General features: G+C 26.5%; 2 protein-coding genes across 4 annotated transcripts; one reads left to right on the forward strand and one right to left on the reverse strand.

Moving 5' to 3' along the window:
- Nucleotides 1–7,728: 7,728 nt before the first annotated feature.
- Nucleotides 7,729–18,589, reverse strand: LOC113559330 (troponin I). 3 transcript variants are annotated; one of them, XM_026965021.2, is made up of 12 exons: nt 18,461–18,589; nt 17,646–17,703; nt 17,423–17,551; nt 17,193–17,316; nt 15,993–16,093; nt 14,626–14,669; nt 14,407–14,548; nt 14,246–14,284; nt 11,569–11,758; nt 11,330–11,488; nt 8,817–9,221; nt 7,729–7,824 (listed from the first exon to the last, which is right to left on the reverse strand). In XM_026965021.2, exons 2-12 carry the CDS (start codon nt 17,658–17,660, stop codon nt 7,820–7,822), a joined length of 1,353 nt encoding a protein of 450 aa, XP_026820822.1. In that variant the 5' UTR covers nt 17,661–17,703; nt 18,461–18,589; the 3' UTR covers nt 7,729–7,819. The 3 variants fall into 3 exon arrangements, with proteins under 3 accessions (XP_026820822.1, XP_026820821.1, XP_026820824.1); XM_026965020.2 differs by lacking the exon at nt 15,993–16,093 and adding an exon at nt 16,839–16,939 and having other exon boundaries at nt 18,461–18,565; XM_026965023.2 differs by lacking the exons at nt 7,729–7,824; nt 8,817–9,221; nt 11,330–11,488; nt 11,569–11,758; nt 15,993–16,093 and adding an exon at nt 16,839–16,939 and having other exon boundaries at nt 14,002–14,284; nt 18,461–18,564.
- A 6,902-nt stretch (nt 18,590–25,491) lies between these two features.
- LOC113558537 lies at nt 25,492–51,627 on the forward strand. The gene is made up of 6 exons (XM_026964023.1): nt 25,492–25,944; nt 32,254–32,358; nt 35,808–35,958; nt 37,535–37,677; nt 38,119–38,271; nt 51,280–51,627. The coding sequence occupies exons 1-6, from the start codon at nt 25,860–25,862 to the stop codon at nt 51,441–51,443; spliced, it is 801 nt and encodes a 266-aa protein (XP_026819824.1). The 5' UTR covers nt 25,492–25,859; the 3' UTR covers nt 51,444–51,627.
- The last annotated feature ends 10,831 nt before the right edge of the window (nt 51,628–62,458 follow it).

The following is a 62,458-nucleotide window of genomic DNA, read 5'->3' on the forward strand; positions in this document are numbered from 1 at the left end:
TAAATTGGAGGTTTATCGTTAAACTCAGTATACGTATGCCTCTATAGCTCTAAAGTCTATGGTATAAGTAAAGTTTATCATCTATGAAGTATAAATACCAAAAAATAAACTATTGTTAAACTACTATTGAACATTAAACCATTATTAAATTAGGTCCAATTTGTCTATGAATAACACCATAAAGGTTTAAGTTAAATTATTTTTTTGTTTTTAATACCATTCCTTTTAGGACAACCTCTGGTGGTCGTGGGATTTTATCAAGTTTCCTTCGGTTCAGCCAGCAGTTTTGTGCTACGATGTCGGATGAATGATCATTCTTTTATCCGTTATTTTTATTTTCTAAATGTTATACAAATTTTATTTACGAGTAAAAAAAAGTTGTATATTTAATATAAAGTGTCTTATATGTTTTTTTATACGTGTAATAGCATTCCTTAGATTCTATTGGTAGTTACAATAAGAGATTTTCGCTATTAGTCGCACTAGGTACGAATTACGTAACAGTGACAGAAAACAGTACCTTCAATGATACAATGAAATATTTAAAATATTTAGATTCATCTATAGCTATTTTTACCATTAACTTATTTATTCCAGTCGGAACCTAGTAATATTATTTGAAAAACTAATATCATATAGGTAATAAAGTATTATCTACTTACTATGTATTATAATATTACCAATCTGTTCACTTAAATAGATGTCAAAAATAATCATAAAATATTCATCATAGAAACTTAAAACATTCCACTATTACTTGTATTATCATTAATTAAATCCAATAAATTTTTAATTTTTCTAATGTTTAGTTTTTTTTTTTTAAATGTTGATATACATCGATATCGTTATGTTCAATGTTAGATCTAAAAGCTTTAAAATGTAATACACGTTTTCTAATAACTAATAAGATTTCTCTTAGAAATGTTAAAATATATAATTGTAATTTTATTTTTATAAATGTTTATTGAATTGTTTGTAGTAAAATGTTGACAACATTTGTTAAAATCTCAAAAATTTGCGAATTTTTTTTTGTAGTTAAAGATTTATAAAATATATTTATACAGCTAAGGCTTGATAATTTAAAACAAAGTTCATCATAAATAGTTATTATTGTTATTACTGAAACCAAAAAATCTAAAAAGTACCGAAGTACCTGCATATTATAATATATATCAATATACCTAAACACAAATACAGTCTTTTTTCAATTCGGTGCAGAATATGTACACTTGGAAAATAATTCATATCGCAATTGCAATAGCACAAGTAAATAAAACTATAAGTGTATAATATAATATTGACAATATGAAAATTATTGTGTTATTATATTGTACACATTTTATTTATTTGTTTTTTTTTTTTTAATAAAATTTGGCATAGACATCATATTAATATGCATTCATATTCATGTATTGATAGTTGATAATGTTATTTGTTTTAATATTGTAGGTAGGTATATAATATAATATCTAGAGGAGGGCAAGTTAATGACAAAATTTAACTTGAGTCGGTTATGTGAAATCAACATTATAAGTTATAATTTAAAATATCATTAATTAAATTGTATTAGATTTTATTTTATTACTCATAAGTTGTTCTAAAATTAAAATTGTTACAGTTGAAGTAGGTATCATAATTTTATTGAAGAAGGGGTGTTACCGACGTAAACTAAATAGGTAACTTATAAAATGTTTTGGTACTTTATACATGCAGCTATAAAAGCGAGTATAAGACATGCGAGTAACGACAACTCGACAGCGGCTGTCGGCTGTTGATAAATAGATGGAGTAGATGTCGCTGCTTATTTGACTCATTTTTGAACCATAGCATTTAAATCCATTAAATGAATGAGGCGAAAGTGCCAACATGTATATACATATTAATTGTAATAATAATAATAAAAAAATTAATATGAACTATAAGTTCATATAAATAAATATTTATAAAATATTCATCATTATTTAAAATTTATTATTGTATTTCATAAAATGTTATTTCACAATTGCTTCAAAATATGTAAAAATAATATTTTCAAAAACTAATAATTTTCGAAGTGATGTGTTAGTGGATCCTAATCGTCTAAATATATACGATAAAATTGGTAAAACGGAAAATGCATTAAAAGTATAGAACTACGCTTTTAAGTTATTGACCGGTGTACCTACTACAAACTAACAAGTAAACTATTTTTTTCCTATTTTCTGGTACCTATCTATATCTAACTTCTTATATTTGTAAATCGGAATCTGTAGACTGTCCAATAGTCAATGTAAAATGAGTCAAATACGCGATGTTTACTGCTGTAATAATAATACGAATAAAATAATATCGTACATTATACGAGAATATTATGATAATCATAATATTATATTGAGCATTATATTATCGTGTACATTGAGTAATCGTATAGTATATTATTAAGGCGCGGATTTTTATGTAATAAAAAAATCAAGTATGTAAATATGTATGTTCTTATTTTTGCCAAAATATGTATTAAAAACATGAAATATTTAACAAAGAAAATCGATATTTTACATTAATTTTTAATTATTTATCAATGATCATATGCAAAGAGTATTTGTTTAGATGCAGCCATATTATAGGTTTATTATATCCATGTTTTTGGAATCGTAATTAATAAATAATTCATCTATTCATCTTCATTGTCGTCTGCTTGGAAATAATAGGATTTTCAAATTTAAATGTACGGCGGTTAGGTCTCAAAATAAATTGACTTGTAAGTTTATTGTAGAGGTTGAAGGAGTGTTAACGTCGATTTCATACTCGACATATCAATGGTATTAATTCAATATCCATTGACATATTTTCATTTTTATTCAGAAGAATATCTCTTTTGTAAATCAACGTTTTTAGCGACTAGGTACATAGTTTAATTTATATTGTATTATAGTTCCAGATTTTCTTTAAACTTCATTTAATTAATATTGTTTTTGTTGTATTCTTTACGAGTTTATTATTTTTATTCAGAATTAAAAAATTTACATTCAATAAAATTATGTCTTTATATAAAAATCCGCGTCATGTATATTATTATATATACCATCATATTACCTACACCGGTTATGCTTATTATAAATCATCTGTAATATTATATATCAGTTGATACATTTATTTTACACCCTCGTTAATTAATTAATAAAGTATATTATCATCTTTGAAAACATTTTTCTACATAATTTTTAACGTGGTTATTTTTATTTTATAAGCATTTTTAATTCCTTGTTATAAAGCAGAATATTTTTTAGATTACTTAACTCGATTGTATTGAATTTCGGACGAGTATTTTATGATATAAATTATATAATATCATACAATATCTTGTGTTAAATATTTGCGAATAAATAAAAGTACTTCTGGTCTAAAGAAACGTGTAGTTGGTTTACCGATATAAAAACTTTGTAGTCAATGTAATATATATTTTTTATAAGTATTATTCCTATATTGTAGAATATACACAGCAGTTTCGTATGTATATAATATACGCACCTCTACGGCTAGTACCTAAGTATTCTATGCATTTTAGTCATTTATTTAATTTGTATAGTTTTATGTGATGCAATTACTGATTTAGGTTTATAAAATCCAAGTAAAATTTGGTTGAACAGTGTAAACTGTATAACGCATATTATATAGATATACCATATAGGTACTTTTATAAATAGTGCCATTGCGCATTATCGTCGTATCCTATATGATAAATTGGTAGATTGGTATAGTTAGTAGATATTATTATGCTAATAATTGGCAAGTGTATATAATATATAGTGTATAATTATTACCACGAAATAAAGATTATACGATAGGCTTACAACGGTGTTTTACTATGTGACTGACAGTGACTAATTTTTTGACGAGTGTGGGCGTTTTCATTCGTTTTTCAATGCCTTGTCAATAACAGCATGGGCGTTAATACGCTAGTTTTGCTCCAATTCCATTTAGGAAGTTTATGTTTTTGTGTAATATCTGTTTAGATGAACATGAAAATTCTATTATAAATTTTATGCCACCATCGATGAAGTTTAATTCGAATAATTTAATTTATTTTTACATATAAATTGTAAACACGTCTATAATTTAACTGTAGTTTTTGTTTTTTTCTAAATTATTTCTGAATAATTTATAAGATGATTTATCTTGTATAATATATATATTTATAATTAAATGTCACTATTTATTTTAATTTTGACCTACATTTTGTTAAAAACGTATTTTTACATCTTTGCTACAAAAAATACGCGAAAACTAAAGAATATATTATGTAGTAGGTACCTATATATTATGAACGTCTTTGATCTTTGTTTTTTGATAATTACTCATTCTAAAGCGTGCTCTCTGCAGGATGTCGTTTATATATTTTGAGGCTTCTCGTCAAAACGTTAATTATAGATAGGGTGTAATTTTGGTCGGACTTATATAAACGCATTATTTGTTATAGTCTGAGGAATCCACGTAGAATCTTATTATTTAAAAAAAATAATATGTTGTATTCTTGTATTATATGTGTTCAATAATAAATCTAAAAATCTGTAAAAGCTTTACATTAAATTCATAGTAATGAATTTAAATTATAATGTATAAAATATCATTGTATCAAATACACTTGAGTTAAATTAATTTTTTTTTATAAAAGGATCTAAATATTTTATTGATCAATAACTTTTAAATAATAATAATAAGTATTTAATATGTTTTTCCAATATTAGCCACTCTTTCTACTGGAATTGTGTACAAATTTTGAACCGAGAAATTGAAACAAGCCCCTCGGAAATGTTTATGTCGAACATACTCTTTAAAAGATTTTAAAAATCGCTTGATAATTTTATTTCGTATATATTATATATTATGTTAAGTCGTTATAAAAGACGAATTTAGGCACTGTATCTGTAAAAGAATCGTTTAAAGTTTAAACCACAAATAAATTAGGAGATAGATTATACCGATATACTATGTGTATTTTGTATAGAAGTTATTGGTAATGATTAATGAGCAGCGCTAGGATTTGTATGCAATAAAAAATTTTAAAATACGCATTTAAATTTTTACAAGATAAACACAAAAATATAGTTACAAAAAAATATTAATTTATTGAAATACATCAGTGATTGGCTGTTTGTCTTAATTTAATAGAATTGAGAAATAAAATTATTTAGAAATAATATATCTATAATTCACATTTAGTAGTAAAAATACTTTGAATTTTATGTTTGAAAAATTGGAAAATTTATATTTGACAAAAAAACCAAGTTAATAAATATTAATTACGAAATATACTATAAAACATGCATTTTCGCATTCTTATAATCGAAATATGCAATAATATTAATTTTATTCAATAATATGTATTTTATCCAAAATAAAAACACCACTATTTACCTCATTATGAGGTAATTGGTATGAAAATGTTATGGAGAAGACGAAGAATTTAATTTGAAACTACGTCAGATTTTTGCTCTCGATTTTCTTCCACCTACCGAAATACCAGGTGCATTCGATGAATTGAAATCTATTATTCCCGAAGAAGCTTCTGAGATAATGCAGTGGTTTGAGAACAATTATGTGCGTGGTAGAATTAGAAGGATAATGAGAGGAGGTAATGTAAGTCGTACAGCTCCTTTATTTCAACTAAAATTTTGGTCTGTATTTGAACAAATGGAATTAGGAGTTCCAAGAACTTAAAACCGCGTAGAAGGTTGGCACAGACGTTTTGAAACTCTGGTTGGAAAATGTCATGTTGGTGTTTACACAATTATAGAGGAAATTAAAAAAGAACAAATTCAAATGGAACGAAGAGCCGAAGATATAATTCGTGGAAGGGCACATACTCCAACTCGTAGAGAATACTCTAAAAGAGAAAAACGTATTAGTGCAATTATAAATGATAGGGGAAATCGATCACAGTTATCATTTCTAAGGAGAATCGCTCATAACATTAAATTATAAGTAGTATAATGTTTTTATTATTATTAATTTTTTACAAATATTTATTTATAATAAAACTTGATATTGTCAAATATTGTTGTGTTATTGTAAATTGTATAATTTTGAATGTAAGATTAATTTGTAAAATAACACAATATAATATAATATTTTGTTGAAATTTTGAATAATTTTTGACTCAAATTTATTCATAATTTAATTTGATATTGTCGGGCAAGTGTAGTATTGGGTAAATAAAGTGTCGGTCAAATGTATTGTCAGGAAAATGGTGTCGGGCAATTGAATGTCGGGAAAATGTACTGATCCCTCGTTTAATAAATACAAATACAATATACATAATATTATATGCAGCGGTAACGTTTGGTGTATTTTAAGTTGTCTATCTAGTATTTCGGCAGGCGAAATGGCTATTACAGTAACATAATTTAAAACTATTACTTCATAATAATACAAGTATTGTACTGTCATAATTTATAAATAAGCTTTGCAAATAATCGTACATATTCTGTTTTCTGTACGATCTGATTATTTATTTTAAATATACGTATACGCTCATTAAGACTATAATTTACTCGCTTATATTATATTACTTAATTTATTAGACATTTTAGTCATTTAGTCATTTTACAGAAAAATTTCTTAAAAACACTTAAACACTATAATATAAAGTCAAGTAAAATTAATGTAAATATTTTAATTAGTTAGTTATGGTACATTTTGGCTATAGTTTTTTTACTTAAAACAAAATAAGCTGACAATAAATTAACATAATATAAATATATTGAGCCATGTATTCAAATACTCACGTATTGCAGTCTGCGATGACATATTTAATCAATTTCCGCATTCATTCCAATTATTTATGCAAATGTATTCCATAATATGAAGCATACATTAATTATTACATTCGTTTTTAACAAGTTGACTACACTATAAACTAATAAACTTAACTCATTTTGTCACGAATATCATCCATTCAACTCTTAACATTTTTTTAAATCTTTAACTATTTATTATATAATTTACTATCTAGTTGACCAGTCGATTGCATTTGTTACATAATGATATTATGTACTCGTATCAATTTACTCTTATGAATTTATTAATATTATATTCGAGTTAAGTAATATTTATGTTATTACAATTTATATTATACTTTTTCTAAAGAGAATAATAATATTAAGAGTTTACGTACAATTTTTAGTTTACATGTACATATAATATCCAAAATCTGATAGCTTGTACTATGTTATGGCTAAAATATGTTTAGAATTAAGTCATATTTAAATCATAATAATTCCTTAGTAAATAGAAAAAAAATATGAAAAATAGTTTATTTTATATTTTAATAGTAAAATAACTGAAATTATATTTTTTAAATTCAAGGATACGAATATTGATTTATTTTTACAATTTATAATTCTATTTGAGATGCCTACCTGTATGTTCTAGAAACAATTGGTTTAGTGTTTTGTAAGGTATAATTGTATATAGGCCAGGATATTTACATCAATATAGAGCTTTGTGTATTTATTCAACCTAATATTACTTAATATGTTTTATTGTTTCAAGAGAAAATATGCAATCGCACAATAATTTCCATTAATTGATCTTTAATATCGCATTATTTCTTCATATATTTTTAAAATAGTTTTACATGAAAAATCAATAGAACTCAGATCATTATGTATTTGTTTTTAATACGGAAAATAATTTATATGCATTTTAAGTATCCAATGTGGTTAATTTAAAAAAATTGTAAGAACACAATAGTAAAATAACGCCGATTGTATTTAACGATGTTAAGTATAAAATATTCAGAATGCATGATCGAATGACTCTTGTTTCTGCATTGTCTTTATTAAGCTGAAAAATAAATAAATTAAAAATTAGGCATAGGTTTTCAATAATAGTTATTTATCATCATTATTATTATTTTGTAGTGAACTTATCCTTATGCTATAGCCTATAGCTACTTGTACGTTAAAAAATAATATGCACTTATATAAGTATATTATTTTGATTTCTCAAACTTATTTGTATACGTATAAAATATTAAAATGTAAAAGTTGTATACAATTATGACATATGCATGGATATAATAAGTTATAACTGTTAAAAGATTATAATATGTTATGCAATTTTTATAAACATTTAAGTTTCAAATATTTTTTTTGCAAAACAGATCTGAAAATAATTTTTAATAAAGATAATGATTACGTTGTACATATTTCACTATTATGTTTCTATTTAAATCTATGGGTTCGATAGTATTTTTATTACCTACTGCTTCAAATGCGCTACACACGTATTTACAATACGAAAGCGTCTGTGGAAAAGTACTGTATCTGTACATATTATGGTTAGTTAATCATTTAGTATTTTTTACAGTGGTTTATGGAAATAGTGACGTAACTATGATGTGGCCCTGGACTAGGGGGCCCCAGGTGAGTCTAAGTGGGGGGAGGGGGTGCTACTTTTATCATGATGTAAAAGCCGAGGATTTTTTTTTCATCAAACGAAGGATTGACAGGTTCATTTTTAACTCCATAACTTAACAATATTATTATTGTTTGAAATTTTATAGGTGCCTATTAAAAAGAATTATTACTATTTTTTTTTTTTTTTTTATCATTGATTTTTACCGTCATTATAATTATATTCAACCTTTTTAGTATTGGTTTTCAGTAGTAATTTAATGTCTGTGGTTATGGGGGCTTCTAACTCTTACAGGCCTCTATATAGGGCCACCGAGTTTCAAGGGTACGCCACTGTATAGAAATATCGATATTATAATTTATTATGTTATGATGATTGTCGAGACCGAAATCAGACCATCGCCTTTATCGAGCAAATACCTGTTGCTGCTGGTTCCGGTACGCTTTCCGCTGCTGCAGGCGCTGCTTCCGGTGTGGCCTCTGCGGCGGGCGCTTCCGCCGGTTTAACTTCCTCGGTAGCCGCTGGTTGTTCGCCTTCAGCCGGCGGTGCTGGCTGCACTTCGGCCGCTGCGGCTGTGGTCGGATCGGCCGGTTCTGCCGCTGCGGTAGCCGGGTCGGTCGGCGCCGCTTCAGTGGCCGGGTCCGTCGGTACCGCAGTTTCGATTGTCTGATCGGCTGGTGTTGCGGATGGATCGGCTGGTGTTGCGGATGGATCGGCTGGTGTTGCGGATGGATCGGCTGGTGTTGCGGATGGATCGGCTGGTGCGGCTGACGGATCCGCTGGTGCGTCAGGATCGCCTTCGGCTGGAGGACCACCTTCGAGTCCTGCACGTGAAAAACATAATGGTATTATGATTTTAGTAACTTTATCATAATAACTATGATTAAGAAAGCTAAAAAAATTACAGACGAGTTTGTTAGATTTAAAGTGTGTTAGAAAAAAATTGATAATATGCGCGTTATGTCGTAGAACCTAAATGTGAACGGAAGCGTATGTTTTAAGTGTAAAAGTATCTGGATGTAATGATATCAATTGCTTGAAATCATATTATATTTTTAATTTTTTTTATGATATCTGAATAGTGTATTAACTGGCATGTATTAACTTTGGATTTTGATTTGGACGTTTTTTAATATTTTGGTTGTAATAATTTATTATTAAGCTTATAATAAAATTGAATTTAAAGTCATGACTTTTAATAAAATTAATTTTACTATTAATTATACAGTAATTGAATCAATTTTTGATAAAAACATTGCATTTAAAAATATTATTGTGTGTATATTAAGTAAAATATAATAATATATTATATATAAGTTAAGTTTATTAAGTTTCCATCACAAATAATGTTTTTGAATTAAAACAAAATAATGAATTTCGTTATTCGTAGTTTAAATATTTAAAATGTCGTCAAAATTTAAATAAATAACTGTAAAATATGTTGCTTATATGTTTTTTAGTATGAACTTTTTATAAGCATTTTTATATTAATTTTTAAGACTTAGCTTTAGGAATTTCACATTTTATAAATGTTCGTGATTTTGTCAAAATCTGACACCCAAATGCTAAAATATTTTTATATATCTATGATAATTGTTTATGCTGTAATTTGTATTAAATTTTCTAGCTTTTTGACTCAGAGAAAAATATTTATAGAAATATTAATAGAAATAAAATTAAAAACAGGCAGGTAAGTGAGTACCACTTTGGCTCTGCTATACTATGTCGAGTGGGTCACTATTAGGTATTTAAGTGTAATAATTTTGAATTCAGTGATATGTCATTGTATACGAAAAACCGGAAAAACGATTCTTCGAAGTTGAAAAACTAATAAAGAACCCTGTTTACAATTTTCAAATCTTAGATATAAAAACAACAATTTTTATGCATTTTTATCAACAAAATAATTTATTAATTTTCGTGCTTTTATTACATTTTGTAAAACGTATTGCTTATAAATTATATCATGACTATATATTTATTATATTTCTTTATTGAGAAATTAACAATTTATGAGGAGTTTTGTATTAAATTTTCAAGCATTTTTACTCAGCAAATAATTTTTAATCAAAATTTATAAAAAAAAAATTGATGATTTTTTATACCTATAATTATATTAAAAATAATCTTTAGATGCTTTATTCGATGACTATGAAGTCGGTTCAATTGACATAAGATTTATCTGTTTTGGTAGAAAACATAGACGGGATTGCAAAAGTTTTGGTTTTTAAAGATTTTATTATATTATACATAACGATGTATGAAATGTGCTCGTGCTTGTATGTGTAGGTATTTTTAATTTATCATAACGCGTAACTTCCATACGCGCATTTACATAATATATAATCTCAGTAGGTACTGAGATATAGATATAGGTACTTATTATTATTATTATTATACTGATTGTTGTTGCACGTCAGAAAATTTTTTTTTGTTTTTTTAAAGTACATTACTTCTTGTCTACTATCTTTTGTATACATTCATACCAGTTAATTTATTTTATTATTTATCATATGAGATTCTGTAAATAGATTTTAATTTGTTATTAAATTTTCTTTGGAACAACTTTGATCACTTTTTCATTTATTTATTTTAATTCTATACATTTTAAAATCAAGTTAAGGCGAAGTTAAAGTTAAAATTTTAACCAGCAGTACGTGAGAAATTCGTTAATATTATAAAGTTAATTTGATCGATAATTAATATTATTAGTAAATATTATAAAAGTTTTAAAATATAACAAGAATATCTGAATATAACGTAAATTTTCTCGGACAGTCTTCGACAGTTTTTTTTTTTGCTATCCATATTTTTCACAGTACTCAGTTCGTTCTCCCCCTCGATGTTTTCTCAATATATCACTACTGCGATAAATGACCGTTTGGACCCTTATCGTATAATAAAAAGCTATTATTAAAAAGTTTTTATTCACCTTCGTCAATTGATTTTTGTTTTTTGATAGTGTCTTTGACTACAGAGTTCAGTAGGGGTTGTGGTATGGCTGTAACGGCAGTCATAAGTTTGTCAACTAGGTCGTCAACGCTGAGCGGGTTATTCGAGCACACGGTGTCCTTAAGGTATGCCCAAAGTTCTAAACGTTAACAATAACAAAAAAAAAAAAAACCATTTGGTCATTATTTATATAAAAAATAACGCTGGATTAAAATTCACCCTCCGGTGCTGGGGATGGTGGTTGAGGTTCTGGTTCGGGTTCAACCACTGGTTCTGGTTCGATTATTTCGTTGTCGCTTTGTGCGTCTTCCGTCGCATCCGTCATATCTCCCGCGTTCGATTCGCCTTCTGTAGTCAAACCGTCGTCGGTCTTTTCGTCTTCGGTGCCATCGCCGTCTTCTCCTTCGCCCTTTTTTATTTTATTAACAGACGTGAGAATTATAATTTTTACTATTTATATGTAGTTAAGTAATTTAACTTAAAATTAAATTTCAAACTCTATTTATAATACAGTCTGACTAATTTAGTAATATATATTGTAAAAGAAAAAAATAAAGCTAGATTATATTAAATATTTTTTTTTATCAGCTTAACCGAGTATATACCTTAGATCAGATTTTACTAACCATCTCACTTCCCTCATTCTGAATAATTTAACCATTAGGAATTGTGCCAATGTTTACAAGGAAGCGCATTTATTTTTACTAAATTATATTATGAAGGATGTCATTCAGCCTGTTAGCACTTAACTATCTAAATATTTCTTAAATTACACATTGGTTCAACAATCTTAAGAAAATATCTATAACGTACTTGTTTATAAAAAATAACTTTGCATAGTATAAAGTAGATATAAAAAAATCATTAATATTAAAAATTGCATTTATTAAAATACAAACATACTCCAAGGTATTAGAAAAATATTAAATTATTTGATTCAATTAAGAATTTGACGATTTAAAAAGTTTGAAAAATATTGAACACCATTTTAGACACATAGTTATGTTTGTTTTATTTATTAAGTATCTACGTTATAGATACATAGAATTATTTATTAATCATAATGCGTGGATAACAATTTAAATTTTGAAAATACCTACTAAATCATATATATATAGCTAATAAAATAGAATTTTGCGTGTTTTAAATTTTATAATTTTGTTCTGTTATAATTGTTATATAATATGGTATATTGTAGATATAAAAAAAATTGATGCTTTTATTTGCAAATATTATTATTTTAAAACGATTAATGTTTTTCCGTACCATATTTTTATAATGTTTTAAAGACGCGAGAAAAAGCAAAGATCGGGTTTTCTATACCTATATATACGTATACAGCGTATTTTTTTTATTTCTGTCTATAACAGACTGAGACAAAGTAACAATGCTGCATTTTTATGAATAAATAATATTTATATTTTAAATAAATCAGACTATGTTGACCTATAAAGATAAAATATTTTTTCTTGGTGCAGTCTGGTCGCACACATCCCCAAAAATTTATTTCAGCATACATTTTTTCGTTTTCGTTTTCGTTTTTTTTTTTTTTTTAGTAATATGATATATGTACTGGGAATTGGAAACACTTACAAGAAAAAAAAATATAAAACTGGCTTCGAGCCATCTGTGTAGGATATGAACATTATCTATATGGTAGGGTTCTGCTTTTATAATTTTTTTGGTCTTCCTACACGACATTTTACAGGCGCTTTTTTACACTCGCATCACAACAACTGTTTCCTTTATGTTCAATCTTTATAGAAAATATTATTAATTCGTCATATTTTTCTAACAATCGGATTTCAGGTACTAGAATATTTTTTTTATATAAGTGTCTCTACCAGAACATAAATGCGCCCCGAAGCAAAATCATTTTTCTTCTCCCAAAATAATAGAAATTATAATGTTTGTCACTAAAATAGTGCTCTGAGCCTCTAAAAAAATGTTTACGCCCCGAGGTAACTGCCTCTGTTGCCCCTACGATATCTATGCCACAGGCTTATACTGTAATAAATATTATTGTTTTGTAATCCATATCGAATTTTGTATTTTTTTTTTATTACTTCGTCCAAAAACTCACTCTCTTTAATAAAATAATTTATTTTAATACTATGTATAAAAAATATTCAATTTACCTGAATAACGGCGACGTCAATTTAAAATTGTCATCAATCAGTGTAAATGTGGAGTAAAAATGTTACAGACAAAAGGGTGACACATTATAAATTGAAGAAATCTTCATAAACGACAAACATTGAAAATGTATAAAATATAATCATTATTGTGCAGAGACTGACTCTGGATAAAAAATTGTATTTGTTCATGCATGATATTCCTGTAAAACTGATGGAACTGCTACACATAATTATAATTTTATTATTTCCATTATTTATTAATTGGAATAATTTTCTTGGATAAACATTGGAAATGTCAACTAAGGTTCATTAAATCAGGTTGTTTTTGGAACATTGCAATTAAGTATATTAAATATTTAAATTGGTGAAAAAATTAATAAATAATTACAACAGTAAAAGTGTTGATTATCGTTTTGATCCATTTGAACAGGAATAGGCATTAGGTATGTGTGCATAGAAGAGGTTGAGTATGATGTGATTCTTTTTAAGGATTATATAAAGGTAAAGACATTGGTTGATTGTTCAGGTCTGTTAATAAACTTGTACACGCAATAACTTTAATGAGACATTTATGATCTGTCATGTTTGACAACAAATATTTTGGTTATAGTTAATAACAATAAAATTACATGCTGGTGTTGAAAGAACATAGAATAATGAAAATAAATAAAACTGGGTAAAAATATGCAATTCATTGAAAATACAATGATAAACTTTGTTCGAGGTCTTTATGCCTCGTATTCCACTTCTTCCTTTACCTTCTTTTCGTCTCCCTTTTTGGACCAATCGGGTTTTTTCTATTGAAAAAAAAAAATGATTTTTTTTATTGAATATGTAAAATTGTTTGTTTATATATATTATATATAGGTATAAAACAATACAATATTAACAAAATAATATGGCAAAAACATGAACGTACTTCTTTGTCTTCTTCTTCCAAGGTGAACTCCTTTTTCTTCACTACTTTCAGTTGATTTCTGAAGTTGAACTCCGCTGCTTTCTTTTGGAGTTTGGCGAATTTGTTTTCGTATTTGGAGACCTTCTTCAAAGTTGGTTTGACGCTGAAAAAACAATAACGAAGTGAAAAAATACACGTAGAAATGTTCACTTTACCACAGTGTAATTCGTTAACACTTACAATTTTCCTCGTAAATCATTGACTTGGCTGTTCAATTCGCTGATCTAAAATACCAAAAATATTATTTAAAAATAATCATACCATATTGGGTAAATTTATTCGTTATTTAAAACATTTCACATGGCAAAATAATTCAGTACAATAAACGTATGCAATGTCAAACAATGGTTATCATTAGACGGTAGTTATAAAGTGCAGGTATAATATTATAATATTTAATATTTAAACTTTCAATAGACGAATTTTGTTGTTATAATATTATTGAAAATGCCACAAATACATTTTCTAAATCAACACATTAACATGGCACTTTTCTTTCTTTCATTAATTGGATGATACAAACATAATTTCAGCGGAAATAGGGATACAATCATGCAGATGAATGCTTTTGTGTGTAATATCATGTCAAAAATATAATTAAATTACGATCACGTAATACATGCTCGTTTATTTTTGGATCAAAAACTTGTTGTATGTATAAAACGAATTTCCGGGGTTCGTGAATAAAAAGGCGACGTCTATGTAATTATCGTTATCGTTATTCGTTAGCCTTTGTTTTTAATACCGATGAAATAATTTCATTATACAATTTGCTTCTGACAAAAACATACGGACAAGACCTTTGATCTTTGTCGGTGAACCGCAGGTGAGTATGCAATAAAGCTCGATTTAATTAAATTGTTCTACTGTCTGATTAAATATATTGCTCGGTGGGTTAATTGCTTTACGGGTTTAAATTAAACATCGCGTATTGGTTTATTAAGCTCTATGTGTTCTATTATTATTATTATTATTGACTATTAATGCATAATGGGGAAATGAGTTTAACGAAAATGAATACATTTGCATTTTATATGGTAATTATTAAGCATCGCCCTTCGGGACAATTGATCAACATGTAGTTCGAATATATTAAGAGGCCACTGCCTACAGCGCTATAATAGTATTTAACATATTAATATTATAGTCGGAAAATATGAAAAATATTTTATTTATTGTATAAAATATATAACATTATTCATACAATTATTTTAAGGGCTATACATTCCTTTTAGTCGTTTATAGTTATACCAAAACTATTGCATATAGGCTTGATATATCAAAAATAAGTGCATTACAAAAGCTTAGTACTAGTCAACAATTTTTCACAATTAAAAATATTTTAAAAATGGTTCATATAAAAATGTTAATTATAAAAAAAAAAGATTAGTAAAAAATATTAAAACGTCTTTAAATAATACGGAAATAGAACATATTGTGCATTCGTTAATGTGATATAAAATTGTAATAGGAATTTGTGATAAAAAAATATTCTGACAACGTAATCGTCAACATGCCGTGAGAAACAGGTGCACGTTGCAAATTACCTCGAAAACTTTCATCCTGATATCCCTTTCCAAGTCAAATTTTATTCCCTCTACGGTATAAAGCCGTTTCCATAATTCTTCGCAGATTTCCGCAAGCTCCTCTAAACATTAATACTGTAAGATAGTAAAATAGAAAAGCAAAACGGACACTGATTTGAACATATTTTAAGCAGGTACATTTTTTAACGTCTGGGTGGCTGTATCGTAGCCAGATTGTACATTATTTATAATGTATGAAATATTCATCTCACGATTTTACATTCAACTTTCGATACTGGTTAGCATCTGTAGTAGAGTGATCTACACATATAATAGTATAATACCTACGTCCTACGCATAATATATATATACACTCATAAAATCAAAAATAAACTAGAAAATAGTGAATTTTATGCTGTTTGAATGATTCGAAACTAATGTTCTCTGTATTATATTATTATTATTATAATATGTGTGTACTGTCCGTTTTGGCAACAGTATACAGTGTGGTTTTTTTAATTAAGCGTTAGTGTTAACGTTGGCCCGTGGCGCGTACATAAAATAAAACATTAACTACGGATGCCCTTGTGTGTTTGAAGACTTTGACGTCAAGCCAAAAAAAAAAAAAAACTGAGATGGCCAATATATAGGTTGATGTACAAGACGGACAAAATACAAACTAAAAGCACTGTAAGAGAGAAAGGACTACTATGCATTGTCTCGTATAAAAACGTTTGAAAGTGACGTAAAAGCGCACATACACGAAAAAAAGCGCATCGAGTTCTTTCGAAAACCTCGAAAAGCATTTAAGCCATCGTATGATATGTATTTTTTTATGGCCAAGCGGTAAAACGACGACCGTCTAACCTCGAAATCTTTCTTTTTCACGACGTATTCCAAGTCGAACTTTTGATCTTCTAATTTCGTGATCCTGTCGTAATACTCTTTGATCACTCGTTTGATCGTATCTATATTGCGTTGTGTCCCGAGAGAAAGCAAACAGAAAAAACAAATTAACAAAAATAATTTACTCCGCTTATTATTCTCGTGTATTATTTATGGTATTGTGGCTGCACGCCGACCGACGCGACCGCCGATCAGACTGGGGCGCGCGTATAACTAATATCGCCGCTGCAGCAGTGGCGTCGGCCCAACGCCAGGAAATCTCGTGTGGGACTCTAACAGCTATTTAATAATAGTAATAAAAATTTGACCGCTTACCTTCGCCGGCGTCGTCGATGTTCTTCGGTTGTCCGCACCGTTCTTCGATGATCCGCCTTCTTTCGGCAGCTTTGCGTTCTTGTTCTTTCTTCAATTCTTCGGCTGCCTTTTTTCTCAACAGCAGCTGCACACGCCCGGCAACGATCGGAAAAAAAATGATGAGCGTAAGATTAAAAAAGTTACGGATTCCGTTATATACGATCGTGCGCGGCTGAGTCCTATGTACTTACACGGAGTTTCTTCTTCCTGTCCGGGGTCATGAAACCCTTCTTGGCTTTTTTGGCCTTGGAAGCCTCTTCCATACGTTTGCGCACTTCGGCCCTCTTGCGGTCGATTTCCGCCTGTTTCGCCTTCTTAGCCTGCGTATACGAAAAATAGAGATATCGTTGAAAAACGTCACTTGTAAAAATAATAATGCAATAATTAATAACGTCTGAGCGGGTTACAACTCACTTCATCGTCGGCCATGGTTGACGGGTTGTCTTGTGCTTGTTGAACGGGAAATAATAATCTGAAATTATCAAAACACTGGTGTTAAGGTTGCAATATCGTTGTACTACGACCTACGGTCATATTATTATTACGTATAATATGTCGTAGGGCGCGCGATTAATAAAAATACAATAAAAACGTCGCGCGTCGTATTCGGCGGCGAGAGTAAACGGGGTTTCGGGCGATGGTTATTGTTAAACTACGTATATTATATTATACCGTCGGATCGCGATTTCCGTGGACAAATATCATTTCGACTTGCTATGCCGTTGGGATATTTTACAGCAAGTTAACAAAAGTGTTAGGTTATCAGACGACTGTCAATATCATCATACAATAGTATTCTATAGTTGACGTAAGTCATCACGGTAGAGGCAACGGGGTGAGGTAATAAATATATATATATTATTGTAAACAGCGGGTGTAGTATACGCTGCCGTATAATAAATATAATATATATACATATATGTTATAATAATATCATACAACTAATATACCTACCTATCGATAACAATTAATGTGTACAATGTATATAATAATATTACAGACAAGTGTCGTCGGGAGAGCTTGTAAAGTTACAGTGTCGTTTTATCACGACATATTATTATCTACGAGGGCAAGAGTAGAGACACAAACACAGAAAAGAGAGCGGAGAGGAGGATAATATTAATAAAAAAATTAATAAAACTATAAGATTAAAACATAATATCTCTACGAATAGGCAAATAGAAAATAATATACTATTATCGACAACAACAATAATAAAAATGTTCAACCTGGACTCTGGAAGGCGGCGGCAGCTGACTTCGCAGGACTTCACCGGATTGAACAGGACTCGTTACTGTTTCGCTGAGGAAGACGAGCGCGTTACACTTGACACACAATACGCCTCGCGATTGGTCGACTCCGTTGCCGTTTATTTATAGCGCGAAGCTTTTACTTTTAGCCGGACGCGGCGAACGGCGGCTACTCGGCACACGCACACGAACGCACGCACACATATGTATATATAATATGTACCTATACACGGGCGTGAGAGCTTACGGACGGCATCGTACGTTTTCGTCGCCGCTCGCCGCGTCCCGTTCTATTTTTAGACGGCGTTTGCGACTATCGCGCTGCGGCTTGCGCGCGAATACTTCGGGATCGTCCGTAAGTCCGCAAGTTATCATCATTATTATTATTATTATTATTATTATTATTACGAACGCCTTTTAAAAATCATAGCGTAAATATTATGCAATACTCGCGGGTATGGTTTTTTTTTACCTTCAATCCTATCGACACTAAGGTGGCGGCGGCTGCGACCGACTTTTACATTTTTTTCACCGACGTCAATAACACAGTACCTATCATAAAATGTTACTACGACGACGACGTCGACGAACGATGACGATTCGTGTACCTAGTCAGCGGCGATCCGCGGCGTTCAATACACGCTATTTAGACGGGTCAAGGATCGCATGGTATCTCAATAATAATTTATATATAAATTATACATATGTATTGGCGTAGTTTACGATACATTGTACTATGTTTCTACTACACGTCTTTCGGAGGCCGAATGTGTCGCGAATCGGTCGACTATTTCCTGGCTCAACTCTCCGCCGCCGCCGGTGTCATCGTTGTCACCGTCGATACTGATGATAATAATAATAATAATGTGATAGTCCACAGTGTGACGACTGTGATTTTCTGGTGATCACAGGTGTCAAGATTGTCGTTAGCGGGCCGGGAAGGGGGAAGAAGATCGGGCGAGCGGCCGAAATTATGATAAAATAATATTATATTATATCGTACGTTATTGCAATCGGTTTAATAACATAATTTAATAAAAAAAAACAACGATTTCGTACAGAATACTTTTTTACTTTCGAGATACTTACATTAATCAAACGAGTTTTTATTTTTGCGAAGCTGAGATAAAAAAGTCCGGTTAATATTAACTCTATTTTTAGATTTCTCCTCAAATTTCACCTAGTTTTCTTTGTGCTCTGTATGCATATAAAGACGTACACTGTTATTCGACAGTTTTGGACGTATTTTTGTTTACAACGAGTTCAGATCTAATCTTAGATTTTATTATGAATCTTAATTAAGCAATGAGACAATAATAACTAGGGCAAATTCATATTTTAAAACAATTCATTTAGACAGTGTAAATACTGTTAACAATCAAAATCATAATGATGAATAAAACCAATATAATATAGGTACACATTATAATATTCATAATACATATTATTGCCTTTTTTTAACATTATGATAATACATTTGCACACATACGTGCTGTATATACGTTTTTTTTTTTAAATTATCTATCTAGAATTATAATATAATTGAGCAAATCCGATAAATTTAAATTGTTGTAGTACAAGAGCCGAATTGCAGACTTTATAGAGGTGTATAGAAATTTAATAATTTTTTCAAAAGTACCTATATTACCTTAGGTAATAATCAACTTTTGATAATTGAAAATATTGATTTTTAGTGTTTAACATTTTAAGTATGTTGAACTTACTACGATATTAATTTAAAAATGTCGGTTATATTTAATCAATAAACTAATTATTAATATTTAAACATTTTTATTATATCATATTATATAATTGTTTTTAACTTTAGAAGTTTAGAAGTTAATATATATTCACAAAAAAGTATTTTGTAGTTTAATATCTATAAAATATTTAGTTTATTTATTCAAAATTTGGTTATTATTATTATTAAGTTATTGCTGAAATCCAAAAAACTAAAAACAATATTATCACTTTTGTTTATAAAAATATTTGAAGTTAAATGATCTAGTTGGGTTAAATGTTAAATGTAAACATATTTCTCTGTAATTTTTAGTATAATCGGGAAAAACTAACAAAGAATAACATAAAAGTGAAAATACACACGAATAAAAATACAAAACTTTGATGAATTCAAAATCACGAAAATATGAAAATTATAACGATAAAGTTTTAAATTAAATAATATTTATCTTTAGAATATCAACACCTATATAGGACAGCATCTGGTAGTCTTAGGATTCTTTTTTGAGTTTCCTTCTGCTCAGTCAGCGATTTTATGTTATGTAATTGAATGGATGACCATTGTTTTGCTTTTAATTTTATGCAATTTTTGTTTAATACAAAGTGACTTGTATGTTTTTCCATACACAATAATACCATCAAGCATATTAATCGAAAGGATGAAATTATTGTTCGCAACTATATAGTGTTCGTAAAGGATCTATTTTTTAATCGACACAATTAAAGATTTAAAGTATTTATATTATAATTGTTAACTATGAATAGTATGAATATATTCATATAAGTCAATGGTACGTAAAACATAAATCTCTATGAGAAATCTTGTAATGCCTAGAAAATCTTAGGTATGAATTTTTATTAATTCTTAAAACTACAAAATAATTTATAAATTTTCGGGATTTTTATAAAATTTATAATTAAATAACGAACAACCGTAGATACTTACAATTATCATCAATTATCACAAATATTATTATCATTTTCTATACAGGATGGTTTAATTTGCTTATTGAAAACTCGAAAAATCTATTTAGATAGTTAAGCGAACTAGTAATATATTTTTTATAAACATTAAGAGTTAGAATATTGACAAATTATGCCAAAATCTCGAAAATTTGCAAATTATTTTGTTGTTAAAATTTTAAAATTTAATACAAGATTTACAATCATAGAGATTATATAATAATACAAATTTGCAAATAATACAAGAAGTACAAATAATATATTTTTTAATTACGATGCAATAATTAAAATTGTTGATAATTATTTAAATATCGAATTATGTTGATATTTAAACTTGAAATGTTTATAAAAAGTTGTAAGTTTCTTTAAGTTACCGCAAAAACAACTTTAGAGGAACATTGAAAATTGTATTATGTTTTATCTAAAAAATAATTTTTATATATATCATCGTTATTTTTGAATTTAAACAATTATAAAAATAAACTGTGCATATATTATATGAATTTTCAGTATTTATTGTGTGATTTAATATTAAATATTTAAGCTTATTTACCGAGTCTAAACATTTATATCAGCACTTCAAAATAAAAATTATAAAAAAGTTATATTTAAATGTCAAAATTGTTTAAAAAGAAATCATTATTTTACTTGTGAATATCCAATGTCATAAAAAATAAGAATTTCAATCGCTCATAAAAAAATGGATACATTTAAAGATATTTACGCTTTAATAAAAAACTTAAACAATTTTCGACAAGTAATCTATGAGGTGCAATGGAATATAATAAAATTGTTTAGCTATTAATTATTACATTATACACTTTATGGACAAAATAATAGATATCAAATTGGATTAAATTCCATATTATATTATAAACCAAACCGGTGACTCAATGTTCGTGTTTTTTGGGACATTTTCGTGTCTGTTTCTGCTCAAAAGTGGTTTACAACATTTTATATCACAGCTGAGTTTCATTTTAGTGCCTATATCAATTTCATAATATTATTTTAGTTAATGTTTTGACTTTATAAGTTATAATAGTGTTTGAATGTTTATGATTTTGCATATTTTTTTTAGGTTGTCCTATAGCTTCCATTCTTATATAGAAATGTGTTTCATGATATCTATATTCAAAATATCAAAATTTTATTTTGCATTTAATTGCATATTTTACCATTTTTTATTTGTAAGTGCATTATTTGTGTTTTTTCTGTTTTTAAGCGCATATTTGATAGTTTTCGATGCAAAATGCTGAAAAATACCGTAATTTTATATTTTGTTATAATCTGAAATAAATTTGATTATCTCGAAGATTTTCAACAGAACATCTAAAACAAACAATAATTATTCAATGCAACTATTTTTAAAATATATTTTATTTTTAAATAATAATAATAATTTTATTACATTTTACGTTTTATTTAATTTTAGATAGGTAGTAAATAAGAAAATTCAAAAATTTAATAGACAATAGTTAATATAACGAGCACATAAAAATAGTACCGACCCTGCAATTTATTTATATTCAAATAATAATTAAATTTGTCTTTAAATATTTATTGCATTTTTTTGTACACATTTCTTTATTTTTTAATGCATATGTAGCTGTTTTATAGTATATAAGTCCATACATATTCATTATTCATACATTTTTTAATGCATACACCTCTGAACCCTTGTAACTACGATTGAACCTATAGTTTTAATGGTGAAAATAGTGTTTTTGGTATCGGTATATTTTATTGTAATTATCATGAGCACAAATTAAAAAAAAATTACACAACATGAGTCGTGACTGAATAAAAAAATAATTAACTAATATAGTATAATATATATAATATGAAGTGGGTAGGCCATAGGTACGAAATGCAGATAATATTATGATTACAATGTAGATAAAAGCTGATTACAATTTTAAAGTATATTTTATATGAGTTTATGATCAAACTACAGGTATACCTAATTGAGTGTACATAAGTGTTTTCACTTTTCTATTTCTTAAAATTAATTATTATTATTTTAAACTTTCGTTTATTTAACATAATATAAATAAAATACAGAATTCGTAGGAAACGAAAATATTTATGGCTAGTTAATATACAGTTTGAACACTGTTAAAGTTCATAAAATTCCTTTAATTTATATATACATTTCATTAGACTCAAATATAAGTATATTAATAATATTGTTATATTACTAATATATATATATAAATAGAATTTCAAATCATGAAGAGTTAATTAAATTTTAATTAACATCTGTTATTAATCATGTCATTTTTTTGACGAGGGATTATTAAAAAATCGTTGTTTCTTTCGTTCATCATTCTCACCGAAGTTCCGGGCGTTAAGTAAATAATAATTAAATTATTTTTGCAGTTCAACGATTAATGCAATATTAATATAATATAGAGTGTCATCATTTGTAAGCTGTACACGCCCATCTACGGCTTACCATGTCTTATATAATTATATCGTCCCATGGCTTCTATATATAAAAAACATACTAACGCCGGGTGGCATAAAAAATTGATTAATTTAATTGTCCAACAAAATTTAATGCATCAATCATGATTGGCCACAATATCATGAATCATGTTTAAGGGACTATTGATTCATTAAAATATTATGTTTAGTGATATTGTACATGTAACCAGGCGATAACGTAATACTAGAAATCAGTAATTCAATTTTTTAGATATTTGCATACCACCGCATGCATCACTGATGTAGTATCAGTTATATTTTTTTTCTGTATATATTATAAATATTTAGCCATTAGCCATATTAGGTTTAAGTATAATACGAAAATTCTTACTTTAAGTATTTATGCGTAGAAAAAAAATTATAATAAATATAAACATTATGATTATATGCTATAATTGGCTAGGATTTATATGCAATAAAAAATTGTAAAATAGGCATTTGGCTTATTAAAAATATGCAAAAATATGCATTAATATTATATACGCCAAAAAATATGATATATAGTACAGTAAATTCCTGTTACAACGAATACCAATACAACGAAAAATCCCGTTATAACGAAAGTCATAGAAGTCCCATGTCGAAAAGCAGGGCTCATAAAGAGCTTATTGGAATTTTCGTTACAACGAAATTTCCGTTATAACGAAAAAAAATTCGGTCCCCTGGAGTTTGTTATAACGGGATTTTATATATATATATATATACTCAAAAAAAAAATTTACACTGTTCTTTGTTTTCAGTTTTGGCCGAAATATACCATCAAACATGCATTTGTCGCATTTTTTTCAAAATATGCAAAAAAAAAAAAACACCATCATTTAACTCATTATGAGGTGATTTGTGGACATTACTGACAAAAATAATAATCAGAAATCGTAAAATAACATTCTATATTTAATATAATCTTAGTCCTAACTATAAAAAAACTTTAAAAATAAAACTGAAAAATATTACAAATAAAAAAGTTATTGGTAGGAACTATATTATAACAACACGATAAGGCGTCCTCCTGGTATGCAATCTATACATATTATATTATATAAATATAAGTCCCTGCGTTACTTGTAGGTCCGTCTTCTAGTTTTTATTTAGGTATATATATATTATTATTTATTTGTCATTTTTATGACATTTTTTTCGAAACGAGTGCCAGAAGAATGGGCTATTCGCGCGTCTCAGCTCGTATACATATATTATTATCGTTTCGAATGCGCACAAAGTGTATATTTAATTAATTTTGTTTTTTTTTTTTTATTTTCTTATTATTCATTTCGAGTATTGAACTTTCTCATGCCCGGCGTTACACAATCGCGGCGAATTGTGAAAATCCACACATGAATGAGTATTTCTATTTTATAATGTGATATCGCGCATGTATACATTCATACATCCATGTATATATACATAATACATATATATATATATATATATATACCTTCCGGCTTCGTCGTCGTCGTCTTCTTCTTCTATTGCCGGCTTTTCGACGTCGCGTGAAATAATTAATTTCACAATAATTATAGTAATAATAATATATTACACATTAGTATTATCTGTTTTGTACGGAAAGGTTTCTAAACCGCGCGAGGTCCCCGCCCGGAACAATCGATCGAACGGTACGGGACGTCCCGTTCTGTTGCGGCGAAATCGATGGGAAACCCGCCATAATAACCGATGGCACATCGGTCGTATTATATTATACACGCGCGACGAGATATTTTATTGTCGTCTGCGGCCATTGTCTCGGCCGCGTGAAAACGCGTCGGGCCACGCGGATGTGATCGCCGACCCAAAGCGTCCGAGTCTTTAGCGCCGTCGACTTAAAACAGTCGCGTCGCTTACGACCCATCGTTATTCTTCGGCCGTACGGATTTCGCGTGACTGCGTAAAAAACCGGACGCGTATATTATCAGCGTGCCTATATCGTACAATATCTCGTCGCGATCGTCGTCCCATTGCGCTATAATATTATACACAGAGACGACCGCGCAATAATATCGTATAGTCACATATATTTATAACGACTGCAGTAGAAATATCGATTATCATTATCATTATTGTTGTTGTTGTTGTTGTTGTTGTCGTTACAAACGCACGCGGACTCTACCTCGCAAAACCTACCGTCGTCGCACGCGAAAAAGCAATTACGCGATTATAACATTATATAGTAGGTATTGTACACACGGCTAAGATGAACGATAAGTACGTCGTATTCGGTTGGTTCGTTGTCTGCACGATGGAATTCTTCATCTCGCCGAAAATTTTCGTTCACTCTGGTAAGTAAATATAATGTAAGGCATATATAATATATACTCCGTGCAGGCTCGTGCTGTACAGGTATACATTGGGCACCGTATAATATATATGATATCAAAGATAATAATATTGTATTGGTACATCATCATATCTGCTCGTTATAATATTTTCGCCGTTGTGTGCACATCAAATCATGTATGCAATAATATATAATTAAAAAGCCAACTTCGTGTTATACACTTATACGCGCGCACGCGACAATCATTAGCATATAAATTATACTTGTGTAATTGCTTGCGCACAGTATAACGCTGTTGTTATGAATTATAATTTATATGGTATGTATTATTGTATCACGTGTTCGTCTGTGTATATGTTCACCGGGGTCTAATGAATACGAATCGTTCGTACTCGATTTTTGGAAATATATATATATATATATATTAGATATGTATATTTGTTTTTTTACATTATTTGAAGCTACTAAAAAACAATATATGTTATAAGATTTTTTATCATTAAGTTTTTATTTTTTTCGAATGACAGCACATATATTTATTTTAAATTTCATATTCATTAAATATTTCATATTTCGGATATTTTTCTGAGAATTTCGATGTGCAAAAACTTAATTCCCTGGAAACTAGGTCTGTTGTAAAAATGTAGAATAGTAAACTCCTATAGTATTGGTTTCAAGCGTAAATTGTTAAATTTGAATTCAATGATAAAACATTGTATATGAAAAATCATTTATTTCCGAGGATAGTTTGTGTAATATTAAGTCTCAAAATCTAGATAATATTAAGAGCAAGTATAGGTAATTATTAGTGATGAGTATTTAAAATTTAGAATAGCGTAGTATAGTGGATATTTTATATTTTTCGAGGTACTCATATAATACTATTCTATCCCACTCGTCTAAACTTTAAATTCTTATAAATTATAACTAACTGATGACCATCATATTGTTCGAAATTCGATTATTGTACATCGAAATTATTATTTACAGTATATATATATATATATGCATGCAACAATTGTATTAAAAAAATGTTTTGCTTAGGAATATAAAATTTAAAATATTTGTCGTTATTCGAAAAAAGTATAAAAAAACTTACAGAAAGCATAATAAAATAATAATTTAAATAATTATAAAAGAAATAAATACATATTTCGAAATGGCAAAATGTAATAAATTAACAGTGTAATTAGCACTTTAGATTTTATGTAATGATTACACTTTAAAATAGCAAATTAAAGTATTATATTGTTATTATAAAAGTAGATATTTTAGACTTAAGTATGTTATATAAAAATAAAAATGTATTATATAGTATTATTGTAATAGTAAAACCTATTTGGCGATTTATGCACATAATATTATAGCGACAAAAACCTTAACATCGTTATTCGTGTATATCTATATTTTACATTTGCTAATTTATTGTGAACCATTAATATATTAAAATAAATTTTATAGTCATAATTATTATTATATTATTTATATAATTATACCTATTAGTAATGTAATGATTTTATTCGCGAACAATAAATTAATATTATTAAATTATTCAATACGAATGTATCGTAATATATATATATAATATTTAATATATTATTATATGTTTATTAGGTTATACAAGGTAGTGATTATTTATAACGAGGGCTGAATTTAAAATGTTGACGAAATTTGTCAAAACTGTGAAAATTTGCAATTATTTAGAATTCAAAAATGTATTGCAAGTTTTATAAGAAGAAGTATTTAATACGAGAATTTAAAAAACAATTAGCATAAAGCTAGTTGTATAAGGGTTTGAATTTAAAATCTTGACAATATTTGTCAAAACGATTAATTATTTCATATTAACATATTAGCAGACGAACACCTTCGTTTAAAATCTTTTTTCATCGTAGACAATGATTTATCACTGAATACAAATTTAAATTATTAATTACAATAATCTATTCAATGACGAAATGCATTAGGCATTTATAAGGTGGTTGTTATGTCCTATTTCCCTCTTAGTATTCTAAATCATCGTAATTTTTTAGGTTTTTTTGTTTTCAAACAAAAAAAATCATATTTTCAAAAAAACATTTAAATTCTTTATAATTTTATGGAAATGTTTATGTATAAATAATAATGAATATTATCTTAATTTTTCTTTAAAATCATTTTAATTTTAAAGTTTTGATGAACGACGCTATATATCTATGATAAAAATGTTCTGGACTGGACAGTGGACGTCCTTTGCAACTTCATATACATTGTTTTAATTATGTCAGTAACGTCACTATAGGTTATGTTAATGCTTTATAATTAACAATAGTTATAACTATATTGCTTCATTATATGATATTAAAAGTAAAGGTTACCAATAGATTTATTGTAGTTAAAAATGTCAAAAATCCGAAAAAAATTTGCTACGTATACAATAGATGAAGAAAAATATAATTTTAAAATTAATAATATAATTATAATAATATTTGCTATTATACAGAAGTATAAAAACGGATTTTTAAAGAAAATTTAAATAGATACTTACCAATATAACGAGTGTCAAGTTTAAAAAAAAATAAAAAAATAATCATATTGTACCTATACGTATTGTTTTAACGTTCAAATAAAGTGATTACGAAAAATAAATACATAGGTTCATGTCATTATTATACAGTAGTCGCCGCTTATTGGGCTAAGTATTATTGTATTAATGCAAATAACTACTGTAACACTAATATATTAATATTAGGTTTACTGGTTTACAACTTAATTTTAAAATTTTCAAAATATTTTAAATATTTAACTTTAAGGGTTCAAAATATATTTGTATTATTATATGATTAAACTGATTTAAGTATCTTTTTTACTATTTATAATTGACATGTTATGAAACAGCTAGTCTTTAAAATTTCGCTAATCTAATCAATATGTATATATAACTTAATCGAATGATTTAATTTATTTTTCAATTAGCAGGTATAAATAATTTTTATATAAAAAAAAATAAGGTTTCTATGAAATTTTTGAATTTTCAGTAAATTTAGGTCAGAGTAAGTCTTACACTAAGTGACTTTTCCCATTTGATTAAAATTACGTATACTATTGCACGCGTCAAAGCAAGTTATTCTGATTTTAGACTAATAAAACAACAATAATATTCTGTTTAATTAAATATTAAATTCTTGTATATGTTTTCCATTTTGCTTTCTTGGTGTAAACGGAAGCCATACAATTTGTATACCTATAATTTATTGAAGTATAAACACTTTCTATATTCTGAAAATGTTAATAAATTAACTTTTTAACTATATTGACTTTATCATTCACAATTAATTATCAATACACATTATCCAAGATATTATTTATAATATGCGTTATAACGGTTAGATTACGTGATGTAAGATAAATTATTTACAATAAGTTTAAGAAAACTAGAAGGTAGACTGGACCAGCATATCATTTATATGTTCTGTAAATACCTAAAATTGTTAGTTAAAATTTCAAAAAAATTGAAATTATATCCAATTATTTCAATACTGACTTTAATAATCAATGATATTATTTACTATAATATATTGGTTAAAATTCTTTGTATGTTGAATTTAAGAGATATTTTTATATTATGTTTAAAAAAAAAATCAGAATTGTAATTTCTATTATGTGCTATCTATTAATATATATTAAAATATTTATAAATTTAAACTAAAATTGTCATTAAAAACCTTTGCTTAATCTGTAAATCTGAATTAATAAAAAATATGTAGATAAAAATGTTTGATATAAGTTGGGGTAAGATTTTAAACAAAAAACTAAGATTTTAATAAAGCTATATTATTATTACTTGCTAAAAAGAAATAGTGTTAGAAAATATTTTCAAATAATTTATTCTTAGCACATAGCAGACATACAATTTTTCAGATGAGTATTTTGTTCATTGATGTATTAATCAAATTGAGTATTACTATACAGTATACATTTGAAGGAGACATCAAAATTCAAAGTTCTCAAACTTTTACTATTTACCGATGACATCAGGTCATTTCACAAAGCATCACCACTATTACAGTAGTGTAGTACTATACATTCAAAATAAATATTCATGTGGATTTTATCGAAGGAAGTATGTATTTGAATTAAAAAAAAACCATTAAGACTTTTAGATTTGTTAGTAACGTTTCTTATATTTTTTAAATAATTTCGTGGTCCAAACACTCAATGTTTTTTGTACATATTCTCATTTTTATATTTTACACTTAAACATATATATCTAATACTATTCAAATCGCAACTTCATCTTCGCTATCTACAAACATTTTTACACAAGCAAATTTAAATTCTCTTGCATAGCTTATGCTGAAGAGTGCATTATGTTCATTTTGTAACTTTCATACTTCGAATAGGTTTTATATAATGCATAATATTTCAGAGGTTGTTATATTGATGGATATCTATGAACCTCACGAATAAAAAAAGTTCATGAGTTGTGAACAAGTACTAACGAATATTTTAAAGAAGTACAACCATACAACACGTGCTTTCGTAGATGTCAACATATACGAGTGAACTTTAACGAACCGCAAACTCCGAATACGCATATAACCATTGTGTATTTTTTTGTGTTGAGTTTCGAGTGTATAATTTACGCAAACAGAGTTCGTTTTTATTTACATTAATAAATAATATTATAATTATTATATACTATAAAATTCATGGTTATTTTGTATTAAAAATAATCTACAGTACCAAATTTAATGTATATTTCGACTACCGTTTTTCGGTAACTCGAAATTGAAAAGGAACAAATATTTGAGTAATTCAAAAACTAATTAATCCCTATATATCGTTTGAAGGCAATTTATTTGTACTTGAAGTAAAAAAATTGAGTTACCGAGAGTCGACTGTATATCTGTTCATTTATGAAGTGCAGTGGTATTCGTTAACCGTTTAGCCTTTACTTAATAATGTACATTGTATATGTATATCGATACAAATAAATATTATGACGTGTAATATCAAAAATATGGCGGAATGAGAATTATTCGAAAACGAAATGCGATTATTATTACGGATTGCCGTCTGGCATGAGTTTCTAAAGTTAGATTTCCGGGGCACAAACGACGTATTCCGCGTCCATGTTTGGGTAGTATACATTGACGATAAAAATTAATAATATAATATATCATTATATGCGATAGTTCAAAAACAAAATTTAAAAAGTCCTTCTTCCACCTTAATTGGTAATAATTTGATAAATCTGGGGATTTATTTGCCATCTACAGGCCCTAAATAAGTTTATTACAATCAGGACCTAAGATCATCAGTCCGCTTTATTCTCCGCATATATTTAGGTGATCTATAGTATTATAATATCATCATATATCTCCTACTGCAATAATTATATTACGATGCTGCACATGATAATGTTGTCTCTTCGTGTGTAAGTGTTTCTTAAATCTTGAAAGACTAATAAAAATATAGTATACATATATAATAAACCAACACACTCGGAATCCATTGTGTTTTATTTCGTGTACACGTCCGATATCATTCGTATGTACAATATATATATATATATTGTGCGGCGTAATGATATAATAGTGACAATCGTCAGCTTGTGTTTGCATTTTTGCCGAGACTGTATTTTGACGACGTTTTTTTTTCTCGAGAGATCAAACGAAGCAAATAAAAAACAAAGAAAAATCGTTATCGTTCACCTAGCCTTGCAATAATTATTGTCGTATAATATTATCGCCATCGCCCGTGATTGCAACAAAAAATAAATAAATTTTTTCAACACACACACACACAGTGGCGCGCGCACGCCCGCCGCCGCACAATATCGTCTTTCACACTGGCGTGCGTTTCCATTCGGTTATTTTCGAATGCGTTCTAAAATAATATCAGTAATTTGCGAGTGAGCGTGTACGGATATGTGTGTGTGTGTGTGCCCGCGTATATATACACACGAAACGGGGTATAAATACCCGGGTCTGTGTGTGTGTGTTTGTGTGTGTGTGTGTGTGTGTGTGTGTACGGATGTTGACAAATTAATAAGTAACTAAGTAAGCAACGGTTCAGACGATATCCGAAAACGATAATAATATTTTATAATGCGTAAATTATTATAATAATATAATGTAATATAATATTATATAGTTCACTTGTATGATATTATACGAATTAACAATAATATTATAATAATATTTCACTGTACCTACTGCATCGGTTATAATACTGCGAGCGGTATATGCGCGCAGCGTGTACGACCGTCCGACGACGTTATAACATTAATAATATTATAGTGTGTAAATTGTTTTTTTTTTTTCAGCCGACGGACCGGGTGAATACACAGATCTATGTTTTCGGGACGACCCAAAAATAGACGTTTGCATCCGCAAAAGAATTAACGACGTGGTCGAGCAATTCCATAAAGGTAACATAAGAAGATGCAGCAGCATCGTATAATATCGTATGCTTATACGATATTACGTTATTAATTATTATTTTTATTATTGTACGTACAAATCATTGAAATCATACCCGGCTCTTGATAATTTTTTCGCTCACATATACCTCCTATACGTTTATAATAATAAAATATGGGTCAAGATGTTTTACGTTCTAATATATACGTGCCGACACGGCGGCTTTTTCAACAAGTTTCGATTTTATTGGTCTCGTATAACATAAACCCGAAGAAGTATAATATAAATAAGAACTAAGTACCCAATAATAATAAATATTATTGCGTTTTACAGAATACGGACATTTCTATAACATATTAACACGTTATTCCAACGGGATGGAAACGTTTCCTTTTGTCACACTGCACCCGTGTAAATAAATAAATAAATAAATAAATAAATAAGTACATAAATAACCGATTTTTTATACTGACCGCGGTCGGTTTTATTTCTTTTGATTCGAATAACTGTTCGTCCAATAAAATCGGACTATATTACAATATTAATAACATGCAAACATATAGAAGAAAATTAGACCAAACGATTTTTGGCGCAATGTACAGTTGATATAATAGCCCGTACACTGATACTCGCGTACGTCTTTTTATAGATTGCTATATTTTTTTTTTTAACGGCATATGAAAAATAAAAAGAAACAAACATTTAATGGGTTACTAAATTAAATTTTCATTTTCTAAAGTCTGTATCGTTGTAAATAATATCAATGGGTTGTTTTAACTAATGAACTGATTGTTCGATTTAGAAAACCGTTCAACTAAATTAATTTTTATATAATGTTTGCACTATACACACTGACTGAAATAGTGTGTCTATACATTGTAGATAACGTGACCTCTCAAAGCGGGATGCTTGTTAACTATAATACAGTGAAACCCATGCTGAGTAGCGGACACTCTCGGTCACCGAAATTTGTCCGTTATTCAGAGGGAGTGAATTTTTTAAATTCATAAAAAGTAAAGTTTTAAAGAAAAAAACGGTACGATTAATTTTAATAATTGACAAATTAGTCAAATAAAATAAAAACTAATATTATTGTTAACATTTAAAATATAATATAATATCAATACAATACCCATTTTCCATTTAAAAAAATCAAAAGATAAAAAAGGCGGCCAAGTGTCGAGTGGAACTGCAGTAATAGATATTTTTAATTAAAATTAATTTTTAAATCATTTTATATGAAACTTGGTGAATGAAAAACTTATATGGAAACTCACATTCAATTTTCAAGCATTTTGAGCCAAAAAATGTTATTAATATTCAGAAAAAAAAGATTGAAAATCCCAAATGTCTCAAAAAAAGTCTTCAATAGCTCAAAAAGAAAATATTTATAAAATTATTTCATATGTTGGAAATGTAACATAAATATTTTGTGAAATTTCAAGTATCTACGGTTGTTTGTTTTTGAGTAATACTAAAAAAAAATCGATTTTGTCAAACACTGGGTTTGCGTAAAACTCCCTGTTATTCCTAATTTTTTTTTAAAAATAGGCGTCCGTTATTGGGAAGTTTTTAAATTAAAAAGTAATAGAAATGTCCTTGTCCCCAAGAAATAGTCCGCTACTGGTAAGTGTCCGTTAGGGGAGGTTTCACTCTATACATAAAACATAGTTTTTAATTATTTTTTGCGTAAAAATACAGCTGTCAAATTTTAGTTAAACGTAGTAGAACATAATAAAACTAAATATTCAAAATAAATTAAATAATATTTTATGATCAATGTTTATTTATTGAAAACAAAAATTAAAATAGAATTAATCTCCAGCTCAAGCAGTTTAGTGGGTGGTTTTCTATATCATGTTTTTAGTTTTGGATAAACAAAACATCTGCTTTAAGATATCAGGTGGGACTTGACAGGGCTAAAATGTACTGTACATCATACAAAAGTTAGCGCGCGAGAGATCAGAAACATGGAAGTGTGTAAATATTTCCACGCAACGGAACAGCTATATTCTCGGCGATTGTGTATACATAATATATGTTATTCACCTACGTTATACTTATAATCTGTATAAGAGGTCGACGTGGCGGCCGCTATAGCGTCTTTAATAATAATTATTATTATAATATAATGTTTACATATCGGAATTTACAGTATATGTATGCATAATATTATAATAAAGAAGTTCAGCATTTATCCACATTTTTGGATTACTCTTCTTACTTTTCTTTTTAGGAATTTTTCTGGAATATATTTGTAAATATTAAAAGTTATAATTTATTTAATATTAAATTTGTAGAAATGGATTTTATAAAATTTGTTTAAAACACAAATTATTTTTATAGGAATTCTTAATTAATCTTTAAAATTGATAATTTAATTATACGTAATTTTTTGGAAGTGTTTAACGCTTAGCTAAATGGTACCTATGAGAGTATGATATAAGTCTGCAAACCACTGTGACTGCAGCTGTACCAAATTAAGTCAACATTAACTATATAGCACTTCAGCCCCGAAAACAAGTGCTGTATAGAAGAACGCACGAAATTTACTTTAAAATACTCCCTATTTATTTTATTTTAGTACTTATATGTATAATATATTTTCCGGGAATAATAAAATCCTTTTTCAAATTTTACTATTTTCTTTCGTTGGTAAAACAATAAAGTATTTAACAGTATTCAAAGCTTTGTGCGAGTGTCGGAATTCAACGAATTTTCTAAAATTGTTTTTATGTAAATTCTTAGTATAAAATAATAATAATTATGATAATAAGATGTAAATATGTAATTATTTTCAAATACATTAAAAAAAATAAATATTAAAACGTGCTCATTAATCATTATTATATCCATTTGGAATATATTTTATGTCCATTTAAATATTTTTTTTTTTATGGGGCCTGTTGTTTATTTTTTTCTCAATAACATGCCTTACAGGAAAAACTCCCACACGTCGTAGAACGATTCGATTTCAATTTTTTTCTTTGAATGTTAAAGACTTCTTATAAGGTGCACTGGAAATTGATTTAAAAAAAATATATTTCTACTCTATATTATACTAATAAGATTTTAAATAAGATTGATTTTTACAAGTTTTTGTTTTTTATTAAAATTATTTTTGTTTTAACAACGTAATCCTATAATTATTATAAATTTGTTTTCAAATTTAATACAACTATATTAATTAACTCCTTTATTCATGTTACATTCCGTAAAGAATTTTCAATTTAGATATTATTTTTTAAAAACATAATTTTTAATTACTTTGTTTTATGCATAAGATGTCTGTTTCCATTTTCCAATACGTATACGTAAATATGATATAATTGAATTTTTTGTGTAATATTTTACAAATAAATGTGTAACTTTATAGGCTTTTAACATACTTATAATTTATATAAAGTAAAATAATAAATACGAGTTATTTTTATTGAATGTATTTATATGATTATAGGTAATGATGAATTTGGTTTGCGTGAATTTGATCCGTTGCCCTTGGAAAATCCGTTAAATTTCGAACATAAAGCTCGTCTGATTGGTGGAAAAATTTCAGTAAAGAACATGATGACTGAAGGTTTGACAACAGTCAAGTTGTTATCGCTCAGGTAAGATATTTATAGATGTATAATATAAGGTGAAATGTATATATTTTCTGCAGTAGGTTATTTCTTACCAGTCTTATAAAATTTGTGTTGTATATTAGTTAGATTTTTAATTTCCAAATTAATTGAAAAATTCTGAATAGAATACTCATACGTATTAAAAATATGGTAATTTAAAAAAAAACATTTGAGTACATGAAAATGAATTCGATTACTTAAAAAATATATTTTTTACCAATAATTTATGTCAGTTTTAATATTTTGAATGGTTGGTAATCAATGCTTATAAAATAATTATAATTAATGTATAAACATGAATACATGATAAATATACAAATAATTATTGTATTTATAGTATAAATAAGCAAAAAGTAATGCTTGTAACAACTATGTATGCGGATTACGGATTGATTAAAAAAAATTGTTTTCTATGCATTTAAAACTATTTTTCTATTTCAAAAAAAAAAAAAATTATTTAAAGAATAAAGAGATTATTTGAATACATATTTGAATTTATTTTTTTGAATACTTTATACGACTGGTTCTTACGTATATTTTAGCGTGAGTTTAGGTCTAATTTCGATTGCAGGGTAGATCGTATCAGGTACTTATATAATGTAAGATCACCGACTTAGATTATTTTCGATAAAAGTATTCTTCGACTGTATTAGCAGCTTCCACATAACCAACTCAAATTATTATAGTTATTTCATTTCACTGTAGCTGTATAATATAATATAGGTAAACAGGTAAAGAGTTTATCAAGTCTATTTTATTTTTTCTCGTGGGTCTAAGAGAGAAAACAAATATTGCGCTGACATCCTCTTAAGATTAATAATCAAACTGACGACTTATTCTGCAGGTACGTGATAACAAATACACGTATACAGGCTTATGTATTTTAACGCATATTATGTCAATGTACGTATTTATTTAACTTAACGTGTACATGTATATACGAACATAATAATATAAATAGGTTTATCATTAAAGGTGATTCACGAAGAATGCTCTCCCTCCCCAATTTTTAATTTAATAATCAATTTAAATTTATTCAAATTCTAATTTTTTGAATAATTATAAATAAGTTCAACAACTTATATTGTCAACATTAAAAAAATAAATATACCTACGCTAAATAGTTTAAATAGAAGAAGGGGATTCTCATTTGAAAGAAAGATTAGAAATTTGTATAGCTGTAACAGATGAAGAACACTGCTCAAATATTAAAAAAAAATCTTTAGAATTTGACAATATCGTCATAAAATATATTTAAAAATTTCAAACATCAAATTTTGAATAACTATATGTACACTTTTGAATAAGAAAAATGAGACGAGCATGTCTGGTGAAGCTCCCTGTAGGTATAGTCTGATTATATGGACGTAATAATATAAGCAGGTGTGTATATATATAATAGTAGAGTTCATATTATGTTTGACCGAAAATTCAATTCGTAGAATTTACTTATATATGTATATATACACGCGCATAATACGCAATATAATACTTACGAATATATCATATTATATATATATATATGATGTGTGTTTGATTAATACGTCGTGATATAATATAGATCAAAACTTCAAAATCCAAATAAAATGGAAGTGGGATTCTCCGCAAACTTCAAAAACTTATTAAGCTCCGGTCAATATCAGTTCAAAGGATATTTGGGACGTATGCCGATAAACGCCAACGGCCGATACAACATAACATTCAGTAAAGTTAAATTGATATATTATTTATGTGTAAAAATATAAGACCTTCGTAAATATTATATACTACTTTGTATAAGTATATAAATTACCTGTAATATATATATATATGCATGGTATATATATATATATTAATACGATATAGGTACAATCTTATATACTTACAAACCTTCGGGGCGTGTGCGTCTAAAAAGCTTATATGAGCGTTTAACACACATACACATATGTATATATATTATATATAGACGTACAAACAGTGTAAAACACTTTCAAAACTATCTTGTGTATATATTTATTGTATAATATTATAATATATTATCTACGTATTTATATATATATATATTTATATACATTTACTTACGTTGTATATTATATTATCTACATAGCGCACATAGCGCTTACAATATTATTATAATTAAACAATAACGCGCGATCCGTGTTGCAGAGAACGTCGAGACGAGCTACGTGTTGAAGGCTAAGCTGAAAGAAATGAGAAACAGCACGTTCGTACAGCTCGAAAGTTTTCGCTCGAATCCACCGAAATTCGGTGAAACTAAAATCTTCGCCAGTGATTTGGTGCCAGGAAACGCGGTGTTGAGTGAGTTAATTATTATTTTGAATATAATCGCAATTATCGCGAAAGGATGCTCGGTAATATAGTACTCGTATAATATTAAGGTAAATAATAAAATTTAATATAATATAATATACCACCTTTGGCACCTTTACTCGCGGGTGAAGTTTGGTTCGACAGTATAGATAAAGGTATAATAGTGCGATTGTCTGCTACAGACATCACTTCGATGTTGTTGTTGTTGTTGTTTCCCGTTTTTCGTTTAATAATGTTATTTAATATATTAATATATACATATACATTGATTGCACTGTGTTACTGACGTAAATATTGATTTCGTTTTTTTTTCTCGGAAATTCAGCAGAAACCAAACTGCTCGTATATATAATACCGTCGTATGATGTCAACAAACGTCCAGTGAAATTTAATATTATACTATACCTATATGCTGTACGAAATAAAATATACGAGTAAACCACTTCCAGCTGACCTAATTGTATTAACTTCAGTGACTGTTGTTTGTGCGAGTGGTGTAAATATAATATTATTATATTATTTCGTTGGTTTTGTATCGAATGAGTTGTGCGCGAATGGTAATATCCAAAAATAAACCGTTGTGTACGTGTATCACACACGGTATTTATGCCCATATAGTATGGTATAAATAGTTCAGTACCAATCGATTTTACTAAAAAGTAAGAATTAAAAATAAAAAAAAAAAATGATAAAGATTGGACAATTTACCTCGGAAAATAGCCTATAAAATATTCATATAAATTTACATAATTCGGGAAAATAATTCTTCGTAATAACCGTGTAATTTATATGTTGTCACGTATATGATAATAGCTATAGTGCAACATAATCAGATTTGTTTTATATAAGTGATAGGTCAATTAAAATTTAATAGGGAATGGATTTCTATCCTATAAAATAGTAATTGCTTGAATCGATGTAAGTAAAACATTTTTTGTTAAAAAAACGCCTCACGTTATCTTTTCGCATTTTTCAGTTTATATTTTAAATTAATAAACTGATATATTATATTGTTCTTAAATTATGTTATTATTATTTTTAATTATCAAAGTAATGTAAAACGCATATAAATAAAATAAATATAATATTAATCGTTTCGCTTAGTCTAAAAAAATGTAAAAAAAATAGCTAGTTTAAAAAATATATTAACAAAATAATGATATTAATTTTACAAATTCTAAATTATAACATAGTTTATGTACCTAAGTAAATAAATATATAGGTATTAAATATTGTAGTATACAATATGCATACATATGCCAAATCCACAAATAACATTGGTTCCACGAAATAGCCTATTGACATAGTATATTTTATCTGTTTCATGAAACGGAAACCATTATTTTACACTTGTGTAATATTTTAAATTATTTAAGATAACTTATCGTGAAATCGAAATGAAAATGTTAACAAAATAATTAGATACATGAATATAATATTTTAAATTGTATATTTTAAAACACTCTAAGTAAGTACTATTTCACTACTTAATATTATATTGTAAGTATAATACAGTTGTGAAACTACTAAATACCGAACACTCACAGTTATCGAAATTCGGTCTGCTGTTTAGAGGGGGTAAGGTAAATGAAAAAATGAGCAATATCAAAATATATCGAAAACATGATACACATATATTATATTATATTATTTTTATGCATGGTACATACTTATATTATGTATTATTATTTAAAACAAAATTCAGTTAACGAATAAGATGGATATTTCATACGCGGATAAGATAAACTATATGATAATATAATAATCTGTGAAATTAAAATTGTAATAAAATGTATTTGGATAATAATTACGATAAGATTTTCAAATTCTAACCTTAAAAGTATCAGTTATGTAGACTTTAAAGTGTCCCGTAATTAGAAGTTTTCCTAAGATAAGTAGTGAAAAAATGTCCGCTGTTTGAAGGTGTCTGTTAAGATTTCGCTGTATATAAACACCTGTTATCAACCACAGTTATATTTATATCAATTCGTAATAATGAAAAAAAGTAATGGCACAAATCATTGTAAAACCTTAGAATCCGAAACGTCAAAAAAAATGAACACAATGTAAAATAATTGTACTCAAATAAAATATTATGATCGTGATTTTCATTTTAGTTCGTTTGAACTTGTATTCATTCTGAGATCAAACGTACATTTCCCCAACCCTGCCAATTTCAACTTTTTCCAACGCCAATATTTAGTGCTCTATTCCTGCCAATTCCTGCCGCTATTCCCGGAATTCCTACTCAAAAACCGCCCCTGTAAAAATTAAAAAACTCCGAGTGGGAGTAAGATTTTTTATTAATTTTTTTTTTATTTTGATATAGATTCATTTTATTCGATCTAGATTTTTTATTAATATTTTTAGATTTATTTATTTATTATAGTTTGTTAATTCAACTATGATTTTTTATTATTGATATACGGTTTATAAATAAAAAATCCATATTTGATAAAAAATATTATAACTTAATTTGAAAAAAAATGTTTATTCAATAAAAAAAAACCTCGATTGAATAAAACAAATCTAAATAAAAATCTATCAAATCTAATTATAAATCAAAAATATATAAAAAATTTGAATAAAAAAATCTATATTTGATAAAAAAAATATATTTAAATATTAATCAACTCAATCAAATTTAAAATAAAATAAAAAAAATTAATAAAAATTTAAATTTGATGACCCATGGTGTTTGCTTAAAATATGAGTATATCTGGGCCTATAAAACATAATACCGTGTAAAGGAAAGTTTCATAGCGTGATTTTCTAAAATCGGTGACGAAACTCATTATATAATAATAATGTATTAGTATAATCGTAGTATAATATAATATAATATATGTTGATTTTTCGTTTCGAGTTGCAATAGTAGTTTTCCAAAACGTAAACGTCACAAATATTTTTTAACTTTTATTTTTTAATATCATTATTAGAGCACGTGTTGATTATAATTAGTAGTTTTGGATAAAAGGAAAAAGTCCCAGTCTGATTGCATTAAAAAATGTCCGATAAAATAATATTACTAATGTGTATACACGACTTAAATAAACATTATAAGTTAAACACTTAAATTATAATTATATAATTTAAAAATTGTTAACGAATTAATTATTTACGTCGATAAAATTAAACATCAAAATTATAACTAAACAGAAAACAGCTTTATTTTATGCAAATAATTTATTCTGAATAGTAGATCTTTTGAAAAACGATATTTAAAAAAATAAATAAAATAATAATAATAAATACTGCTTGGTTGAAACATTTCTCCTGCAGGGTTTCCATTTTTGTTGTAAATTACCTATCATATTTTGTAATATTTACAACCGTAGAATAATAAATTGTATCCAAATAAGTTTTGCAATCCTTTACCTATTTATAAATATAAGAATTTTAAACAAAATATGTAAGTAGTAGGTAATTATAAAAAATATTAAATATATTATAGAGAATTTGTTTAAGGCCGCTTTTCAAAACATTTCTCGGGACGTCAAAATACATTGGGCCGGCCCTGTATATAGATGATAATATTTCATTGAAAACAATTAGATATATGTGAAGTGTATAGATTTTCAATATACAATTATGCGTTTGAGATGTAGTCATTAGTCAATAGGTATTAAAGTCGACGCAGTCATGACACATTGTTCCTAACTTATTAAATCGAATTATTTTTCGTCTAACATTTAAAAGAGTTAAAAAGAAGAACTGTGAGATGCTGGATCCAGGGGCTGAGTTTGTGAATGTCTGTATATTTGCTCCGATAAATTAAGCATACTTAACTATAAAAACTATACGCACGCGTTTTGGTCCGAACCAGTAACTACGTTTAGACATCTGAAATAATAGATTGTATTAGATAACCGAGGTTATAATATTATCATTATTATCTAGTGTGTAGTTAGCTATAGGGTGAATCACAGAACGAATAATAAACCAACATAAAAGTTAATTAGTAGTGAGTAATTTACCTAGCTAGTTTCAAATTTCAGTCTATCAATTTGTTAAAAAGTTTTTATTTATTTTTTTGCTCATCAACTATTTGCTCTTCATACATTGAGATAATAATACATTTGTTAAATTATTTACCTCGACGAACCTGACACGTCGTATTCATATTATATAGTTGTCAAGCTCGACGTGTCACGAGAACGACTGATGCGATTATATGTAATATAATAATAGTATATATGTTATAAAATAATAATAGTAATAGTATTTAGGTAATGCTAAAATAATATATCTAACAATCTAACTATGTATAAATTACAAATGTAAATAACCATGTAACAACAAAATTAATTGTGTGCAACCTTGCGCCCCATATCACGTTGGATGAAAAACTTTTAAAATACAAATTGACTATAAAGTATAAGAGTATAGACGGGTAATAGCTATAGAAAAAAAAAAAAGCTGCAAGCCCAATTTCGTTCCAATACTCTATAATCTATTGTAATAGTGCAAAATGTTTAACAAAAAACTGTTTGTATTTTAGTGCACGGAGTGATCCGTTGAACATATGACACTCATTATTTTAGAAAAAAAATAACGTTTTTAAAAATATTTCTTTTATACAATTATTGTAAGTCATTATAAAATGTTTTTGGAAAAAAATTATATTTTTTATTGTTATCTTTTAAGTTTTTGACTTTTTTGAATAACAACATATAAATATTTAATTTTATAGTATGAATCAATTACTATAAATTAATTACTCGTATTTCATATTATGTATTTATCATACGTTCAATATCATATTAACTGTACTGTTGCATCATGTGGGAGCACATTATTTAAATAAATAAATAAATTCAAAGGCAGAATATTATTTGGAATATTTTAATATATAAAAATTAAATTTCTGACAAATATAGTTAATTACTTATAAGTATTTAAAATTTAGTTGAACAAAGTAGTGGACCAACAATCTATGAGAATCATAGTATTCATCAATACTTCAATGATTTAAAATTATGAAAAACAAAAAAATATTTTCAAAATGTTATAATTTATTAGTTTAGTTTAATTTTTGAAATAACGAGTGTCTTGTGTTAAATGTCATTCAGTAGAATATTATTCAATTTTAGTCTTATAAGTATTATGTAGTATACTATATTATGTGTGTATTAATTTTCAGTTAGTTTGTTATCATTTTTTTAAGTGGAACAAGTGATGCACTTTAAAAGTAAGTTTTAAGCATCTCTTTTATTGGTTTGACATTTTAATCAAGTGCCTACGTACTCTAAAGACATTATTTATGGATTTATAGCTTTGTATTCCTTCTCGAGTAGTACACAAGGAAAAATTATTAAAGCGTTGACGAAAATTGAGACATTCATGGCTTTGGTGCACTTTTTTAACAAAATCGATTAAGTTTATTTCGATGTAGTTGAAAACATAATATTTCTGGAATGGATGTCAATAAATATTCTAATAATATTATACTCTTGAATACAGTTGTCAGTTGATGTTTTTTTAAACATATTAATTTACATTCAAATTTTCAAAAATTGAAAATGTAAAATAAACATAATATTTATAAATAACAAGTGCAGACGTCAGATGAAATTATTTCAAAAAAATATCTTCTAATTTTGTTATATATATATTTTTAAATTTATTCACCAAATACTATTTACAAGGCTTCAGTATTAATAATATTGTGCAATCATATATTTTTCTTTGTCTATAAAGGTCTGCTTTGAAAAATTATTCATTGTGACTGCACACTTTTATCTGCTCGGCCGCTTTTCATTAAGAAATAATTTACAAAGACTCGTTCGTAGTAATCGTGGAGCCCTTGTTTTAAATATTCAAGAATCCGGCATAGGTATAGGTACTCAAGTCTATGTTGAAATGAATAGGTATACGGACTGTTCAAATGTCTGTGGCATAGATGATTTTATTATTTAAAATTGTTTTTTTTTTTTTATATTTAAATTTGCATTTAATATAATAAATTTATTAATAAAAATACATATAATAATAATAATACATCACAACCAAAAATATTTTAATATTTTCTTTTAGTTTTTTTATATTCGGGATAACAACCAAAACGTAATCTTTGAAACACACCTCTTTATATTATATACGTACTTTGTTATTGCAAAATGAAAAGTGGTTTTGTTTTTCTTTGTCTCTTTTTGTTTGCAGAGGTGTATAATACAGTGATATTATTTAATATACATTTTTACCGTATATCTGTAAGAAACAATATTATGTGTCCAAAAGTCATTTTCACAGCTTATATACAAAGTGATTGACCAAGCTATCAATTGCTCAATATATATATTGTTTTATTTAATAAATTCTTTATTAAAATTTGGGTTTTCAAAATATATATGTATAAATTAAGGATCATATTTTTAAATAATTAGATTTCTTATACCATTATTAAGAAATTCCTACTGTATCGATATAAGCTTATTTTTTTCCAAACGAGAACCATTTTTTTTTTGTACATCACGAAGAGCAGATGATTTCTTTGGAAATGTTTTTGTATTTATATTAAAATTTAAACGGATAGTTTTTGAGTTATTAAGATTTAATTTAAACGTATAATATAAGTATTAAGGATAATAGCTAGGCTTCAAAAATGGTTTCATAATTCTATTAAGTACATGTACTATTAAGTAATATAGTTTTATAAGTTTAATGAATATAATATGCATAGATGGATTTATAAGAACTAAAAAGACATATTACAATTTGAAATTTTAAAAATATTTAAAGTGCGTTATCATAATACCTATATTTAATTGAATAAAATAATTCAAGCATTAATTTTATTGTCAGGCATGGTCTTTAAACTTTAAAAGTTTATCATTTTAAAAATTGAGAATACCAGTTGTTTGTAGATAATATTATATATTAAGCTTTTGAGCTTTGTATTTTTTTACTAGTTAAAAATAATGTATTTTTAGCAGTATTCCATAAACCAATAAGCTTTTAATATTACCATATAGTTAGTGTATTCATTTATTTATTTAGTTAGTTAGTTTTAGTGAGATACCATTTTTAAACCAAATGATGCGTTCGTACTTTTCAATATTTACTTGTGAATAATAGTTTTTTCTCTTTATAAAAGTGTATTTTTTGCAGTACCTACTCATCTCTATGTCTTATATGTTATAATATGGCATTATATCAAATATCTAAAAATGTCTTTATCGAAATGTAAGACTGTCGATGCACGAATGACAGCAAACTATCGTTTTGTAATATGAATCGAACACAGTATACCATATATTATAATACACGTTTCAATACACCTTTTATATCTCATTATACTTATTACTACTTATAAGATATTATAAAACATTTTACTTACTTTTATCTCAAGGCTCAAAATCTCATTATATATACAAAGTGAATTTTCCATTTTTCCTTAAATAACTAATTTATTTATTAAAATTCTGATTATTGGAACTTTTAAATATACTTAAAGACCACGTTTTAAATTGTTTAAATTTTCATACAATTTAAGGAGTGTTCTATGGCGATGTAAAATTTTATTTTCAAATAAGAATCACTACCTTTTCACTGTAAATTGTAAACCAGGTAACTCTTCTGAAATGGTTGTTGTCGTTCATAAATCGAAATTCGAACAAGTAGTTTTTGAACTATTTAATTTGTTTATACATATTAATAACTTAGAAACTACTCATTCGAATTTCGAGTTAGATACAACGACATTTTTGATAAAATCATCTGCTAAATAGCTAACCGTAAAAAACGTTACTTCTTATTTGAAAAAAGAAGCTTGTGTCATCACAGAACATTCCTTATATCATATAAGTTATATGATATAAAAAAATGTAAATAGTTGTATATACTTATTAATGTCCACGAGTACACTTAAAAATGCTAAAAATCAAAATTTGAATGAATTCATAATTAAAGTAAATAAAAATGGAATGAGCAAGTTTAATGAATAACTCTATAATTTAAAGTATACTCATTTGCGTATTGTTGTCCTAATCAGATATCCAATTGTATGGAAAAGTTTGCAAATTATTATTGTCTTTTTATTCTTAGTTTTGTTTTTTAAGAAAAATTAATTTAAATAATATTTCGTGAGCCTTAGAAAAATAAACAAAGAATGACGCATCTAAATATGCATGCAGGTGATCTTACACATCTATTCCGCTTTATGTCTTCTGATTTCGGATTTATATTAAATTAAATTTAACATTTATCTTATTGGTATAATGATACGTTTCAAGATTAAACCATTTTCGAAAGCTTAAAATGTATAGTCTATTGCATTTAGTAAGTCAATGGGTGGTGGGTAGGTTTTACTTGAAAATTGAAAGCAGTAAATTATTATCAGTTAATTTTAAAAACGATTTTAACCGAAAGTTTTTACCAATACAAATTTAAAAAAAAGTATAAAAATGGAGAGATTAATTGCTTATTATATTTTTATAATACCTCTACGGACTCCAAATAAGTTATTATAATAATATGATAAAGCTAATATATAATTTTATATCATATAAAATAAAATGTGAACTTTTTAAACAAACATTATAATATAATGATGTACCTATATGTTATAGGCAATATTTAAAATAATTATTTTTTTTTTTTGGTAAAAATACCATGTGTAAAATTCGAATAAGTAAATACAAAACGTTGTTAATAATATGTAGGAAACATGTTAACAGATAACAAATTAAATTAAATACGCTACCAACTAATTAGATTGCATTAACTTGAACCATAAAATATATTATATAAATTAATTTCAAACTATAAAAATCATAAATATGTATTATCCCTTTAGCCCATAATATTTTCAAAAAAAAAAAGAGTATATTTTCATGTACTTAACACTATTGTTAAGGACACTAGGACATGCATAAAAAAAGTACTGTCCTACGAAAAATAGTACGTCTGGTCACCATAGTATAGACAACTAGCTTATAATAATCTTGATTAAAATTCGACTATAGTTTTTTATTCGTTTTTTGTATGAATAGTTGTGACGATTATATGACTTAATAAATTTAGATCTAAAATAACGCTCTTAATGTTCATCTATTCGTACAAAAACAGTTTTTCAGTATTATTTCAATAGGTACATGCAATTCTTTTTGTTACCTTGAGTTGTTATAGTTAATTAATAACAAGCCGTTTTTATTTGTACGTATTTTTATTATTTTGTTTATCGTTATCAAATATTTTCTGTTTGGTATTACTAAACTGGCTGTCTATCTACGGTTGTTCAATTCACACCAAATGAAATAAGACATTAAGTAACCTAGGTATAAATACTTTATAAACCTTATAAAGTACTTTTATAAACGGATAGGTATATCCTCCACGGCCGTTATTTTAAGTTAAAAGGTTAAAAATTGTATTTTCTACAATATAATAACATTTTAAACATTTTTAAAGGTGGTCGCAATCGAAATTTTTACTGCATGCATATCGATTTTGTTTAAAACTTAAAAGAAATAATGTTTTTCCCTTTTATGTATAAAACATTTTTTTTTTTTTTTAAGAATTGTTGACTTTTGCTGCTACAACCTGCACAAAGCTTTGTATGCTATATTATATGTTCTAAAGCGTCTAGTAATGGAATTTCTAGATATAATAATTACCGAGAAACTACTTAAACAAAAGAACTAAGGAAATATTTAAATTCTTGGTATTTGTATTATGTTTAAAAATAATTGTGTTTAATGCTGGTAAACATATCATAAGTGATTAAAAATAATATGTATCTATGCTAATGCTATGAAAAATTGTGGATGGAGCTTTAAGATAATTGGTTAAATAGGTATAGATATAAAGTTTCCTTAAATTATATCATAATATTCATAACATTTAAAGTTTAAATGCGCACAAAAATTATTTTGTTTTTAGAATACATTTTATAGAATACATAATTATAAGTTCTGATTCTAAATATTAAATTCTATACTTTTACTTATAGTGAACGAATAAATAATCAAATAGTAAATTTGTAACAATAAATAATTTTGATTTGTATTTCTTTAATAAAAAAAATCGATCAATTTTGAGATTTAACATGTGTTACATTATTCGATTTATTTCAAATAAACAAAATATTATGATTGTAGTAATTTAGCATCTTACATATGTTTTTTCGACAATGGTAATAACATTTACATTCGATCGGATTGTAACCGCTTGCAAGTCGCAGACTTTATCCTATAACAGTTTATTAAAACCATTACGATACAGATACAGGCCCGTAGCCACGGGGAGGGACGTTGCCCCTTAACCCAGTTGTTGCCCTAAAAATATTTATTTTTTTATATTGTTTTATACATAATGCCCCCAAAAAATTTGCTTTGCCCCAGCTGAAAATTTTGTCTGGCTACGAGCCTGTACAGATATCGTAAAAAAACATAATTCATTTTTGGGTCACGTTAAGTTTTCTTTTTAAAATAAAAAATTATTTTATAGATAAAATAAATGAAAATTGAGTTTATATAATTTATATTCTATAATATAATATTATGATAATATATGAATATCAAATCACAGTATAAGTTTTTCTACAAAACTTACGTGGGTCGTGAAAAATTTAGGTCTAAAAATGTGGGTCGTCGGCCCAAAAAGGATGAAGACCACTAAATTAGAGTATTAGACTATGAAATAAACATCGATTTTATAAAAAATATTTGAAATAGATAGTTACAAGTATTAGAGTTTACATTTTTTTTTTAATTTAACAATATTTTTTATTTTAGTAGAATACAATGATGTAACGCAAAATGAAATAATCATATTTAAGATAAACTTAACATATTAGGGTTTGCCACCCAGCTGTCATCCATGTGAATTAAATGAATTATTAATTTGTGGAAAAGCGTAAGTAACATATTTTTAAAAAATGACATATTAGATGACATATGAATTATAAAAAATATGTACTGTGACATGAATATGCATTTTTTTTAACAATATACGGATAGTTTAGGTACTCTTGACAGTGTCAAATTTGTTAGATAATAAAATTCATACTACATTTATTTATATTGAATATTAAAATATTTAGTTTCTATACTGAATGATCCATTTAATAATATAAGACACTCATATTTTTCAAAACAAATGTTTTATTACATTATTTTAAATCGTTAAAAAAACAATACTTTCCTATTTGAATAATTCACCAAGTTCTGTTCCTCAATTCTGCTCTACTAAATTTTAAACTTATAATAAGCTAATGGTCCAAAATTAGATTTTTATATTTTGAAATACTCCCGATAATATTCTATTTCAGAACATGAAATTCAAAATTTCAAAAGAGTAAAAAACTTAGTGAAATAAACAATTAGTGAAATAAATAATTTTTTCTAAACAATTTTGTTTTGTAATTACTTAAAATGATGTAAACAAAATATTTTCAAAAATGTTTTTTTTTTTTTAAATAATAAGTATCTTTTATTAAATTTATCATCTTGTGTAGTAAGACGCTGGTGTAATTCTTTAGATCCTGAAAGTTTTTCTTTTTAGACTTAAATATTTTCATAAATAATCGATTCATGATTTGCGTTGTTCTATAGTCTATATTATAGATTCCTTAATAATAAATTTGTAGGTAGTATAATAATATGTTGCTTTGCAGAACAAATTTTTGAATGGGGCTGTAATAGGCGAGATTTACCTCCCGTAATTTTTACCTCTCTCGGTAAATATATATTAGTTTATAGTTCACTCAGTCATACATTTTATACCGATAGGTAGGCTATAATAATTATAGTATCTATATATATTTAATAAAATTAATTTTTTCTGCATAAGCGATCTCACGAAGTTCTCTAGTATAGAAAAACATTTTAATACTCAGGTATTTATGATTTTTAAAACTGTTTGAGATTTTTGCATCGAAAAATGGAATTTGTTCCTCGAGTAGTGCATTTTAAAATTACTTTATCGCATTTTAAAACCTTTTGACGTCCATAACACACTGTTTTTTTTTTTTTTTTAAATGAAATTACTCCACATTGAAATACTTAAGTTTCAACGCCTTGGTAACTAACTGAATAATTTTTACTTTGAAGAAGTTTTATATACAATATCTCGGAAAACAAAGCAATTACTAAAAGTATGTATTCACGTTAACTATACTGCGAGTATTGGTTAATAATAATAATGGTTGGTTTGTTGTTGAAATGATTAAAATCATTTAATTACTGTGACTACCTATAGGTACACCATATAATATTATATTTAATTGGTCGCTATAGGCTTCTGTAATTATTCTATATAAATATTTCCAATTACATTTCAGCTAAAACTTTTATTAGATATTCAATAACGTGTATAGCGATATTGATATGTATATTGTTATACCTATAGGTTATTATTTAACAATAAATTGTATACCTAATAATATTTCATACTTATATAATATGATGATATTATATAGTATGGCCGCCGTGTTCACTTAATGTTGTTTATTTTAAAACAATACTCAATCAACATGCAATAATTGAGATACTGAGCGGAGTTGCTTATGATTTTTATTTTTGTGTTTCCAGTCAGCAATTTTTTTGGAAGTAATTTTGCTTCAACATCTGGCAGAAATTTGTATCTATTTATCAACGTTCAGGGAAATCACCGATACTTTTCTTAATAATCGGAAAAACTAACTAACAGAACTTTGTTCGATCGGTTCCAATAGTTCCAAACCATTGTCATTATTTTGCAACACACATTAGGCAATGACAAAAACAAACTTAGTTTGATGGGGGGGGGGAGGAGGAATCTTCACAATTTTTAGGGTGACGCTATTTTAATCGCATTCATAATATTAGAGGACTGAGTGCGTTCCGCATCTAGCCACCGTGTGCCTGTGAAGCTGTGTATATTTATGATGAACTGAGTAAACTGTTGTGTTTAAGTATTATGATCGAGGTCGGTTATTCTAATGTTGCGGTACCATAGTCTAATAGTTTAATAATATTATAATAATCACCAAATTTATTTTTCTGTTGTTTTCAGACCGAGTGGCGTTGAGGTTTGTAAACCAGTATGCAATACAAATAACTGACGAACTTTATCCGGCCGTTGGACCAGTACTCGACAACATTCAAATGGACATGTGTAACAAGATGTTGTCGATGTTTCCCTTTGACGTTTTGCTTCCACCAACCAGAACGCATTGATGATATGAAAAGGGCTGTGAATTTATAGAAAAATACATTTTTTTTACCTTAGAGTAAAACTTAGTTTTCTCAACATAAAGTTTGAGTTATATAATAATAAATTAAATTTTGTAGCACATTTTTGATATTTTAGGTCAGTTTTTTGACCTCGTGAATTTTTTCTTTTGTATTGTGGTATTTTTAATGATTTTCATCAACTTTGTTCTTTATTTATTTATTTATTATTATTTTTTTTTTTTTTGGTATCACATCAACAATTGTTTAAACTTTTAAAGTTAATATAATAAAACTTTTTTTTACAATTGATAAGTACCTAAATAAATTAAACAATTTTTTTTTCGTATATAGATATAAAAATGATATTTTTCTTTAGTAAAATTTGATCATTTTCCGTGTGTTCAAAACGTTAATTTTTTTAAGCATCTTTAAACATCCTTAAATGAATATTTTAGTGTAGTCATATTGGATTTTAAATGACTTTTAGACACACCTTTTTAGTTTTTTTTTGAAGATTATATAGTTTATTTATAAAAAATTGCATAACCCTAATACTTTTAAATATTATAGATACGATATAGAAATCAGATTATTCACACAATAGTTACTGATTAAAAATTATAATTGCCATGAATACGCTAAAAACAAAACCACTTTAATTAATTATAGGAAAATCACATGTGCTTGTAAAAGTATTTAACTATTAATAGCATGTAGTATTGGTACCTACTACTTACATAGTATGATTATTTCTTTAATTTGGTAATAAATGGATATCAGCATGAACATATTGGTGCAAGTCTAAAATTTACAGCCATTTTAATTGAACATTTGTTTCTTACAATACGCAACTTTTTAAATAGTCAATTTAACCTATAACATTTGGCTCTAAATTAAATAATGATTGAATCGAAAGTGAGTAAGTTAATGAAAATAATTAGGTTAAATCAACGTTAAGAACGCTAATCAATAAGTTAATTGTTTACAAATAATTTATTTTTCTTTAAAAGTATAAATTTTAAAGTTAACACGATAACATTTAATTCAATTAAAAAGGATTACATTCATTAATTTTATTTCTTATTATTGCTACCTATATCACATACACAATGATAGTTGTATAACTTTTAATTTTTTTTAAATAATAACGGGTAATACCTAAATATTTTATTAAAATTAATACAATTTTATTATATAAAATAATATAAATTATATTATTTTGTACTATTCCTTTATTTTGTACACTAGAAGTTGTAGTAATGTAGTAGTTAAGTTAATTACATGTTTATGCCAACTAATTTATTAAATAAAGGAATATTTTTTACTTCTGTTTATTTGTAATCAAAACCATTGTATATTATTTAGAATGATTAAACGAAAAAAAATATCGATTAACTAATTTTAATTACAGTTAATATATAAATAGTATATTAATATATTAGATATATGTATTACATTATAATTATATATAATGTTTTATTATAACGTATCGCATTCGATAACTGAATAAGTCATAAATCAATAAAATAATAATAATAATAAATAACAAGCCAAATGTTTATATAATAATAATAATTATTATTAGTTAATAAGAAAATAAGCTAACTGATCGAGTTAAAATATTTAAAAAAGCTTTTTTTTAACAACTGTTGATAGCATAATATTAAGTGCTATATTATTATACTGTATTATACCAAATTATGTTCCTTAACTCCGGACTCCGATCGATTAAATTTTAAAAACTTATAAGTTATAACTCATATAATATACATACAATAAACATATAAGTCTATATAGGAGAATACATAGGAATAATTAAAATTTCTAACCACGCAACATACATTCGCGTGGCTAATGAAAATTCATCACGTACACTTTTGAATATTTTTAGGCAAAATGTTACTATTTCATGACGTATCGTGTAATTAAAAAAAAAAAAAAAGAAATTACGCCCGTAATCACCGCAGTCGGCGTGACAAAAATTAATAAAACAACAAGTTTAAATATCCTATAGTATTGTACTCGGATTGTCCTTTTTTCAGTTTATACAACGGTAAGACTATTTTATTATTGAAATCTGTATAACGTTATTTAAAACTTTTAATAGAAAGAAAACCGTTTTTGTTGTAGTCAGTTTTATGATTTTTATTTTCAAACGCTCACAATTGTATAATACGCATAATTTTTCCCGCTATAAAGTAATAAAATAATAATAATATTTATACAATTCTCCTGCTCATATACACGTAGGTACAATAGGTTAATTCACGAGTCTTATAACGATATATAAGTATGTTGTAGTGTTGAATTATTAAATATTCCAATGCGACTGCATTCGTATACGTAAACATAAATTTTTATGTACATCGATAGGTATATATATATATATATATATTAATGCACAATATTTCGATCGTCTCAGCATTTTAATTGACGCATCGTATAGTGTTTGAGACACAAACGTCGTGTGCACCACACGACCACAATATAGGCAATGATTTATGAATGACCATAATATTATTATTATATTACAACAATAATAAGCGGCTAGCTGTAGTAATAGTTATAATGCCTACCGTCATCGTCGTCATCGAAACAAGCAATATAATGTTTTATTTTATTCGCAATAAATAAACGAGGTGTACCTACAATAATATATACAGGATGATTCGCCGCGAGATTGCACAAACCGTATTTTTTTTCTTAAATGCAATTATTAAAAATCGATTTTTTTTTTTTTTTTTTGAAAATAATAGTAATGTTTAATCATATCAAGTATCTATAACTTTTGAATACCTACGTTACTTTCGTACCAAATAAAGTGTCTTGTGGCGATACGACTACTTCTGTTTTTCGTACCGTTTTTTACTTTAAGTTATTCGTCAAATATTTCTTTTTTTTTAACGTCAACACAATATCTACATCGAAATTTAAACGAGTGGTTACCTACTTACTACTTTTTTGTGCAGGTATCGAAGACCATAGTCTATGATAACAATTAATACAAATATAAACATTTTAATATATTTGTTTGGTTGTGTTCTTATTAGCTATTATCCAGTTAATAATATTATTATAAACTGTAAAACGCTAGAAGTATAGTCGTCTATTATACTCGGATAATCGATTTAAGTAATTTTACTTTGTGCGAATAATACTGCATGAAATTTCAATTAAATAAAAATATTTTATTAAATAAAAAAACATTCCTTATAACAAGAGGTATACCTCTAATTAGTTATTACTAGGGCTCGGATTTATATGTGTATTTACTATTTATGAAACCAAAATATATGTGTGTAAAACCAGAATTTTTTTGTACAATATTTGTACTTTGGTATTTATAATTTCGCCAATTTTTCCTTGTACTTTTTTAAGTTTTTTTACTGTTTCCTCTACAATATTCAAACTTTCAACTAAAGTTAAGTCACGAGTTATAAAAACATGTACTTACGGCAAAATATGTAAAAATATGTAAAATAAAATATAATTAATTTCATTGGAAATTCCTTGAAATGAATTTATCACTCACCCAAATTAATTTATCAAGTCACAGTAAAAATATGTATTTACATATAAATCCGAGCCTTAGCTATTTACCTATGTAATTTTGATGGCTTCTTTTCTTATTAGGTACTCATCTTACGAATATAACGTTGAGTTATTTTTGTCATACCTATCAATGGTCACACGTGCTGTAAAAAGAATATTCACCTTTCTTTGACGTACAAAAACGTAAATGATATCAACAATATGAGAAGACCGATTTGATGGTTATATGCTTCTGAATATTCATAGAAGTATTGAATAATTTCTCCGGAGGAAATTATATTGAAGACTTAAGTAAAAAGTACACAAGAAATTTACAGTTTCAATATATTATGTTAGGAATTAAAAGCTTACAATGCTTATATAAGTTCCAACAGTGAGTTGAGTGAGTAAAATGTGTATAATGTTACTTTTTTTTCTTAGTATTCATTTTTTTTTTCTATAAACAAAGAATAATTTCGAATTAGTTATATAATACTATCACTAAAATATATTATTTTTACGTTAATAATAATTTATTTTATTTTAAATGTGTAAGTATTATACTACGATAAATGTGTATGACACACGATTGCATAATATTATTATAATCTTTAGTTACGCGTTGAGTATAATATTTAAGAATACCAACCTTTGAAGTGGAAGTTTGATTTTAATTAAAATGTGGCCTGTTATGAAACATTACTATGTATAAAAATTCATTATTGTTAATTTTTTTTAATTCCATAATTTGTTCAAACATTTAAATTTTGTTGGTATTAACAAGTAGACAAATCTAAAATCGGTACTTATCAAAATACTTAAACAATACAAAATCAAATAAGCTTATTAATATTGACCATAAACCATGTTAATAACAACATGTCAACAAAAACATTACCTAAGGTAATTGGGAAAAATATATTATTTTATATGCCATTAAGCCTAAAATATATGCGAAAACTCGATGACATTTTTCTGTATAAATATTTAAGTTTTTAACCTCTTTTATGGCGCTCCTTGTTATATCGTGTGAATCGTTTTATGATAATATTTAATTTAAACTATGAAATGACTACATCAATTTTTGAAAATTTGAATATTTATTTCATTAAATTCTGTTCATTCCGAACAGCCGAATCGTTGTTTTTTCCACAACATATACACATGTGCAGCTAATACAGCAGCTCTGTGTACGAGTGTAGTCAAACTGATGTTTGGTTGATCATTGCATATTATAGTACCTATTAAAATATTATATTATTATATCCCTCGACATATTATGTATAAAGTATGACGTTTGGCTTAATATCATTATAATTGAGCGGTACGCGAAAAAATGTATATTTTAATTTTCTTGGTCAACGTTATACTTATGTCCACTACTTATGTTGTACACTCGACGATTCCGACAATCGCTGTTTTTTTCCCAATCGATTAGACATGTCAAATATCAATTATTTTGAATATCACATGTGACGCACATATGTGCCCAATAGCCAGCGAGGCCATTGTGAACATTTGTTTAACGTAATATTATAATAATATTATGTTATTTGAATATCGTAATCGGTTATTTTTATAATTTAACGTGTGCGTTATTTTAGTCGATTTATCGAAATCGGTTATTAAACATTTAAATTTGATAACAGTTTTTAATCTTACATTAAAATAAATCTTACCGGTTATGCAAAAACTGAAGTTCCATCAGTCACGTTAAAAATAAAAATGTTTGGTTTAACCGAACATTATTTTTACCCGTAATGTTTAACCGGCGTTATGCAAAAACTCTCTAATATTAAGACTCAATATTGTTTTGAAAAAATTTAGCACTTAACTCCGTATCGTCGTTACTAAAATGAATATTGGTGTATTAATCGTACTAAGAATTACTATACTTGAATCACTCTGTATTTATATTTTATAGTTTCATATAACATATCACCCGCAACCGCGAATGTTTTTTTTTTTTTATTATTTTTTTTACCAACGGATAACACATTGCATATTATAATATAATGTGATGTATGTGTGATGGTACACGAATTTAGACTCGTCATTACGAAACGTGCGTACAGAAATATATTTTAATACGACAAACAAATTACAATATAATATTATAATATCTGCTGTAGATACACTATGATTTTTTTACTAATATAATAAACACTTTTATTTATTTATAAACATATATATATATATATATATATACAGTAGACACCTCTTAAAAGACTCGTGGATATAATGTTCAGTCGCTTATTACACTCAAAATAGTCTGGAACGGACAATAACGGAAAATATATTTTAAAAAATCCGGTTGTAAGACTCAACACTTCGGTTATAAGACTCAAATTTTGTAAAATAAATAGTAGAAAATGAACTTTTTTGGTTAGAATTTAGAAATAAATTGGTATTGAAAAATTAAATAATATTCATGTTGATTATTTCTAGTTTCTGTTGGTCCTTATAACGTATAATAATTTTGATCACAGATAAAAGTTCACATTTATCGCAACGATTATCGTTATTTAATTTTTGGAATATTAGAACAAAATAAAAAACAAACTAAAATTACAAATTTTTTTCAAAATTAATTTTTCAAAATAAATAATAAATACGTAATTATATGTGCTGGTCCCAAAGTGAGTCTTATAAGCGGCGTCTACTGTATATATTTAAACAGTATGAACCCAATACAATTTGTTATAGTTAATATAATTATTTGTATAAATATAATCGTTTTAAAATATTAAATTTATTAATAATAAATTGCAGTAATGACAAAAAAAAACAAGTAATAATAATAAAGTTAATTATGTATGAGCAGGGGTAAAAATATAGTAACAAAAAGACTCAACGGAGTACAAATTAGGTAAATCAACATAGACTTTATTTGCTTATTTCATTTTTCTAATAGTATACCTATAATTTTATTTTATAGGCACTTAAAAAGATCATCATAATGTTTTTAAATACTTAATTTTTTTTTTTACCATTTAACCACTTAACTACTTAAGGAGTATCTAATGAAATTATTTTTTTCAAACGAAAATCATTTTTTATTTAATTTAATTTATCATGTAAGTACAGTTTAGTTATTGAATGCGTCTGCTTAATGTTTTACTTATTTCGATGTAACATTGATATATAATATTTTTTTTAAACATATTAAAGTTAGACAAAAAAAATAATTTTTTGATTTTTACTTTTTGTGTAATAAATTGGTCTTTTAAATTAATGTAGTAACATTTATGTAGGTTTTTTTTTATACATTTACATATACTTATTGAAAAGTAATATTACTATATTTAAAAAGCATGAACAATCAATAATAAAAAAATAACAGTGAAAAAAATTAATTTAGTTTAAACAAAAAACGAATCAGTTACTTCAGCCTACGATAGTATAAACATTTTTTTTTATATTATGTAATATTAATTTATTATGTGTTTTCTTGTCTAAAGTTTTTTTTTTAATTTTTTTATTTATAATAAATATAACCATTGAAGCAGTTTTAAATTATTCAAGGTCATTATTATCTACATAATATATAATCTTTAAAAGGTTTCACACATTTTTTGAGTATTATTAAAAAAAAAAAAAAACAATACATAGAAATAATAATAGAAAACAAATATAATTTTTATTTTATTATTAGCTGGCACGGCCAATATCCTCGGAAAAATACAAATCCAGTCATAAATTTTTCTTAGTTAATAAAATTGAAATAATTTTTTTATATTCACGTCCTTTACGTCTGTATAGATAAATACAACATTTACTAGATCTGTATGGTAGAGGACTATTTTTTCCAGAATGATCATTACTTGTTTTTTTTTTTTTTTTTAATTAAATTAAAAATGATTTTAGAAATACAAGATTAAATACGTTCAAACAAAATAAGTAGATCGTGATTTCAAGTTCTTAAAACTTTTCAATTCGAACCATAGTGCTATATTTTTAGCAGCTAGGGATAACCTAACCTTAGGATAAAAGTCCCTAAAAAACTAGAAATAATATTATGTAGTGTTCTTACTATACTCTGACAGTTTTAAAAAACTACAAAATATTGATAAACTTATATTAGGTAGGTAATAACAATCATTTTATAATTTTAAATCGATTTCTATATTTTCCAGAATCATCAAAGCTCTAATTTTAGAGCCCTGGGCTAATATTTTTGATGTAGCTTTTAACTTAAATTATTGATTTTTTATAATAATAATAATTTATTTAGCAACATCACAAATTTTATATCAAAATTTACAATAAAAATACAATTTATGCAGTACCCCCGGTAAGCAAAGCTTGTACTATGGGAGCAGTTTTTATAAGAATATAAAATAGAATTATAATAAATTTGGTATTAATAAAAAAATATAGTATGTTTAGTCATAAGTATAGGAATATAAATGAATTATTCCTATTATAGTATTATATTAAATAACGGAAATAATCTTATGTAAATTTAATACATGTTATAGTAAATAATTAACTTAAACTTTTAGAAAATAATAAAAAATACATAAAATAAATTAACTTTAACCATAAGCTAAATCTAAATATTTAATATGTTTCTTAAAAATAAAAAATAAAATTTTAATTTTTTAATATTAAAAGTTAAACATAATTTTAGACCTGAATCTATAAACTTTTACACAATTTGGTAAACGTATATTAATATGATGTTTAAATCTAGTTTTGAGTTCATGTTCAAAAATAGGAATCAAGTGTTTATATTTATATAGCTGGATTAAAACAGAGAAATTATAAATAAATTTCAGATTTTTCACATTTAGTTCTTTAAAAATTATCGCTGTACTAGTTAAAATAGGAAGGTTTAATAAAAATTGTATGATACAATTTAGAGTAATATTAAGTTTATTTAAATGTTTATTAAAAGTTCCTCCCCAAAGAGATATACGAGTACCATATGAATAAAAATGATTGAACTAAAGTTAAATATATAATTATTTTATAGGAATTATTAAAAATATAGAAAATTTTGCACAATTTATTGTTAATTTAAATAATATGCTTATCCTATTTTAATTTATAATCTAAAATTAACCCTAGATATTTTATTCCTTGTACTTCTTCAATATTAATACAATTTGAAGGGCATAAACAATTTGAATTTGATACACATTTCAGTGAATGAACAGTTAAATTGTAATTTATGAGAATATTAGAAGAGTTTATGTTATTGATTGATAATTCATGTTCTTTAACTATTTTTTTTGTTAGATTTTTTCTAGTTGTTAAAGCCCGGATTAATTAAAATTGAGAGAGAATTTTTCAAATTAAAAAGTTTGCAAACAAAACAATATAAGTTTCCAGTGTGTTCAGATAACATGAACAATCTACGTTATTTACTTTACCATTAGGCAAGTTTAATACAAACAATAACATATTAAATGATTAATTAATTTTTTTAAAATTAAATTAAATTTTTTAAGGTTCGAATTTTGGAAAAAAAGTTTTTCATACATTATTGAAAGAAACGTAAAACAATAAGCGAATTTTACAAGAGCACTTGCACGTTGCGTAGTATAAAAATACTTAACTGACAAACAATCTTATGTACATTATATATATATTTTATTTGACACACTGTATGTTATGTTTGTGCGTTCAAAGATTATTATTGATTTGTAATGAAGATTATAAGATGATTTTCCAACATTATATTATCCTATTAAAAGATAATTTTATCAATTACTGATAAATTTACTTACTCTAAATTTTTGTCAAAAATGGTAAAAATATTTTGTACTTTAAATAGTCTAAACAAAAATAATTTAATATAGCCATGGGCTATTAAATTAATACACGGAGTCTCTAATATTATGTTATTAGAGTCTGGAACTACAGCTCCTTTCTGTCCAAACCTAACATCAGTATTGTCGTTAACTAACATAAATACTAAAAAATTCCTAAGTTCAGAATTTGAATAAATTCATTATTGATTAAAAAATAGTCTAGTAAATGGTTGCATCAAAAATCGCACACCTATTATTTCAACAACAAAAAGGTTGATAAACAAAAACTACATACTACATCGGTTCATTATACATAAAAAAAAAATACTGCTCACTTAATGTGAGTTAAAATCACACACTTCTTTAAAAAAAAAAAGTTTATTCTACAAACCAGATGTATTATGAACGTCAACAACTTTTAGCATGTTTACCAAAGGGATTGGAAGAGGCACCAAGTTTTGTTTTAAATTGTATTACTCTTACAGCCTAAGTTTAAAAAAGGCTTATTTAACACAAAGAGTATGAAATTGTTATTTTAACAAGTAAAAATATATAGTCTTACATGCGTAATTATTGTGATGAAAACTTATAGTTGAAGGTATAGTTAATTAATTTATATATTTATTTGTATTTAAATACTTATAAATAATGAATAGGTAATACATTTTATAGTTGAAAATATATACATTTTTAAGTTACCATAGATGCATTATAAAGTGTACGATTCTTGAAGACGACAACCATAAAAAAATGTGCAGTATTTAGTAAATCACCCTGTAATAATTGATTATGTAATATTGAAAATATTGAAAGTACACTCGACTCAGTCATCCCCCAACGTATAATGTACATATACCTAATACATATATATATGTTGTTTAATATATATTATATAATATCAATCATTATTCATTAATATTAATAAGATAATAATAATAATAATAATAATAATATAATGATTAGCCGTCGCTATAGCAACGACGGTCAGAATAAAGGGTTTCCGGAACGGCGCTCATTCGAGTAAATATATATATATATATAATGTTAACATGTAATACTGCAGAATACCGTTATCTATAGAGATGTTAGTATATACTATTTATATATACATAATGTATTTATAATACTAGCTGTATAACCAGACTTCATCCGGGGAAAAATGAATAAACATATACATTTTGGCGTTGAGCATGGGCGTTATATTTGTGTATTTCGCTTTCAGTGTAAGCGTCTCAGCTCACGGGAAAATCGGTATCGGTGCTTGTACTTCACTTTGTGAACTAATTTGACCGGGGTGGGAAATTCGCCTTTAGAGTATTGGATATAGCACTTGTTATATTTGCGAAGGCGGTTCAAACGTTTCTCTAAACTTTGCTAATCTATCTAAGAATAATAAATCCAATATTATTTCCTTTTATTTAAAACAAGTCTCTCATGGAAACGCATGGTGCAAGTCGACTATACTATACAGTCTATACCATTTGTTTACATTTTTTTTTCTTCAAACAATAGAAACCTTTTATATAATGTAAACAAAAAATTAATCGATTTTCATGACCCAAAACAAAATTCACGAGTGGGCCAATCTATAACAAAATATAATATAAATTCAAAAAAACAAAAAAGGAGTTAAAAACACCTGCCGAGTCTCAAGGAATCGATTGCTATAAATTTGATTGAAACCGGTACACTATAGTTTTGAGATTAGCCGTTAGTAAAAAAACTAAT

The sequence above is a fragment of the Rhopalosiphum maidis genome, chromosome 3 (assembly GCF_003676215.2).
Source record: "Rhopalosiphum maidis isolate BTI-1 chromosome 3, ASM367621v3, whole genome shotgun sequence".
NCBI classification, from domain to species: domain Eukaryota; kingdom Metazoa; phylum Arthropoda; class Insecta; order Hemiptera; family Aphididae; genus Rhopalosiphum; species Rhopalosiphum maidis.

Bases quoted from the DNA above. Each gene is read 5' to 3' on its own strand.
- LOC113559330 (XM_026965021.2), bottom strand. The intron at 14,549-14,625 runs GTAAGTGTTAAC...TTGTTTTTTCAG, and splicing joins AATGATTTACGAGGAAAATT to CGTCAAACCAACTTTGAAGA. The intron at 11,759-14,245 runs GTAAAGGAAGAA...AAAATAAAAAAG, and splicing joins AAAAGGGAGACGAAAAGAAG to GGCGAAGGAGAAGACGGCGA.
- LOC113558537 (XM_026964023.1), top strand. From the start codon at position 25,860: ATGAACGATAAGTACGTCGTATTCGGTTGGTTCGTTGTCTGCACGATG. The intron at 25,945-32,253 runs GTAAGTAAATAT...TTTTTTTTTCAG, and splicing joins GAAAATTTTCGTTCACTCTG to CCGACGGACCGGGTGAATAC. The intron at 38,272-51,279 runs GTGAGTTAATTA...TGTTGTTTTCAG, and splicing joins GCCAGGAAACGCGGTGTTGA to ACCGAGTGGCGTTGAGGTTT.